General features: G+C 31.9%; 2 protein-coding genes and 1 long non-coding RNA gene across 19 annotated transcripts in view; all 3 read right to left on the minus strand.

Moving 5' to 3' along the window:
- Positions 1–20222: 20222 nt before the first annotated feature.
- On the minus strand, positions 20223–22002 carry LOC140177285 (uncharacterized). The gene is made up of 2 exons (XR_011869098.1): positions 21687–22002; positions 20223–20438 (listed from the first exon to the last, which is right to left on the minus strand). It is a non-coding gene; the product is annotated as an uncharacterized lncRNA (long non-coding RNA).
- A 29408-nt stretch (positions 22003–51410) lies between these two features.
- Positions 51411–53268, minus strand: LOC112729715 (protein FAR-RED IMPAIRED RESPONSE 1-like). Its single transcript, XM_025779876.1, has 7 exons — positions 53117–53268; positions 52835–53032; positions 52629–52684; positions 52441–52527; positions 52145–52284; positions 51594–52061; positions 51411–51518 (listed from the first exon to the last, which is right to left on the minus strand). The coding sequence occupies exons 1-7, from the start codon at positions 53266–53268 to the stop codon at positions 51411–51413; spliced, it is 1209 nt and encodes a 402-aa protein (XP_025635661.1).
- A 17743-nt stretch (positions 53269–71011) lies between these two features.
- LOC112726923 (DNA replication licensing factor MCM5) overlaps positions 71012–72089 on the minus strand; it is a 4617-nt gene continuing 3539 nt past the window's right edge. For 12 of the 17 annotated variants that reach the window (XM_025776499.3, XM_072208874.1, XM_072208869.1 and 9 more), the window contains one exon: positions 71012–71501. The gene's annotated coding sequence lies outside the window, so the exon portion shown is untranslated. The remainder of the gene's footprint in view (positions 71502–72089) is intronic. The other 5 variants (XM_072208873.1, XM_072208871.1, XM_072208870.1 and 2 more) reach the window with 3 other exon arrangements.

Raw genomic sequence — 72089 nt, forward strand, 5'->3', positions numbered from 1 at the left:
CCAATAGTTGCTTCATTCATTTTCTTATAATTAATTACCATTCTTCGTTTTCCCCTTTTAATTTCATTATTGTTTTCGACATAAAAGGCTGGAGCCGCATGAGGACTTTTACTTAATCTTATAATTCCTTTTTCCAAAAGATCTTTACATTCTAATGAGAACTCTTCTCTATCTCTTGCGGAATAAGAAATTTTATTTGGAACATTTATCTCTTTTGTAGGATCTTTTAATTTAATGCTTACTAATTTTTTATTTGTGTTTTTAATATCTAAAGGATTTTCAGCACAAATTTCATCCAAAATTCTTCTATTTTTATTTCAAAATTATTTTTTGGAATATTTATCTGAAAGTATAAATTTAAATAACATGTTTCTAATATAGAAAATATTTTAAATTTTAAGATCTTATTTATAGTAGTAGTTGGTATTTTTATATGTTTTGATTTTTGATTTATTGAAGAATCGTGTGGAGTTTTTAAAACTATATATGTTAATTCTTGAATGAATGGATGATATAGCTTTAAAAAGTTATTTCTTATGATAAAATCCATTCCAGAATCTAACATATATATAGATGGAACAATGAACCTATAATTTTGAATAAAAATTTCAGCCATCTCTGGTTTTTGGTCAATTTTATGTATTGATTTGTCAGCTATTCTAACTCTTAATGGTTTCTTTAATTTTTTTCAATCAAGTTTTATATTTGTATTAGCAAAGCATTGTGTTGCTCCAGTATCTATGAAAGCATTTATAAACTTTTCTGTTATTTTTATAGTAATAAATGTGGCATTATTACTCAGTTTCTGAGTTTGTTTCTGAGACATATTCAAAAATATAGTCTAAGTTATCATCAGATTCTTCTAATGGTTCTATGAAACAAGACTTAGCAATTTCTATTTGTTTGGTAAGATCCTTTTTATTCTTCTTTTTTGGACATTCATTTGCATAGTGTCCTTCTTCTTAGCAATACCAACACTTACAATTTTCTTTTTTATTTGGGCAATAGTCATTTTTTTGTCTTTTGTTTTTATTGTTATTTCTTTTTCTAAAATACCTCTTTTTTCTCCAGTTTGGATAGTATTTTCTTTTTCTAAATTGATATTTTCTTTTTCTTTGAAAATTTTTATTAAGACCATATTTTTGGGGTATCTCTTCATTATCCTGACAGCAAATTCTAATTATATTTGCAAATCTTTTTTGAGTCACTTCTTGCATACAACGTTCTTTTATTTCCTCTCTTATTGTAGAGGTTGCTCCACCAAAATTATTTTCAATTGTCACTCTGTTTATTTCTCTTATAAATCTTCCCATTATAAATTTATTAGCCGGATATGGAAGTTTTGTTATATACATACTAAGATAATGGTCTTTATCTTCTTCTTTTAATTTATAATAATGTATTCTATATTCACATATATAAGATTCCACATTACATAAATCATATATCTGAATATTAGCTAAATGGTTTTTTGCTTCTTGATATTCTTTATTATAGACTTCTTGTCTATGATCTATAATATTTTTTCCAAAAAATTCTTTATATAGAATCATCATTATATGTAGTATCTTATCATAAGCTGTTGTTTTTGTTGCTAATTCTTCTATTATTTGGTTTTCTATTGATGTCATATAATCTCTTATAGTTCCTTTAGTATGAAACCCTATGTAATTCCAAATATCTCTTCCAGACAATTCACTAAGTTTTGGATTAGTAAAGGCTTCTAATAAGAAGGAATTTAACCAGTTTTTGAAAATTTCTTTTTCATTCTTTTTACAGTCTAAATCGAGCATTCTTTCTCCTTCCATTTCCTGGATTTTAGGAACGTATTTTGATAGTATTTTTGTATATTTTAAATCTTTATTTATAAACCCTTTTTTAAAAGCATAATTATCAAAACATGTTTCCCATTTAAATTGAGATTGATTATCCTTAGATGTTCCAGCTTCATTTTTTACTTGTATTGGAATTGCTGGTTCTTCGTCACTTGAATAATCTAGGATGTGTTCTTCATTTTCTATATTTTCAGAATTTACTAATTCTTCTTCTATTTGAAATCCCTGTTCCATAATATTATTTTCTTGAGCCATTTTTAATTGTTTAAAAAGCATTGTAACTTCTTCTAATTTACTTTTTTCCATTAGGTGACGCTTTTCTTTGTGAAAAGTTATGGTTTTAAGTGAAAAGTGTGGCTTTAGAATGTATGGTTTAGGTTTTGTCACGTAGGCGTCTTTACCATAAAGTTGTTTTTGGGATCTTTATTTAAGTGGTGCCTTTATAAAAAATTATGTGACGTGTATACAAATTAACTATTAAATTAATTATTAACTTAAAATACATATTAAAATATAAAATATATGTTAAAATTAATTAAATAATATAACTTGGTATTTTTGTTTTACAATAGAAATTAAATTATATTTGATTTTAAAAAAATCCAATTATTTTGCATGTTCCAAAGCTCCAAATATAATGGAAAAGAAATGGTAAGAATTTTTATCTCAAAAGAAAACATTAAAAGGCATCATTACACAAAAGTAAAAGCGGTGATAAATCCATGACTTATTTGATGTGCTATGCGAAGGTATCTTGGCAGCCACGACAAGAGGAGAAGAGAAGAAGCAACAGTGGAGATCCGACGCCTTTTGAATAAAATTAACAAATTTATTAATAAATTAAATACCGCAATTGACATTTGATGTACTTGAATAGTTGAATAATGTGTATTTATTTTATATGCAAATTATTTTTGAAGTTAAATATATATATACAATAAAGAAGTCAGTACCAAGTGAAATGAATATAGTGTTAATTATTAGAGCAACGAATAAATAATTGAACCATGAATTTAATTATATTCAAATAAAGCCAGTGACCCAATCAAATTAAAGAGCGCAACCAAAGGTTGTCATTAGCATTCCTTGAAGAACAGGCACTTGGCTCGATCATTATTCTGTTGGTCGTGATTGACATTATATTACTATATATATTTTTTACATATATTTTATAGAGTCAATTTTTGAATTTCATAGAAAAATTTTAGCCATTCATTTCAATGAAGTAACACGAATAAAAGAAGAATAAAAAATAAATAAAGAAATTAATTTTAAACTATAAATTAAATAAAAAAATTCTTATTATTATTACTTTTATTTAACGTTGGCTTATCAATCCTCTCATAAATCAATATACCTGTATGTATATATTCAAGTACATTTAATTGCAATCATGTTTTATATTTATACATAACACTGAATAATTTTGATATTTAATTTTTCCAATTGTCAAAGAACTTTTTTAAAGAAGTTGGATAATGGAAATGTTATTGAAGATTTGGGTAGTAATAATAAGTTTTATAAGTATAGTTCCATTATTCTTAATAGCTCAAAACTCTCCAAAAGATTATCTTAAAGCTCACAACGATGAACGTGTAAAAGTTGGAGCTAAGCCACTGAAGTGGGACCCACAGCTTGCATCGCTTGCTCGCAAGTTTGTGAAGAAACACATTTTTGACTGCAAGAAGGGGATTTTTGATACGACCTTTGCTGGTAATACATATGGCCAAAGCAATGCATATAATCTAGGATCCAGATCAGGTGTTGATGCTGTGAACGCATGGCTGTTGCAGAAAATAAACTATGACTATAAATCCAACACTTGCATTGATGGTACCCTTAATTGTATTTATTACGCTCAAATTATATGGGGTGCAACTACTTTTTTAGGTTGTGCTAGAGTCAAGTGTCGCAATTATGGAGGCACTCTTATTACATGTTTTTATTACCTTCCATGGCATATTTCGGATCAAAGCCCCTTTGTAATTCATTCATTACCAAATTGAACTCATTGCTTCCTTCACTAATCACTACACTTTAATATAAGTGCACATTTTACTATGTTGCCCTTTAGTTCTTTTTTACGATTATTTTAGTTTTGTTGGTCGTATATTTCGACTAGTTAGATTGATAAAGAGGTCGAGTCGAGAAGAAGGAAATCGACATCTAGGGTTTCAATTCACTCGAAATTGTCGAGGGCTGAAATCTACATATCCATATATCGAGATCGAAGATAAGCTGTGCAATGGTTTAGAGATAACATTTGGCAGCACAAAATTGGTCGAACTGGTCTATAAATAGGCATGGCTTGGAAGGAGCACGGGTTGAAATTTGGTTTCAGAGAAAACACTCTCGTACACTCATATCCCGAGCGACTTAGTTTTCTGAGTCTGCCAAGAGCTTTCTTTTCTGTAAGATTCCTTCCATCGTCTTTACATTTTTTTTAAAATTCCTTGTAGCTTTTCTTTTGCGCAACTTACTTTTCCTTCGCAAGTATTTTCTCTTTTTTTAAATTTCTGCATTGTCTTTTGAAGTCAAGTCCTTCGACTGTGTCAGAGGCATTTTTTATTGCTTTCTTTTAAATTTGAAGTCATTTATTACGCTTTCTGTATTTTCAATTCCAAGCAATTTAATCTTATTTTACATTCCAAATGTTTTCCTTCTTTATTCGTCCAAAAATGGGATCTTTGGTGCATGTTTGAAAACTAGTACTCGCAAAGAGGAGTAGGTTTCGCTCCCAGAATTTAGATATCAAACCACCTAAAGATTTGCTAAAAATCTGCATAACAAATTGGCACACTCAATGGGATCATTTTGCAATGTGTGTCAAAAATCTTTTGTTGATCTTTTAGTAATGATTTAGTTTATGCAACTTCGAAGTGGCAAAATTATAAATATAGCTAATCAAGTTTCAAATAGCAATACTGGGTCATCTGCGAATAATAATGTCCCCATAATAAGTGCACAAACATATGCAAAATTAACATCACATGCAGAAGGAAGCATTCAAAATTTAGGTAATGGTTCTGGAGATAATGTCATAGTTAATAATCCTTGTTCAGGGAATACTAGGCATAATCCACGTCCACGAATGTCTCAACTACAGACGCAACTGCCAATAACTGCGGTTGGCCTCCTTTTGGACTTCCTCTAGGTTATACCCCACCTATGAGTGATTATGTGCCTACAATTAGATTTGGTGGTGCACTAAGAGCGGTTAATAATCAACCACATAATCCTGAGTTTGCTCGAGATTATCAGGTGGGGTTAACATCGAACGATTTTGGCTCGATGGCTGTATTTCGACAGCATGTTAATGAGAGTCATCATGACTTGGTCAATTTATTGACTCAACAGATGACTACTATCTTGAATCCCGTGATGGCTAATCATGAAACAAAATTCGAGCGTTTGACTAGACAAGTTGAATGAATTACTCGGATTGTCGATTATGATGAGGATGATCATCAAAATTTAGGGAATAATCCTAGAGATATGAATAATAATGTGAATTTAGAAGAGAATGTTCCTCATATAGTTCGATGTGATCAAAATGCTGATGATGTATTGGATAAGATTCGTGTTAATCAATGAGGAGAATTTTATCATGTGACTAAGATTGTTGAGGATGTTCTTAATAGGGTTCGTAAGGTGGGCTTTATGAATCGACCATATTTTATTTCTGTATTTCCTGCTGCCGTGCAAATGGCAGAAGTGCCAAGGGGTGTGAAGAACCCTAAAATAGTAACAAAGTATGCAGGAGAAGTTGGGGAGTCCACCACTAAGCATATTGCCCGATATAGTCGAGTTAGAAACATCCTCAACAAAGAAATTTTTTCCTTCTTCAGTAACGAAGAATGCTTTTACTTTATTTTTGAATTTAAGACCTAACTCGATTGTTACTTGGGCACAATCGAAAAGTACTTTTCATGCTCAATTTTATAGGGGGAGTTAAATGTAACTATTACTGATTTGGCTGCTTTGAAGTGTGATAATGGTGAATTAATCGATGATTTTATGATTCGATTTAAAGCCGCTTGAAGTCGATGCTATGTTTCTCTTCCTGAAAGTGAGGTAGTAAAATATCAACTATGGGTCTAGACTTCTATATGCGTCGAAAATTGCTTAATGTTCACATACCTGATTTGTCCCATTTGGCTAAAAGAGTTCGACAGATAAAGATTCTTAAAAAAGAGAAAGAGACATTTAAAAGTGAGAAAAAGTTTAAGAATAAGCCTTTTGCTCAAAAAGAAAAGGTTTCATATATCAAAACAAAATCTTCGAGTGAAGAATCTAATTTTGAATTCCCTAAATTCGATTTGGCTGAATTAAAGAAAGGGCCACCTTATATTTGTTCTTCAATTAAGAAAATTGCAAATGTTGATAAGTTCAATGATGTGAAATATAAGAGTGATAAAAAGCATAGTTTCGATATCTCAAAATCAAAACAAATATTTGACGTGTTGCTTAAAGATAAACAATTGGTTTTACCAGAGGGTAAAATATTGCTCTCGATTAAAGACTTGAAAGAAAAACCTTCTTGTAAAATTTCGTCAAGCAACTAACCATTCGACTAACAATGGTTTCCATTTCAGAGACTTGATTTAAGAGGCAATTATGGAGGGAAGATTGAAGTTTGATGATGGAAAAAAGGAAATGAAGGTCAATACTGATCCTTTTGATGTTGAAGCAAATTTTGCTGAACCTTATTTAATAGGGATAAACATGGCTGGTTTTACTTCCTATGAGTTTGACTCTGCCTTAGGAGATTTTGAAGGGAATGTTTGGTAGGTATACCCAAGAGTGGGTGGGGGACTGTTAGAGTTTTTGATGCATTAGAAGTTAAAGGATCGAGACATTTTCTTATGCCCTAGATGCAATGCTATTTTTGATGCTGAAGCTGCAACCATTTTTGAGAAGGAAATGATGAAGAAAGAACTGGCTCACAAAGAAGAGAAGTCCATCAGACGCATCTATCTCGATGTCAGGAAGGTCAAAGTTCTCGAAATTCTCAAGAGAATTATTCTCCTTCATTGAACCGTTCTCAAGCACTTGGAGTTCAATGGATTAGGAACTATCATGAATTTCGTGATCGAGAAGTGCATGAGTATCGACAACGCAAGGCTCAAAAGGGCTATCGAGGATTCAATCGGGGTCGTTAACCATATCCTTGAGGAAGGGCAAGAGGAAATCAAGGTGGAAGTTATTTTCGACGAGTGGCATCTGAGAAGCCATCTACTTCTGTGGATAAGGGGGCAACACCTTCTATCCATACAAGGGTAGTTTTTTCATCAAATGGGAAAACTTATGCAAAGAGAATACCTTCTCCAGCAAAAGGAGGTAAAGGGAAAGCTGTCGAAGCTGACCCTATTAAATCAGATGGAAAAGATGTTGATCTCGATGAGGAATATTTTGATGAAGGTGATAAAGAGATGGTCAGCACAATCTCCATTATTCCTATAGATTATCTGGGAGAATATGAGGGTAATCCTAATGAGGATTATGATATAGAAGATGAAGAAGCTTTTGCTTTCATTTTGAGAATGAGGAGGTAGGTTGTTTTAAAAAGCCTACAGAGAAGCAAAAGTCACACCTTCGATCATTGCACATTAGCGCTATGATGAGTGGCATATGTGTTAACAAGGTTTTGGTTGATGGGGGAACGGCGATTAGTCTATTTCCAGAAAGGATGTTGAATAAGGTTGGGAAATATTTTGATGATTTGATTCCTACCAATATCTAGGTAACAGACTACAATGAAGTTTCGACACCAGCAAAGGGGTCGGTTACTCTTCGAGTTCAGGTTGGTTCCCCATCTTGAACCATTGTACTTGTAGTGGTTTCTTCAAAATCCAGTTGTAAACCCTGCGGAATTAATAAATAATGGGCTAATAAATTAATTATTATTCAAAGAAATTAGAAAAATTAAATTTTATAGTTTAGAGAAGTATAAATAATAAAAATACGAATTTTAACATTAATTTTAAAGATTTTGGCCCAAAAACGGGCTAACGAGCCGAACCGATTGGACCGGTTCCAAATCGGGCCCAAGGCCCAACATATAAATGCAAGGACTCAACCTCTTTCTCCTTCAAAGTTGCATTCCACGTTGAGTGAAGAGAGGTGAGAAAGGGTTTGGAAAACACTATTCACCGTTAACCTCTTAGGCTATATATATGTGTGTATGTATATATACTTCGACTGGCGTTAGCTTCGCAGGTCAAGTTTAGAGCTTGATATCTGCATCTTTGGAACTTCGATCTATATATATGTGTGTTATCTTCCCTTTTGATCTCGTTTATCCATCTTACGCATATCTTTGCGACTGTGACACGATTTCCTATTCTCACTTTTGTTTAGCTTATTCTTCAAGACTCCTAGATATGAATTCTTTCAACTATATTTATATACGACTGTTTTCCTTAGAGATCGTAATACCTTGCTACCTCAACTTTATGACTTAAGCATAAGGCTTTATGTGGTAGGGTGTTACATTATGGTATCAGAGCAGTTCGTTCCTGTAGAGCCTGAGGGACAAACTGACTATGCTTTTGGGCATACTCTGGGTGTGTGTATATGCTAATTAGGATATCTAATTGGCATATTTATTTATGAGCATGCATTTGGGACTTTAAAGCATTAGACTTGAGATATTGGGACTGATCACCTTGATATCACTTATTTGGTGTAAACGGGAACCAAATGATGAGTCATGGACTCGGACGTGGTCGAGGCAGATGCTTTGAGCCGAAAATCATTATACGCTGCTTGGATGATGCTTAAAGAAGAAAAATTACTGAAGGAGTTTGAGAACCTGAACTTGGGCGTTAGAGAGGTAGCTGGGAACATGTGCTTGAATTAGTTACATATCTTCAGTGACTTCAAGGCTGAGATTCTGAAGGCTCAGCAGAATTATCAGGAGCTACAGAAAATACTACAAGTAATTGAACGGAAGAAACAAGGGGAGGTTGCTCAAGATAGAAAAGAAGTTTAAAGGTACAAGGGGAGGATCTGTGTACCAAAAGTGAGAGATTTAAAGAGAGACATGTTAACAGAAGCTCATAGAAGTAAGTTTTTGATCCATTCAGAAAGTACTAAAATGTATCATAACTTGAAGGCAATGTTCTGGTGGCCGAAAATGAAGAATGATGTGGCGTTACATGTTTCAAAGTGTTTGACCTGCCAGAAGGTAAAGATTGAACACCAGAGACTGTCCTGAACATTACAACCTTTAAAAATTCTGCAATGGAAGTGGAAAAGTATCTCAATGAACTTTGTATCTGGATTACCGGGAACTAGGGCAGGATTTGACATAGTATGGGTGATTGTGGATCGGTTGACGAAGTCTGCTCACTTCTTACCTATCTAGATGAATTATACCTTGGAGGAGTTAGCCATCTATATATCAAGGAGATTGTAAGACTGCATGGTGTGCCTACAATCATAGTTTCTGATAGAGATCCACGTTTCACTTCAAGATTTTGGGGAGCGTTTTAGAGAGCATTCGGAACTCAATTGAGCTTAAGCACTACGTATCATCCTCAAACCGATGGTCAATCGGAGAGGACGATACAAACCTTGGAAGATATATTGAGGGCTTGTGTTTTGGAGCAACCCGCGAGTTGGGATCGTTATATGCTACTAGTGGAGTTTGCGTACAACAACAGTTACCATTAGAGCATCGAAATGGCTCCATATACGGCTCTGTATAGACGAAAGTGAAAATTTCTACTGTTTTGGTATGAGGGTAGAGAGTCAAATTTATTGGGGCCTGAGTTAGTAGCTAAAACCATAGAACAGATTAAGAAAATTCGCAATAGAATGCTTATCGCTCAGAGTCGCTATAAGAGCTATGCCGATCAAAGATAGAAACTGTTAGAATTTGATGAAGGAGATCATGTATTCCTAAGGGTTACTCCAACAACAGGAATGGGTAGAGCGATCAAGACAAAGAAATTAAATCTTCGTTATATCGGTCCATTTCAGATTCTAAAGAAAATTGGTTCGGGGACGTATTGAATAGCTTTACCACCAGATCTTTCTAACATGCACGACATATTTCGCATTTTATAGTTTCGGAAATACACTTTTGATGCTAGCCATATTTTAGAACTTGAATAAGTTCAATTGAGAGAGAATCTGACGCTTCAACTGACTTCGGTCTGAATTGATGATACCAGTATTAAGCGATTGCACGAAAGAAAGTTTCGTTGGTAAAGGTTGCTTGGAGTCGAGCTAGAATTGAAGAACACACTTGGGAACTTGAGTCAGAAATGAGAGAGGACTACCCGCACCTATTTTTAGGTAACTGAATCTAAATTTTGAGGGCAAAATTCTTAATTAGGTGGATAGGATGTAAACCCCGCAAAATTAATAAATAATTAGCTAATAAATTAATTATTATTCAAAGAAATTAGGTAAATTAAAATTTATAGTTTAGAGAAGTATAAATAATTAAAATACGAATTTTAACACTAATTTTAAAGATTTTGACCTAAAACAGGCCAACGGGCTGAACCGGTTAGACCAAGCCCAAACCGAACCCAAGGCCCAACATATAAATGCAAGGACTCAACCTCCTTCCCCTTAAAAGTTGCATTCCATGTTGAGTGAAGAGAGGTGAGAAAGGGTTTGGAAAACACTATTCAACGTTAACTTCCATCACCCATAACTTTCAATCTGAAGCTCCGATCGCCGCACCGTTTGCAGCCACATGTTCGTCCTGTTGAGCTCTTTCATTCTAACCCAACAAAGTGGTAAGAATCTTTAATTTTCATGCCCAGTTCTTTGTTCCTCTCTTTTTCACATTTTTGGGATTTTGGTATTGAAGAATTAAATGATTTTTGATGGTTTAGGTGAACTCTAGCAGTGAGAAATCACTGAGCTTTGTCCAAAACAATCTCAGGAATAGTAAGGAACCTTTGAACTCTAGTGACTTATTCAATTAGTGAACCCTATGTTAATTGTATTGTATTGTGTGAATTAGGTTGTGTTTCTTGTTGGTTTGGTGTCTAATTGGCGGTTTAGAACAAAATTCTGGTGGTTGAACTTGAGGAATTGATGTTTGGAACCTTGAAACTTGTGAAAGGAGAGGTTTTTGAGGTGTTCCAGGCTTAGGGAGGAATCAGTCAAGGTATGGTTTTGGTTTCTCATAGTTAATATTTAATATCACGTGAAAACTTAGGCTAGAAGACCTTAAGATGGGAATGAATTGAATGACTTATTGATGGATTATGTATAGGATATATGATGTATGTATAAAGGATGAATGAATTTGTATGTGTTGGATTATGACTTTGATGAGTATAAAATAATGATGATTGTTGATGCATTGAGGGTTGACGTTGGGTTTGTGAAATTGAATTGAATGGATTGGTTGAGAGATGCGTGGTTCGATTTTGTAAACAATTTGCTATTGGAGTTGGTTGGTTTTGGGAAAAGATTTAATATTGGAATTGGTTTGATACTAGAAATGATTTGAATGATTGAAAGGTGTTTGGTTTAGTGGTTGGGATCCTTGAAGGGTGGCAGAAGTTCGAGTTTTAGAGGAAATGCTGCCGAAATTTCTATAAAAATTGGAGATTGGATTTGAAGTGTTATTTAAAAACAAAAGATTATTATGTGGCTTTTATATTGGAGACTAATTGTTGACCCTCTGTCCATGGATATTGTTAAGCTTGGGGATGCGTGCATAGAGGGATTGTCTATGGTTAGCTACTAGGACATGTCGGGTTGACTATATAACCGACAGATGATATCATCAACCATAGGACAGGCATACATCATATGCATTCGTATGTTTTACTTGAGTGTGCATTGTTTTGGTTTGCTTAACTACTTAACTCTGCTTATCTGCTACTTGTTCTACTTGATGTCATTGTACCTCTATCTATATTTTCTTTGTTTGATTTGTATGTGTATGCTTTTGAGAGACCCTCTCTTGGCGGAGGAGTGATGAAGGTTGTCCCACAGGTGATTCGGAGGTTTAGAGTTGACAGAAGGTGTAGAGTTAGAATAGGGCTAGAATCCTTTAGTTAGATTACCGATATTATTAGTTTATAATAAATTTTAAGATTAATCTGAGTGTCGAAGTTCTAAAAATGTCTCTGGCTTTCCCGGGACCTTTTATATTAACTATGCGGGCACCATTACCATGCTAAAAACTCCCGGTTCTCACTCCATATATATTTCTGTTGTTTTTCAGATACAGGTCGAGAGACACCTCGTTGAGCGTCTAGAGACCCTCCTTACAAGCGAAGAACTGTCTTTTGTGCTGTTATTTTGTTTTAGGCTATGTATATATGTATATAGAATCTCCACATGTATAATTTGTTTTTTGCCCTCTTAGAGATTGCTTTTGGAGAAACAGTTATTTTATTTATGTTTTGGGATAAATTTTGATATTATATGTTATCTTCCCTTTTGATCTCATTTCAGATATATAGATATAGGGAAATAGATAATAGTTATATAGATAATATATACATGAAGCATAAAAAATACAGAAAACATAGTAATATCATGCATATATGCCCGAAGGCTCATTTAGTACATCATAATTCACACCGGGTTACGTCGTTGCTTATTCATGAAAATATTTACAGACTCCATATTTATATTAACAGGCCTCGACTCACAAGAGTCACCCTAGTCTGGGATCTATTCTAACTTGTTTATATAGGTATTTACAAAAGCACCTAGCCCTCTAAAAGTCTATACAAAGTGAGGGCAAAGACAACTACTACTGCTACTATTATAACTACTGCTGGTCATCGATCCCTGGTAGCTGAAGAAACACGGAAGTTCTGTGTGGAAGTAAGAGAAGTTGCTTTGACCCTCCGGTAATGCTACTGCTGCTCCTAGTCCCAAGGCTGAAAATTCAAAGACGATCTCACCAGTTTGCATCTGCGGAATGGGAAAGTAATGGGTAAGAACCTAAGGTTCCCAACAGGGTACTATATAGGAACCCTATGGGGTTCCGCAGCCTAAGTTGAAGACTTCACGCAGTTAGGTCGGTAACTCACACAAACAATTACAAGCACAAGTATATAGCAGAATAGTAAACAAACACAAAGTACAGAAAGCAGAGATAAAATACAATCATAGGTACAAGTAAGAAACCACAAACATAGATAATGCAGCAACCAAGTATGATGCATGTCTAGTCCTATGCAGGCCATGAGCTCATGCGTCGGTTGACTACCTGCAACCCGACGTTACCTAGGAACTAGTCCTAGATATGGTTTCCTAATTACGTTCGTCCGTGTATACGTGTCGATGTGGTTAAGCATACCACCAGTCCATGACAATAGGCAATCGTCGCAAAGCTTGACGCCATAATATACACACAAAAGGGAAACATAGTTTTAGCAATCAGTGGGTAAATACCCGCCTCCAAACAACCTCTAGCACCTTGGGGTTTACAGTTCTTTTTCCGCGCACATCTCAATAAACTTTATCTCTAAGAGACTTCTCTGCCTTTCTTTTTAAATAAAATTTATGCCCGGTATTTTCTTAAAATATCTCAGCCTTGTCACATTTTACCCATTTGTTCTTGGAATTTTTGTACATTTCCAATTTTATCCTTTTTGTACATAACTTCGTTTTTCTAGTTTTCTTTAGGCTTTTATTGATACTTTCACCATTAGTGTACTCCACCATTTTACCCTCATATTTTTCCTAAAAGACCTTCTTACCTTTCATTAAATTAATTAGTAATTTTTTATTTTTATTTTATGCCTAAAATTGCTAATATGTCCCTAAGTACTCTAGTTTATCGTTTAACCTGATTTAGCGTCAAAATGCTACCGGATGAATCCTAATATTTTTCTATGACCAAATTATCGATAATACTTTTAATTAATGTCAATTATACCCTTAGGGACCTAAAAGATAATTTCACCTTTTATTAATTTATTTACTTATTCTAGTTACCACTTTTTACCGTTTTACTTCTAACTTTTACTAAAACTTTTATTTAGACATGAAATTTTATTATAATTATAATTTTGACTCAAACAATTTATATAATTATTATCTTACCCCTAATGATACTAAGTTCAAAATTTTATTTATTTTTCATTTACATTACATTTTTAACTCTCTTTTTACCCAAAAATGACCATAACACCCTTTTTACTTTTACACCTTTGTTCCATAGGATTAAAAATCAGTTTTCTAACCACTTTTTAACCCTTATATACGTGACTTTCATGATCATTTAGTGGCTAGATTTTCAGGGGTGCAGTTTTTCATTTTTATCCACTTTTAGTGACCTTTAAGGCTTGAAACTTAAACCCCAAGTACTCCATTAATTTTTGACTGTCCCATACATTTTACAGAGGCAAATAAGCTTCAAATATTACTCAAATAATAGTCCAAAACCAAAGAAGTATCATTGAATTTTTAGAATTAAGAATCAAGCACAAAATCACCACAAAATGGCTCATATGAATACTGAAAACAAGCACAAACATACTCTAACTAATCCTAACCCTTACCTCTTATGTAATTCAGTTATTAAAGCTTTTTCACACTAGAAAACATGCATACAAGGGAAGAAACACAGCTCGTGGTGGTGAGTTTCGTTTTTGGGCCTAAAGTGTCGCAAAACGTCAAAATTCAACCACGGTGAGCTCGAAAATCCTTAACTCCTTAGGCGTGCTCCATGGGTGCTTCAAGAGGATTTCTCTATACATAGAAGAGAGTAAGAATTCATCATGGTTACTGTTTATTTTTAAAAGAAAAAGAAAAGAAGAAAAAAAGAGTTTACCTAGCCAAATTCGATAAAAACGCAAAGATTGGTGAAAACGGACAAGAGTTTGTACTTGTATAGTTTGAGTCCTTGAAGAAAAATTGAAGAATAGTGTATGAATGGTGAGATAAGAGACTGAAAATGCAGGTAGTGTGTGCAGAATTTTCTCTCTTTCTCTCTCAAGAATTTGGTAAAAAAAGTGTAAAAATGTGTAAAGAGTTTTGTGAATTTTGTGGCAAATGCTTCCTTAAATAAAAAATTAAAGTCTTAGTGAATCTATGATGGTGAAAGGGGCTGGAATTTTTGAGGTCAAGGGCTGAGCTTCAATGAATAAGGGACGTGAAAACGAGGAAGCTTGGTCAGCGCTTACGTGTCGAGCTTATCCACGGTTAACCACAGTTAGTTACTCGAGGTTAAAAGCACAGCAGAGAGGGGTGAAAGGTTGAGATAGTCTCATCCCAGAGGCTGAGAAGGAGATACAAGTTACTTGGGTAAAAAGATTTGGGGTCTCTAGGAGTCGTTTGCGGAATACTAGTCAGAAATTCGGTTCGGGTAACTTTTACCGTGCTATAAAATAATTAATGGCTAATATTTATTCTTAAAGGAGTAAATCATTAATAGATGGCTAATATAAATTTTGAGGCACATTTAGTTGGGTAAAAATTATTTTGACCACTGATTTCGAGGTTTTCGATTACTCAAGTTTTTCTCGACGCACGCAAAACCGTCACTAAAAGTAAATTCCCGTCTCAAAAAGTCTCTAGTGAGGAAAATAAACCAATGAAAAGTTAATATTTATTATTTACTAGTCAAACTTAACTTAGGGGGATTAATTACCCTCATAAAGTCAATTTTGACCATATTAATGGCCTTTTTCTTAATTTGTTTTTTCTTTTTTTTTTTTAACCATTGGGTCAGCCTCACTATTTCTTATTAGGCTGTGGTTTAAAATTTTGTAAAATAAATTTAAAATAATCAAAAAAGTCTGTTTACTGAAAATTGGGTTCTTACATATTTTATATATGACTGTTTCTCTTAAAGGTCGTAATACCTCGCACCTCTGTTTTACGACTTAAGCATAAGGCTCTATGGTAGAGTGTTACACCAGTTACAATGCATTATTAAGTATTTTTTATTTTTTTAAATATTTTGGCAAAAAATGAAAAGAATAATATCTTACTTTCTATTTGTATTTTTTATTTTTTTTTAAAAAAAAATAACAATATGAATAAACAATAAAAACAAAACAAAAACCAACTCGCCCTTAAATCTCCATATATTGGCCCTATAATGAAATAACATGCATAAAGAAACTTCCACATGATATGATAGTACTTACTTTTTTGAAAAGTGCAATTTGATTTGGTTGATCGAAATGCAAGTATCCAGCCATGAGTTTAAAGAGAATGACTCCACAAGACCATATATCAGATGCAGAACCATCATAACCTCCATTATGGATCACCTAATATTGTAACACCCTAACTTTTAGCACGTCATGATCGTACTAAAAGTAAGGAGTTACTAACCTATTTTTCTTTTATTATCTATTTAATATTGAGCCTTTACGTCGATATCGTGTTTCTGTTTTTAAGAAAATTCCAGAAAATAGATTTTTAGTAACTAAAATCACATAACAAAAGATCTTCAAATAATAATCACATAATTATTAATAATAATAGATACTATACAATTAAATTCAATGTAAAACTCAAATACAATACCTATCCCTCTGGATAAAATAAAAACCCTGAAGCGACAAGGGCGAGGGAATTCTATGAAAGCAACTCAACACATAAATTTAACTCAAATAAAGCTAATATTCGCCCGTGGCTTCAAACTGAATCTTCGAACCTGTGTCACTGAAAGGGTGGAAGATTTTGGGGTGAGAACAAACCACACGTTCTCAGTAGGGAATGGGAATGCCGTAAGAGTAATGAAATAAATTGCAAATAATTAACTCACTTAGTAAAACTATTTTGTTAAACCTTTGAAAATACTTTTATTTCTACTTTAGATAAGTAATTGCTTTTCTTTAGATTTCTAAACTCAAAACAGATTTTAATCACAAAATTAGCCATACTAACCATCTCTCAGCTACATAATCATTTTTCAGCCACAACATCTCATCTCAATACATCCGTGAACTAACAACGCAAGTAAGGGATTCAAACCAACATACAAACAAGTCAAACAGCACAATCACAGAGAAGTAATACAAGCAAACACAACCAAATACAAATGTGCAAACAACATGATGCATGTCTATTTCTAACGCAGGCCATGAGCTCATGTGTCGGTTGCCTACCCGCTCCTGACATTACCCGGGCGCAAGTCCCAGATATGGCTTTCCAGATGCATACAGTGTGCTTATAAGTCGTACGGCTAGGCCGCATACAGTGTGACTTTCCAAATCAATAAGCGTACATCTGGAAAATAGTTCTCAATGTGTGGGCGTCCCCACTTTACATTTGGCGCTAAGGCCCAAACAATGTCACATCTGCTCTCCTGTGGCAGTCATTTCATTAATTAATATATTCCTTTAATCTTTGTTCTCTGCTCTCCTATGGCAGAGATTCTATTAATTATCTTTCAAACCCTTTTCAAAATATTTTCAAATAATAAATCGTTTTCAAAATTCACATCGTTCAAAATATCAAATAGAATCAAATCATTTTCTTTAAAACTAAGCCTCTTTCTATTTCAATAAAATTAGCCCGTTTCAAATCTTTTGTTTTTGAAAATTAAAGGAAATTCTTTTCTTCATTCAGACTTTACAAATCCCTCCGACCATACTCGTTTAACATTTAATACTAACTAAAATCACCTTCTTGCGTATTTTTACCGGCCCTTCATCAGCACCTATTCACCATCATACTACTACCAAAATTAGTTATCATCCACTTCCATAACCATAAATTCCAGCATCAAACACAGTCTCAATTCAAACCCAATTCATAAACTCAAATCACATTTCAATTTAACAAGCAACACCAAATTGACCAACACTCACAATTACAACCAATTCTCGTCAATTAGACACACAAAACATGTATAAATTATTTGCAATTACTCAATAAGCTTCTTGGCATTCTTAAATTAAAAACTTGTAATTTTAAAAACGAAATTCCCTATCTCCGTATGACATTAAAATCAATGATAGCTCTGGAGAAGCTTTCTGACCGATCTGCTGAAGGAGAAAGCGTCAGAAATCGTCTGTGCTTCTTAGAAGTCCAGTTAGCCGAACTCAAGAGGAAGAGGAACTACGTCACCGTCAACTTCTACCGAACAAAAATAACGTCAATGTGTAGAGGATGAAGATACGAACACTTTTACCGGATTAGATTTTTAATTGGAGTTACGGATCTTAAGAAATCGAAGTCGAAAATCTTATGATCATGGAGGTTCTCTCTTCCTCACTCTCGGTTCCTTTCTTTCCTTTCAAGTTCAGTGACAAATGAAGAGAAGTGAATATGGATTCTTGATTAAGTGGCATTAGTTTATTGAAATGAAAGGACATGTGTCATACTTATATGTATATATATATGCTTATGAACCACACTTCTTATTTCTTTTCTTATGGCTTCGGTGGAAGAAAGAAAAGGGTAATGAAATTATATGATTATTAAGATACATGTGTCATGTTTATATATATAATAGCTAACTTTGGCTTTCCTTATCTTTCCTTTGGTTTCCTTAAGGCTTCGGCCAAAGGAATCATCATCATCATCATCATCATCATCATCATCATCATCATCATCATCATCATCATCATCATCATCATCATCATATTTGTCTAATTAAAATATATATTTTTGATAAATAACTTAAATTTAATAAAATAAATAACAATTAAATTAAACTTTAATATTTATAAAATTATATTTAATTATTTATGTTAAAAATAATTTTTTTAAAATTATATCTTGATATAATATAATAACTTATAAATAGTTAATTATTTAATTTTTAATAATCCGAAACCTTACATATCCTACCCCATTTATAAAAATTTTTGTCCTCGAAAATTGATACAAGATGAAAGAAGTTCAAACTAGCTTTACTTTTGAACACATTAGGAAAAAAAAGCAAAATATTTTGGCATATATAAGACGTAACATATAAGGAAGAAGCTTTAAGGTCTCACCGTATATATATACTTATAAAGTTTTCAAATCCAAGATATTCTTATGGCTTAAAAATATAGGGAAGAAGTCTGGTGCAAAGCAAAAGATACAAGATAGGTTCGATGCAAAAAGGTTACAAGGCAGGCTGATATTAGAATGACAGGTATATCGTTTGTACACAGAACTCATACCAACTTTAGAGCTTCAGCTGCCTAAACTTCAACATAACGTAACTTCACCATTCCCAATCATACCATATTAAACAGATTCTCCATGGATTCTCAACCTCATCAAACATTCCGCAACCCACTAACAGGCACAAGTCTAACTTCAACAAAACTCCTTCGCAAGAATCAAGCTCCTCAACTTCCTGTGACGTCGCACACTTACAACTCCACCTCCCGCATCTGCACAATGTATCTTAAAGACCTAACATATCTCTTGCCACCAAAACAAGTCTCGAGCCACTCAAAAGGATACAAGACCTCAGAGAAAGGACAATCAACAAGGACAATATTTACAAAGATTTCTATGTTTCTCTTTGATGCAAGTCCAAAGTTACATCAGAGAATACATGAGCCAAGAAAAAGAGTTTAAACAGCACAAGGCAGATATCCAAGGAATCGCATGTTACTCTAAAACAAGCTTGAGTTACCTAAAAGGATATCAAACTTAGGAAGAAAAGAACAAAATTTATGGACGGGGTTCACAGGAATTCAAGAGAATGTTTAAGAATACTATCAAACAGGAAATAATTCAAAATGTAAGGTTCGAAACAAGAACTTTAAAAGAACCAAATCGCATCTTAAGAAAAGCAGATATCTCAGGGAATTCAAGTAAACAGATGCAGTTAAGATCAAATGAAAATAGCATATGAACAAGAAAATAGGGTTGGAGAATAAGCAGTTAACTCTCTTCAGAAAAGAAATCTCGAACTAAAACCTCAAGGCAAACCATGAAAGAATAGATACGTAATTGAGTAGCATCAAGAAATTAACTCCTAACGTTCCCAAAACCCACGTTTCACGTTACCTATTACTTCTATTTTGCCTATGATAACCCGTTAACTTTCTCGTATACATAAACCATCAACATTAAGTTGGCTAGACTTAGTATTAACAGATATGCAACGATTAAGTTGGCTAGACTTAGTATTAACAGATATGCAACGATAAACTAACGGCATTAATCAATAGACAGTCATGCATCTGAAACTCAAACTCTTGCCATTAAGACAAGTCATATTGCATGATAGACACTCAGAGTATGCAATGAAGTATAGTCAGTCTATTCCCAAAGCTCTAACAGGAACGAACTGTTCTGATACCATAATGTAACACCCTAACTTTTAGCACGTCATGATCGTACCAAAAATAAGGAGTTACTAACCTATTTTTCTTTTATTATCTATTTAATATTGATCCTTTATGTCGATATCGTGTTTCTGTTTTTAAGAAAATTCCAGAAAATAGATTTTTAGTAACTAAAATCACATAACAAAAGATCTTCAAATAATAATCACATAATTATTAATAATAATAGATGCTATACAATTAAATTCAATGTAAAACTCAAATACAATACCTATCCCTCTGGATAAAATAAAAACCCTGAAGCGACAAGGGCGAGGAAATTCTATGAAAGCAACTCAACACATAAATTTAACTCAAATAAGGCTAATATTCGCCCGCGGCTTCAAACTGAATCTTCGAACCTGTGTCACTGAAAGGGTGGAAGATTTTGGGGTGAGAACAAACCACACGTTCTCAGTAGGGAATGAGAATGCCGTAAGAATAATGAAATAAATTGCAAATAATTAACTCACTTAGTAAAACTATTTTGTTAAACCTTTGAAAATACTTTTATTTCTACTTTAGATAAGTAATTGCTTTTCTTTAGATTTCTAAACTCAAAACAAATTTTAATCACAAAATTAGCCATACTAACCATCTCTCGGCTACATAATCATTTTTCAGCCACAACATCTCATCTCAATACATCCGTGAACTAACAACGCAAGTAAGGAATTCAAACCAACATACAAACAAGTCAAACAGCACAATCACAGAGAAGTAATACAAGCAAACACAACCAAATACAAATGTACAAACAACATGATGCATGTCTATTCCTAACGCAGGCCATGAGCTCATGTGTCGGTTGCCTACCCGCTCCCGACATTATCCGGGCGCAAGTCCCAGATATGGCTTTCCAGATTCATACAGTGTGCTTATATGTGACTTTCCAAATCAATAAGCGTACATCTGGAAAACAGTTCTCAATGTGTGGGCGTCCCCACTTTACATTTGGTGCTAAGGCCCAAACAATGTCACATCTGCTCTCCTGTGGCAGTCATTTCATTAATTAATATATTCCTTTAATCTTTGTTCTCTGCTCTCCTGTGGCAGAGATTCTATTAATTATCTTTCAAACCCTTTTCAAAATATTTTCAAGTAATAAATCGTTTTCAAATTTCACATCGTTCAAAATATCAAATAGAATCAAATCATTTTCTTTAAAACTAAGCCTCTTTCTATTTCAATAAAATTAGCCCGTTTCAAATCTTTTGTTTTTGAAAATTAAAGGAAATTCTTTTCTTCATTCAGACTTTACAAATCTCTCCGACCATACTCGTTTAACATTTAATACTAACTAAAATCACATTCTTGCGTATTTTTACCGGCCCTTCATCAGCACCTATTCACCATCATACTACTACCAAAATCAGTTATCATCCACTTCCATAACCATAAATTACAGCATCAAACACAGTCTCAATTCAAACTCAATTCATAAACTCAAATCACATTTCAATTTAACAAGCAACACCAAATTGACCAACACTCACAATTACAACCAATTCTCATCAATTAGACACACAAAACACGTATAAATTATTTGCAATTACTCAATAAGCTTCTTGGCATTCTTAAATTAAAAACTTGTAATTTTAAAAACGAAACCCCCTACCTACGTATGACATCAAAATCAACGATAGCTCTGGAGAAGCTTTCTGACTGAGCTGCTGAAGGAGAAAGCGTCAGAAATCGTCTGTGCTTCCTAGAACTCCAGTTAGCCGAACTCAAGAGGAATAGGAGCTACGTCACCGTCAACTTCTACCAGACAAAAATAACGTCAATGTGTAGAGGATGAAGATACGAACACTTTTATCGGATTAGATTTTTAATTGGAGTTATAGATCTCAAGAAATCGAAGTCGGAAATCTTATGGTCATGGAGGTTCTCTCTTCCTCACTCTCGGTTCCTTTCTTTCCTTTCAAGTTCAGTGACAAATGAAGAGAAGTGAATATGGATTCTTGATTAAGTGGCATTAGTTTATTGAAATAAAAGGACATGTGTCATACTTATATGTATATATATATGCTTATGAACCACACTTCTTATTTCTTTTCTTATGGCTTCGGTGGAAGAAAGAAAAGGGTAATGAAATTATATGATTATTAAGATACATGTGTCATGTTTATATATATAATAGCTAACTTTGGCTTTCCTTATCTTTCCTTTGGTTTCCTCAAGGCTTCGGCCAAAGGAAGCATAATAATAATAATAATAATAATAATAATAATAATAATAATAATAATCTAATCAAAATATATATTTTTGATAAATAATTTAAATTTAATAAAATAAATAACAATTAAATTAAACTTTAATATTTATAAAATTATATTTAATTATTTATATTAAAAATAATTTTTTTTTAAATTATATCTTAATATAATATAATAACTTATAAATAGTTAATTATTTAATTTTTAAAAATCCGACACCTTACAAATATGAGTATAAATGTAATTCATTCATTATATATTTATATAGCTAGTGCATTCTAATGGACTTACATATCTAATATAGACACTTGATTACAATTTTTAAACGAATAGATATAATCAGAAATATTTGTATAATAAAAATTTTAAATAGAATTTAATTTTTATGTACTATCACTATAAAAGAGTTTTACAAAAAAAAGTAGTTGTGCATTGTTTGTCACATTAGTAAAAATAATTAATTTTTAAATTTATTATTTAAATACATAAATTAGATTGAATAAACGTGTAAAACTTTTTATACTATTAATGTATTAAAATTAAATTTTTTAAACTATTACGAGAATTCAATTACAATTTTTTTATATAATATATATAAAAATTTAATTATAATTTTTAAAATCTAATTGAAAATTGAATAAAGTTATATGAATCTACAGAGGTAATTAAATTGTAGGTATAGTCCAAATATCCATAAGCACACAAAAAAGGTACCTCAGGTGCAACATAATTAGGGGTTCCGCAGGTAGTGTGCAAAAGTTTATCCTCCTAATACAACAAATAATCAATAATTTAAGATAATTAGGACACATTATAAGCAAGATTTCGTTTGATTATTAAGATATGAACATAAATACGTATAAATAGAGGTGTTCGTTAATCGAATTAGATTAGATATGGTTAAAATATAAATTTAATTTATACTAAATTTATTGTATTAAATTGCATCCTATATTTACAATTTTTATATTTGGATCAGATATCGAATATATCTAAATAAAAATATATTAAAATCTTTTTTATAAAAAAAATTAATAAAATATCTTTTTTATTATAATAATTTGTTTTAATCTTTTAAATTTGTTTACTCCTAAAATATTATTAAATTAATTTTTTAAATAACAAAAAAATAATATAGTATATATAAATAATAATTATTAATTAAAATAAAACATAAATATTACTTATTTATTTATTATTTAGTGTGGATTCGTTGATATATAGATTAGAACTGGAGATATAGATGTGAAATTCGCAATCCAATTCGATTAGAACGTGGATTCGATCCGATTTTCTTGTGGACTGGATCATATCCGCAAATTAAAAATCGAATTACTATAAAATTTGTAGATATGATCAAATCCACCCGAACATCCCTACCTACAAAGTTAGAGTTTTGTTTTTTTTTTTTTTTGTATATTTTCTGTATTTTGTTAATTTATAAAAGTAGAAACAAAATGTCTTGAAAATAAGATTTAAACCCAATTATAAATTTTTGGCAGGTGCAATAATAAAGTAAAATTCCATAACATCCATAAAAACATTATCTTACTCGCTGTACGAATGTATGTGCTCAATCCAAAATCTGAAACTTTAAGAATATCTTTTTTGTCCAGAAGAAGATTTTCAGGCTGCAAAATACATTAAACATGGGTGTTTCTTATTTCTTTTTTTTTTCAAGTACTTACAATTGGTAAATTTGATTCCTACTCATACTCACATTATTGTTAAATGTATTTCTTTCTGTTTTTTAAAAAACACTAATTTTACAATATGAGTTTTTTTTATATAGTTGAAGAAAAATTGAAATATTTTTCTATTACTTTTGAAATTTATACAAATATATAAAATAATTGATATTTTGAGCGGGGAAAAAAGAAAACTGCTGAAAGCTAAGCCTGAAACAAAACCCCCTGAGTATGTTTGGATAGAGAATTTTAAAATATTTTGGAATTTAACATAAAAAGTAATTAAATTAAATCAATTGCATTAATTTAAAAAATTTTAGTTTGTATACACATCCAAATACCAATATAAGAGGAAACAAAAAAAAAGGAAAAATATATTTGTATCTTTCTTTTCTACTAAAAAAAAATTGTAAATTCTATCTCATTGAAGAGGATTTGAATTTTCCTTTTCTTACTATCAAAATACCTTGTTAAATTTTCCAAAAAAAAAAAATTAAAACGACTTTATATAAATATCAAACAAATTATTTAAGAAAGGACATTTTAATAATACTCTCAGTCTATTCATTCAACTACAAGGTGGGGGAAAAAAAATACTAATGTAGTTAGAGTATATACCTTCAAATCTCTATGATAAACTCCTCTACTGTGGCAATAATCAACTGCATTGATTAATTGATGAAAATAGCTTCTTGCTTCATTTTCTTCTAGTCTCCCTTTTCTGGCCTAGATAATCAAATTAAGATTTAACAGAGGAATTATTTCTACGGATTTTCATGTAACATCCATGTAAAAAGTAAAAACATCAATGTTAACAAGCTAAAAGAAATGCTATCTTTTGAAACTTTTGTTGTTTCAATATTTTGAATTCTTTTTTAGGTTTAATTATTTCATCGATCTTTACAATTTTATCAAATTTTTTATTAGGATTTTATATTTTTTTTTTTTGAAAAAGTACAGAGAAACAATAATAATTAATTGGGAGTACATAAGGAGTACATACAATATTTAAACCTATTTTATACAAACAGTAAATATTTAAATATGGGGTTTCGATCTAAGCCGAATCCATCCTTTTACCTTCTCTGTCTGTTTGTATTTAACTTGTAACTTTTGTTATTTAGATTATTTTTTTATCAATAGTAAATGTAGTTTTATTTATTGTAAATAAGGAGTATATAAGGAGTACATACAATATTTAAATTGAAAAAGTATTTTGTATTAGTGACTAATGTACTATCTCTTCTTTCATCATTAGTTATGTTTAAGAATTGATACTTAATTTTTATTAATATGTTTGTGAAGACATGTATTTTAACTTTGTAATTAATTTTATATTTTTATTCAATTTTGATCAGTCAACTAGGATCAATATCAATGGATCAATATCAATTGATCAGTAACAAAACTGAATAAAAAAGATAGCTAAGGACACCATCATTATTTAGAATGAGGATAAGGAAACAACGGTCTTCGTGTACAAGAATTACAACATAGATTTAGAAGACATTTTAGTTGAGGATTGGATACAATTCAAGATGCATGTAAAACAATTTTTAAAAGGGCCGTCAACATTATTATAGGAGTAAAAAGAGAATACTTTTCTAATGCAATGTACAGAGATAAAATTATTATTGATGAGATGAATAGTTTACGTGAAGTTTTATTATCTTCATAGAATCACGGTCCACCTCCAAAACTAAATTGACATGTTTTTTAAAGTTTCACAAATATTTAAATGATCACTTGTAGTCTTATATATTTTAGTGGGAGTACATAAGGAATACATATAATATAAAGTGTAATAATTCAGCAGATAGAAGAATTTTTTTTCATTCTCTTTAACAATGAGAAGAACTTGTTTTTCTCTCTCTTAATTCCTTTTGGTTCATCAAATTATCAATATCACAGCTTGAATAATTTAGGATATGAGATTTTCTTTAAAAATCTCGAACCGATTCCAAAGCACATACTGATCCGGTAAAAGTTCGGGATCGGTCTCATCAAACACATTGGTAACAATTTATTTGTTGAGTTATTACACTTTATATACGTACTCCGTATGTACTTTCATTAAAAAAAAATTACAACAAATAAGTCTATATCTACTATTGATAAAAAAAATCTAGGTAACAATTTTAAGGATGTCCTCCTCGTTACTGCTGGAATTGCCATTGTCACTGCTGCTACTGTTTCTGTTGCCATTGTCGTTGCCTCCATCATTGCCGTTGGGATAAACGTTTTCAACGGGCCCGTTCGGATGGCCGTTGGCGGGCGGCAAGTGGGGATGGCCGTTGGCGGGCAAATAACCGTTGCCGAGCCGTTCATGTCCATGTAGAGGAAAAAGGAAAAACTGTGATAAGGAGTGTGAAGGAGGAGCTGAGTGAGGGAGAAGAACTAGTAACGAAGTGGGAATGAAGGGGAATGAAGGTGGTTATAATATTATCACAATATTTTGTATAGTGGCCGGAACACATGCAAGCATCGTGCATGTCCTCTAAAATTATACTGTTTTTTGCGTAAAGCTATCATGGTTCTGAAAATTGGATCGGACCGGCCGGTCGAACCGATCAAATCGTAAACTAACAGTATTAACGATCCGGTTAACAATGTAAAATCGCTAATAAAAAATCGCTATATGTTGAACCGGCCAAAAACCGATGATGAGAGTGAAAGCAACAGCAACGATGGCAAGTAACTTTTTAATTTTTAATTTTATCAAAGAAATGTATCCATGGATAAAAATGAATGGATGTAAATTAATTAAATAGTATTATTTCTGTTAAAATTAGATTGGACAAATCGATTTGACTAAAAAATCGATGAACCAAATTTTAAATCGGTATAAATTAATATTTTTTATAAAAAATAAAATATAAAGGGAATAGGAGAGTTTTACGTCTAATTTCCGTTTTTCATCCTAACTCTATTAATAAATAGTGATTAATATAATTGTCGTCTTAAAATTTGGTCAAATAAATAATTATCAGTTAATTTTTTTTCATTCTTCTTCCTGATTATATGGAGTACATGTAGTACTCTCTACCTATCTTTATTTTACTTTATGAAAAAAAAATAATGATAGATCTGTGTATGGAAAAAGATAAAAAAATAATAAAAATAAAAATTAAAAAATTTTAAAAAATAATGAAATAAGAGTTGATTTAACATATTGAATATAAAATTTTAAAAAAATTTTGGCAATTAAAATTATACGAAAAAAAGAGTTCTTTAAATTTAAATTTTTACATTTGATTCAAATTAAATAAGATTGAAAAAATAAATAAATTTACAAATATTTATAAATTTTTATTTTGATCATTACATATAATAACAATGTAATGATTTTAGTATTATACTTTAATTAATTTAAATTTTATTATTTTATATATGAAAAAAGTAAATAACTTATAAAATTTTATTTTTATTTTTATTTATTAATAATTATTATTTATTAAAATTTTTATTTTTATCTTAAATTTATAATTTAAAAAATATAAAAATTAAATTTTTAAAAATATAAGAAAAAAATAACAACATAAATTAAAATTAAATGAAACTTTAAAAAAATCTTAAAAAATTTATTATTTAAAGATATAAAAATTGATATATTAAATCTAGAGAAAGATTAAGAATTATTATAATAAATATTAAGAGTAGGGGAGATAGTGATTGTATAGTTAGTCACTTGGTCTCGAAGTGCCGTGTTTGTTAACACAAAGATTTTATCAGCATTGTTTTTCTTTGGATCCTGGAACAATTAATTTCTATCCTCATGTTTTCTTTTAAATTAATTAGATGTTGAATATAAAATTTAGAATTATGCATAAAAAATAACGAATATTTTAAATATAATATTTTATTTTTAAATTAAATATTATTAAAAAAATAAATAAATAAATTTATATAATGTTTATAAATAATTACATTATAAATATTTATCTTGATTTTGTTACATATAATAATAATATAATAAATTTTTTAATATCTTATTTAATTTAAATTTATAAAATTTATACATTCTAAAATTTAAATAACTTCTAAAAATTTTTATATCTATTTTTTAAATATTTTTTATTCTTAATTTTTAAATTATTTTATGAAATTTATAATTTTAAAAATAAAAATATAAAAATTAATCTTTTAAAACAATAGAAAAGCGGCTGAACAAACACGGTAGTGTCTGTTGAGCCGCTAGTAAAAAATAACTACAATATCTTTATTATAAAAAATGACTAAAATACTCATTATATATATAATAAGATTATTTTAGTTATTTTCTATAAAAAAAATATTAATTTAGACTGATTCAAGATTTAGTTCATCGATATTTTTGGCCAAATTAATTTGTCTGATATAATTTTAACAAAAATAATACGATTTAATCAATTATATATATATATATATATTTAATTTTAATTATTAAAAAACATCTTTAAAAATAGATGTTTTAAACGTCTGAGTGGCTCCCAACTAAGATTGTTATTTTTTGCTATATAGTATATAAAGTAAGATGTTTAACTACTCTTAATTTAAAGGTGAACTCTACCATGCCCTCTCTAAAATAAAGGGTAAATTACCTTTTGTGACATATACAATGATTATTGATAAATTATCTTTCAACCAGAGTTCCAAAGTTCGAATGAGATCGTCAAATCTAATTACTATCTCTAATACGATCGCTAGAAAATTCTAAAAATGAAAGAGCTAAAAAACTGATAGAAATTTGTCATATATTAGTTAAAAATGATGGTAATTGGTGTGTGAAAGGAGACACCAAGATATTTTTTTTTTTATCTTTAATTACTCTTAAATTATGTTTCAATCATTATTCAGATAATAAAAATCCTAAGATGGTCATTATTGACTCGTTGTTTTTATGACTAACTAATATTTTAGTTTATTTTTTTGTTATATAGTTATACAAGGCTATGAGGGTTAGTTATCTGAAGAGAAGTATCATTGTTGATCCGACTGAATTTTAAGATAAATACTAGAAAGAAAATCTTAAGAACGAGAGAGCTGAAAAATTAATAGATGTGCTCGTTAAAATGGGAGATTGAAAGCATATGAACAAGTTCAAAATTTTAACCTAATTGATTGAAAATGGTGATTGGATTTGAGATGAATTATGGTTTAAAAATTGGAAAAGAAGAGGTGTATTTGGTGTGGATTATGAAAATACTATTAAGTTTCAAGAGAAACATCACGTCAATTGAAAAGAAAAGAGAAGATAATGTAAATCTTGAAGTTCTGGTAGAAGAATAATTTATGAATAATCATTGTATATGTCACAAGGGGTAATTTACCCTTTATTTTAAAAAGGGTAAAGTAGAATTCACCTAATTTAAATTAGGTACACTATTTGGTAGAAGTGTATGGAATAGTGAGTTATATATATATATATATATATTGTTTTGTGTAGCAAAGAAAAGATGTATGGAGGATATTAAGAGGAAATAATGCATTTAATGTGAATAATTTTAGTTATTATGAGTGTTAATTTCTATAGAAAAGTGAGACATGAATATTTTGGGCTTTAAACTTGATTGGAATGATTCATCATCCATCATCGAAAAATCATAAGTTTATTTTAGTAGCGATTAATTATTTTATAAAGTGGGTTAAAGTTGTCCTTTTGATAGAAGTTGATCAAAATGAAATCATTGATTTCATTGAGGAATATATAATACATCATTTTGGAATTGCTCAAACTTTGAGTATTGATCAAGATACCATGTTTATTGGTCAACGTATTACAAATTTTGTAGCATCAAAAAATATAACTATGGTGACTTCGACTCTATATTATGCACAGACAAATGGCCAAGTTGAGGTTGCGAATAAAATTTTGATTAATTTAATTAAGAATCAAATTGGTCAGAAACCTTGTATTTGGCATGAGACATTAAGCAAAGTTTTATGGGCTTATCAAAATTCACCAAGAGGTTTGATAAATACATCTCCTTATAAATTGGTTTATGGTCATGATGTGATGCTACCTCTAGAAATCAATCTTAACACTATGAGAGTGATGAGGCAAGATGAGTTGCCAATCGAGGATTATTGGAATGCAATGTTTGATGAATTAAATGATTTAGATAGTGAACGTGTTTTGACACTTGATAATCTCATTTGTCAAAAAGATAGTATAGTTCGTATTTATGATCACGAGTGAAAGAAAAAGTGTTTTGCAGTGGTGAGTTAGTCTTAAAGGCTATTTTACCATTAGATAAGAAATCAAGAGTTTATAGAAAGTGGTCCCCTAATTGGAGGGGCCTTTTCAAGTGATCAGTCTATATTCGGACAATGTCTATAAAATTGAAAATATAAATACTAATATCGAGGTCAAATCGATTAATGAAAAATATTTGAAACGATATGATACTTAAAAAATAGTACTTGACATCAAAGGTAAAGTAATAAAACTAAGTTCCAAAATATCAAAGTTATAAAAAGTGAGTAAAAGAAAAATACAAAAGAACTTGGCATCCCAAGCTTTCAAAGATAAGGTTCTAATAATTCTTCCAAGTCAAATCTGATGAGTTTGGAAAACTCCAAATTAATTTGATGATGATCAAATATTATTAAAATAATTAATCATAAAATTATTAATTTGAATTTTAATTCACATTTATTAATTAATAATTTTGTTGTTTGCAGATTTTGTTTTGGGCCAAAATTGACAAGCCCAATGTGAAGTAAAAATTCAGCCTTGTGCAAAAATGTTTAAGAATATGTGGCTGAAATTATTATCATGTGAATTGGGCCAGGAATTATTGTGTAAGCCCAAATTAAATCTTTTGGTGAAAGACCAACAAGCTTGGTCTGGAATTAAAAAGGAGAGAAAGCAAAGGGTGCATGCTTTCAACGGATGCCACTTTCACTCTTTGATGGATTTAAAATTCATTTAACTAGCTTTAATTGCTTTGGTAACTAAAAAGAGAAAGTTTAAAATTGATTTGATGGCATTAATTGATTTACACGTTACTAGGCATGGGGAGTGGGAATTAACTCATTTTAATTTTTCTTTCTTAATTCCATTGAAAGCTTTTCTGCATTCTCTCTCCTCTCTCGTTGTTTCGGTCATGTCATAGAGAAGAAGAAGAAGCAAGTTATCAGAGATAAGGCACTGTAGCAGTAAAGCTATGTGCAAGCAAGAGGCCATTGTGATGATGGAGTTAGCAAAAAGAATATCCAAGGTTTGATGTGGCTGGGATCTTTGTCACTTATGGTAAGAAGTGGTGAGGAAGTCTCAAGCTCTCCATACCCGAAAATAGAAGAGATTCAACTCGGTCAGAGAAGGAGATCCAAGAGGCATGGCTCGTCTCTACTTTTGTTCATCCATCACAGGAGGTAGCTACTGTAGCTACGTGGGGAAGAAGCAGAAGATAGAGCAGATGGAGCTGTCCAGCATCAAGGACTCATCAAGGGTTAGGAATCCTTCTTGGGGTGCAAGTCAAGATGGAAGGCCCATATTGATGAAGCTTGGTGAGATGGGATGAGAGTGAGGTAATTGCATGTTGGATTTTGCATTCGGTTCTCTCTCTTCTCTCTCTGGCCGAACCAGTTTGTGATGTTGAAGAAGAAGAAGTTGGCTTGGTTCAACTGTTTCAACTTTGGAGGCTTCCCCTTCTATAATAAGGGTGAACAGCCAAGCCTTGAAGCAAGGAGAGAAAGAGTGAAAGCACAGAGTTCTCATAGCTACCCAAGCTAACAGAAATTCTTCTCCTTCAATGTTTTTCATGCTGTATTTTTCTGTTTAGTTTTGTCTGTCTTGAGTCTCATGGAAAAAGGCAAACAGTGAGGTTTGTATGAAAAAGTCATAGAGCAGAAAAAGGCAGAGTATAAAAAATTAAAAGAAAAAGCCATAGATGTCCTAGAGGTCCTTTGTACATCTGTGTTGTGTTTCATGATTCTGTGAGAATTTCCTTACAAGTTGGGTTAGCACTTAGCAGTTGAAAGCTTGGTAGGTGACCAAGTCAAGTTCAGGATTGGGGATAGATTCTGAACCTGTCCCGGATAGGAAGGGTAGTTCCTAGGGAGAATTGGTGTCTGTAATTTGTTTGATTATAGTGAAATTCCATCATTGTTGCGATGGAGACCGGATGTAGGCTGCACTGCACTTAGCGGCTAAACCAGGATACTTCTGGGTGTGATTCTCTCTTTCTACTCTACTCAATTTCTGATTCTGTTCGTAGGAGACAAAATTGAAAAATATCTCCTCACTGGTTACGAGACAAAAAGAAAAAGTCTCTTGACTAGTGACGAGATAAAAAGCAGAAATATCTTCTAAAGCATTTTAAAAGGGCAGCAAGAGTTACTCAGCGAAAAAGGACTAAGATTCAACCCCCCATTCTCTTAGCCACTGATAACCATCAATTGGTATCAGAGCTTGGTCTCAAAGAGATCAAGCTTTGCAGCTTGAAGAAAAGATCCTGATGGCAGAAAACAGTGGCTCAAACCTGGTGGCCTACACTCTAACAGAAAGACAGTCAAGCAACAGACCTCCTCTCTTTAATGGAAAGAACTACACTTATTGGAAGAAAAGAATGAAGATTTTTGTCCAATCAGTAGATTACAAACTCTGGAAAACAATCTTGGAAGGTCCACAATTCCCAACCACCACAGGAGCTGATGGTGTGGTCTCTCTCAAGGGTGAAGCCAGCTGGACCGAAGAAGACAGAAAAAAGGTGGAGCTCAACGCCAAAGCTGTCAACTTGCTTATCAGCTTCGAGGAATACCGATGGGTATCAAGATGCACAACAATAAAGAAAATATGGGACAAATTACAAGTCACTCATGAAGGCCCAACTCTAGTAAAAAAGACCAGAATAGACATGCTAAACAGAGAGTATGAAATGTTCTCAATGAAGGAAAGAGAATCTATAGATGAGTTATTCGAAAGATTCAATGTCATCATCATTAGCTTGGATGCTATGGGGATCACGTATCCTGAATCTGTGCTTTTAAGGAGAATTTTGAGAAGTTTCACAAAAGAGTGGGAAACTAAGGCTATAGTGATATCTGAGAGTAGTGGTCTTGATTCCATGACATATGATTATTTGAGAGGAAACTTTCTTGCATTTGAAAATACATATTTGAAAAAGGATACTAAAAGAAAATGAATAGCTCTCAAATCTATTACTGACCCCCTGGATGATGAATCCAATGATTATTCTTCTAAAAATGAATTTGTTTTGTTTGCAAAAAAATTCAAGAAAATGGTGAAGCTAAAGAAAAGGAGCAAAGGAAGCAGTTCTAGGAAACCAAGGAAAGATTCCAGCACAGTGATATGCTACAACTGCAAAGAGGCTGGACACTTCAAATCTGATTGCCCTAAACTGAAGAAGGAGGAGAAGCCAAACAAGGGAAAGAAGAAAGGACTGATGGCATCATGGGAAGACTTGGAGAACGATTCTGATGAAGATGAAGAATAAGAAACCAAGTCTCAAACTTGCCTTATGGCTGATCATGTTGAGCAGGTAGTTTTTCATAACCCTGACACTGAAGATCTTCATCTCATGATAGACAATCTTTCTGAAAAAATAAAATGCTTCCTGAATGAAAACCAAGATCTTGAATCTCAAGTTGCTATTTTGAAAGCTGAAAATGGTTTTCTCAAGGATAAATTAAGGGAGGCTGAAACTGCTGTTGAACTTGTTGAAGAAAACAAGCAGTTAAAAGCTCAACTTAAAAGCTGTGAATACCATCATTCTGTGACTACAAATCTAAATTATTTTGAAGAAAATGAGTGGCTACATAAAGAGATAAAAAGGCTTAAGGAAGACTTAGCCAACTTTGCACAAAGTTCAGAAAATTTAAATCAACTCTTGACTAGTCAAAAACTTCTTTATGATAAAGCTGGTTTGGGTTTTCATAAAGCTACAAAATCTGTTGAAAAACCTTATTTTGCAAACATAGCATCATCTTCAAATAATGTAAGGTTTCAAAACCCAACAAGCTTTGTGAAAATAGCAACTCATAGATTTTGCAGATTTTGCAATCGGAATAGTCATTTTCCTATTCAATGTTTCTTTAGTGAAAGAATGATTTGAAATAAAGTTTGTAAAATTGTTTGTGATTACAATGGATTGGGACAAAGAAGGTGGTTTAATGTGAAAGGATCCAAAAATATTTGGATACCTAAGGTCACTTGAGCTCATTTTGTAGGATTGCCTAGCATCCAAGCGAAAGGACAATATGTTGTATATGGATAGTGGATGTTCTAGGCACATGACCGGAAAGGCAACCTTCTTCATTAAGCTTGATGAATATGATGGTGGGTTTGTCACTTTCGGTGATAATGGAAAAGGAAAGATAGTGGCCATTGAAAAAGTTGGTAAAAGTTTTTCTTCTTTTATAAATGATGTTCTTCTTTTTGATGGTCTGAAACACAATTTACTAAGTGTTAGCCAATTATGTGATCTTGGGTATGAAGTCATTTTTAGAAAATTGGTTTGCCTAGTTATTTGTAAAAAATCAGGTGAAATTTTGTTTGAAGCTAAGAGATGTAACAATGTGTATGGATTGACTCTTGAAGATTTAAAAGATCAAAAAGTAACATGATTTACTTCACTTGAATCTGAAAAATGACTTTGGCATAAGAAATTAGGTCATGCAAGCATGTACCAAATTTCTAAGCTTGTGAAATGGAACTTGGTAAAAGGAATTCCCAACATTGAATTTGATAAGGATATAACTTGTGATGCTTGTCAACTTGGCAAACAAGTAAAATCATCTTTTAAACCTAAAGATGGAATTTCCACCAAGAGGCCATTAGAGATGTTGCATATTGATCTTTTTGGTCCAACAAGAACACAAAGTTTAGGAGGTAAATATTATGGATTAGTGGTGGTGGATGACTACTCTAGATTCGGTTGGATACTTTTTCTTGCTCATAAGAATGATGCTTTCCATGCTTTCTCAACCCTTTGCAAAAGAATTCAAAATGAAAAAGATTTGAAAATTTCCCACTTAAGAAGTGATCACGGAAAAGAATTTGAAAATCAAGATTTTGAAAAATTCTGTGATGATTTTGGAATTACTCATAATTTTTCTTGTCCTAGAACACCTCAACAAAATGGGGTGGTTGAAAGAAGGAATAGAAGCCTTCAAGAAATGACTAGGGCTATGCTTTGTGAAAATGAGGTTCCAAAATTTCTATGGGTTGAAGTTGTAAATACAGCTTGTTATATTTTGAATAGGACTATCATTAGAAAAGGGTTAAAGAAAAATCCTTGTGAGCTATGAAAAGGAACCCCTCCTAATCTTAAGTATTTCCACATTTTTGGATGCAAATGTTTTGTGCTTAATAATAAAGAGAATCTTGGAAAGTTTGATCCAAAATCCTATGAGGGGATGTTTGTTGGATACTCCACCACTAGCAAAGCGTATAAAATTTACCTCAAAGATCATAGGACCATAGAGAAATCCATACACGTTTCTTTTTGTGATACTAATTCAATTCCCAGTGCTCTTTTAGATGATGACACAGGAAGTGAAGCCGATATGAACCATCAATCAAGTCAAGAAAGCCCAACTTCTGTCTCAAATGAAGAATCTGTCCGCCCAAATTTGTCTCATTAGGATGGAGGAGATATTTCTATTTTGTCTCCTGAGCCAGTAAGAGAATATGGAACAAAACAATTAGCTGAAACTCATCAAAGCTCAACCTTACTCCGAAAACCAAGAGAGTAGAAGTCTATGAGAGGTTATCCTCATGATTTCATCATAGGTGATCCTTCCCAAGGAGCAACCACAAGATCCTCATCCAAGAAGCAAACCGAGCCAAGCAATGTTGCTTTCTTGTCCCAAATGGAGTCTCACAAAGTAAAGCAAGCTCTTGAAGACCCCTCTTGGGTCAAAGCCATGGAAGAGGAGCTTGCTCAATTTGAAAAGAATGAAGTTTGGACACTTGTACCTAATCCGAATGGTAAGAAGGTAACGGGTACTAAGTGGATTTTTAAAAATAAATTGGGTGAGGATGGAAGTGTTGTTCGTAACAAGGCTAGATTAGTGGCCCAAGGTTACGATCAAGAGGAGGGTATAGATTTTGTTGAGTCTTTTGCCCCGGTAGCAAGAATGGAAGCAATTAGGATGCTTCTTGCCTATGCTGCCCACAAGGGGTTTAAAATGTTCCAAATGGATGTCAAATGTGCTTTCCTTAATGGATTTATAGATAGAGAAGTATTTGTGGCACAACCCCCCGGTTTTGAAAATAAGGACTTTCCAAATCATGTTTTCAAACTTTCAAAAGCTCTTTATGGGCTTAGGCAAGCTCCAAGAGCTTGGCATGAAAGGCTTAGTGCCTTCTTGTTGGAAAATAAGTTTCAAAGGGGTACCATCGATACTACTTTATTTATTAAAGAATCTAATGATGATATTCTTCTTGTTCAAGTTTATGTGGATGATATAGTGTTTGGATCCGCCAATGAATCCTTGTGTGAAGAGTTTGGAAAACTCATGACTAGTGAGTTTGAAATGAGTTTAATGGAAGAACTAACATTCTTTCTTGGTCTCCAAATTAAACAAACTCATAGTGGCATTTTCATTCACCAAGGGAAATATGCTAAAGAATTAATCAAGAAATTTGGCCTAGAAAATTCCAAACCTATGGGAACACCAATGCATCCAAATACTAAACTTGAAAAAGATGAAAATGGCAAAGATGTGGATGAAACATGGTATAGAGGAATGATAGGCTCACTCATGTATCTTACATCTTCTAGACCGGATATTGTTCAAAGTGTGGGTGTATGCTCAAGGTTTCAATCTCACCCAAAAGAATCCCATCTTTCAGCCGTCAAAAGAATCATTAGATACATTAAGGGAACATGTGATTATGGCTTGTGGTATCCCAAATCTGATGACTTTTGTGCAGTAGGATTTTGTGATGCAGATTATACGGGAGATTGGGTAGATAGAAGGAGCACATCCAAAATGTGTTGCTTCCTTGGAAGCTCACTCAACATGTGATCAAGCAAGAAATAAGCCATAGTAGCTCTATCCACAGCCGAAGCTGAATATATATCTGCCTCTGCGTGTTGTTCACAATTAATTTGGTTGAAAACTCAGTTGGAGGATTACAAATTGAAAATCAATAGCATACCCTTATTTTGTGATAATATGAGTGCTATAAACATTTCCAAAAATCCTGTTCTCCACTCTAGAACCAAGCACATTGAAGTGAGATATCATTTTATTAGAGAACGTGTGCAAAAGGAACTATTGATATTCATTTTGTAAAATTCGAAGAACAGCTTGCTGATATTTTTACTAAACCCTTGTGTGAAGATAGGTTCTGTACATTGAGGAACAGCTTGGGAATGTTGGATTTGTCTTGTATTGAAAAATTATTAGCTTTATGTTTTTGTTGATTTTTGTCTCGTAGGTAGCAGGGAGACAAAACTGGGCAAGTGATGAAATCTTCAAAGGAAGACTTGTATAAAGCCCAGAAAATTTGTGGATTAAACATGGAGAATTGTGCCCTATTGCCCAGGATGCTGTAACCACCTTTTAGGCCTATGTAAGACAAACTTTGTTCACATGATATGGGCTCATTATTTTTTTAAATCATAAAACTCTTTTAATTTTTTGAAATTAATTTTTCAACATGTCATCACTTCATTCCATTTCAAGTCATGACAGTTTTAATATTTTATCATTCCTAATGACTTTTCTTTTCAGTTTTCATGGTTTTAAAAATTCAAATTAATTTTTAAAAAAATTGTTTTCATTAATAATTTTGCTTTAAAAGAGAAGGTTTGTTCCTAGCATTAATAACAGTTCTTTTACTCCTGAAAGCAGATCATATCAGAGGGTAGCTGTTTGTGACACCCTTGTTCTTTATGCTGTTTTGAACCCCATCCCCATATCTTTAGCTTACTTTATGATTCATCATATGCGGGATTGTGTAAAAAGTGATAAAAGGAGTAACTTGTCATATGGTATGCTTTTGACTTGCTTGATTGAGCATTTTAATGTTGATTTGAGTAATGAGCCTGTTGAGAATAAAGTGTCCACAATCAAAGGTGGTGGTGTACCGCAACATGCTAACGGTAAAGAAGTTCTCTTGGAGTTTGCTACCATGTCTAAGCAAATGGTAAAATCCAGCAAAGAAGCTAGAAAGCTTGCATTGCAAAATGAAAAGGCTTGGCTAAAATCTCATGAAAGAGTAAACTTGCTCTTAAAGCATTTGGATTCAGTTGATGAGGACATGGCTCCTTTCGAGAAAGAAGATGATGTTCTGGAATCTAATAAAGAAAATTTTGATGCCTAAGTTTGCTCCCTGTTTCTGCTGCTGCTGCTGAATGCTCAGTTATTTTGCTCTCTGTGTATTTGACTCAATGGAACTATTTTCATTTGTCTTAGAAGACTGTACCAAACTTAACTTTGATGCTGTTTTGTTATGGATTACATTGTTTTTTTTCTCCATTTTTTTGCAGGGTCCCTCCTTGATGACAAAAGGGGGAGAAGAGAAAAAGGGCTGAACTGACTGAATTGAAACTATTATGTTTCATTGATTTGTTGCCCTGTTTTGCTCTGTTATGTTTCATTGATTTGTTGACCTGTTTTGATCTGTTTTATGCTCTGATATGACTCTGTTTTGAGCACCTTGTGTTAGTGGATTAATTTCAAGTTGAGCTTTGATTGTCATTTGCTCAAATGCATGTGTGCTGACTGGACTATGGAATTTTATCTAAGGCACACATTAAGGGGGAGCATTTTAAACAATTGAAAGGGGGAGGATTTGGCCAAATCATCAAGGAAGTTTTCTAATCCAAATCCTTTTCAATTCAGCTTTAATAATGTTTGTCATCAAGGGGGAGATTGATGAGATTGGAAAACTCTAAATTAATTTGATGATGATCAAACATTATTAAAATAATTAATCACAAAATTATTAATTTAAATTTTAATTCACATTTATTAATTAATAATTTTGTTGTTTGCAGATTTTGTTTTGGGCCAAAATTGACAAGCCCAATGTGAAGTAAAAATTCAGCCTTGTGCAAAAATGTTTAAGAATATGTGGCTGAAATTATTATCATGTGAATTGGGCCAGGAATTATTGTGTAAGCCCAAATTAAATCCTTAGGTGAAAGACCAACAAGCTTGGTCCGAAATTAAAAAGGAGAGAAAGCAAAGGTTGCATGATTTCAACGGATGCCACTTTCACTCTTTGATGGATTTCAAATTCATTTAACTAGCTTTAATTGACTTGGTAACTGAAAAGAGAAAGTTTGAAATTGATTTGATGGCATTAATTGATTTACACATTACTAGGCATAGGGAGTGGGAATTAACTCATTTTTAATTTTCTTTTCTTAATTCCATTGAAAGCTTTTCTGCATTCTCTCTCCTCTCTCTCATTGTTTCGGTCATGTCACAGAGAAGAAGAAGAAGCAAGTTATCAGAGATAAAGCACTGTAGCAGTAAAGCTATGTCCAAGCAAGAGGCCATTGTGATGATGGAGTTAGCAAAAAGAATATCCAAGGTTTGATGTGGCTGAGATCTTTACCACTTATGGTAAGAAGTGGTGAGAAAGTCTCAAGCTCTCCATACCCGAAAATGGAAGAGATCTAACTCGGTCTGAGAAGGGGATCCCAGAGGCATGGCTCGTCTCTACTTTTGTTCATCCATCACAGGAGGTAGCTACTGTAGCTACGTGGGGAAGAAGCAGAAGATAGAGCAGATGGAGCTGTCAAGCATCAAGGACTCATCAAGGGTCAGGTCCTTCTTGGGGTGCAAGTCAAGATGGAAGGCACAGATTGATGAAACTTGGTGAGATGGGATGAGAGTGAGGTAATTGCATGTTAGATTTTTCATTCGGTTCTCTCTCTTCTCTCTCTGGCCGAACCGGTTTGTGATGTTGAAGAAGAAGAAGTTGGCTCGGTTCAACCGTTTCAACCTTGGAAGCTTCCCCTTCTATAATAAGGGTGAACAGCCAAGGCTTGAAGTAAGGAGAAAAAGAGTGAAAGCACAGAGTTCTCATAGCTACCCAAGCTAACAGAAGTTCTTCTGCTTCAATGTTTTTTATGTTATATTTTTCTGTTTAGTTTTGTCTGTCTTGAGTCTCATGGAAAAAGGTAAACAGTGAGGTTTGTATTAAAAAGCCATAGAGCAGAAAAAGGCAGAGTATACAAAATTAAAAGAAAAAGTCATAGATGTCCTAGAGGTCCTTTGTACATTTGTATTGTGTTTCATGATTCTGTGGGAATCCCCTTGCAAGTCGGGTTAGCACTTAGCAGTTGAAAGCTTGGTAGGTGACCAAGTCAAGTTCAGGATTGGGGATAGATTCTGGACTTGTCCCAGATATAAAGGGTAGTTCCTAGGGAGAATTGGTGTCTGTAATCTGTTTGATTATAGTGAAATTCTATCATTGTTGTGATGGAGACTGGATGTAGGCTGCACTGCACTTAGCGGCTGAACTAGGATACTTCTGGGTGTGATTCTTTCTTTCTACTCTACTCAATTTCTGATTCTATTCATAGGAGACAAAATTGAAAAATATCTCCTCACTGGTTACGAGACAAAAAAAAAGTCTCTTGACCAGTGACGAGACAAAAAGCAGAAATATCTCCTAAAGCATTTTAAAAGGGCAGCAAGAGTTACTCAGCGATAAAAGGCTAAGATTCAACTCCCTTCTCTTAGCCACTAATAACCATCAAAATCGAAAACACACTCTTTCTTCATCATAGGAACTGTAGACTCCGATTTCTTCATGCATTTCAAGTTGTATCTTCTCATACTTTCTTCTTATGTCAGCTCGAGTGTTCTCCATCTCACATAGTTCTCGAAATAGGTCTTTCTTCCTTTTTTCAGCCTTTAAGTAAGGACCTTCCAGCAAAGCTTCTTCTTCACGAATTTTAGCAAGTTCTCTTTCGAGTTATTCTCTACGTCAAGCTAGTTATTCTCGAGCACTGGTGGCATGAGTAACACTTACTTCATACTTTTTGTAAGTTTTTGTGTTGATGCAAAAGAATTTTCTAGTTGCGCCGATTTTGTTTCAATTTTTGCCATGCTTTTCTTGAAGTCACTGAGCTTGTTGTGAAAAATGAATAAATTGTTGACAATTTTCTTGAATTTTTTCACCATTTCGGAGAAGTTGAAAGGAATTTAATATTCGAGAGAAGCACTCAGAATATCAGAGAGTATAGAGTTTAAGTCATCTCGATTTACCCATTCATTAATAGTATGCTTCAGAAGTTGAAAAAGTGCTTTTAGCCTTTTGATAGCATGAGCAGTTAGTTCTTTAGGTAGCCCATGTCTTGGTGATTCCTTAATAGCCGGAACTAAGGTTGGAATTTCTATTTTGTGAGAAATATTGGACATGAAAGAAATGAGCTCGTCTAAATTGGCTTTTAATGGGCTAGAAATTGTGGTTGATGGAGGTTGATGACTTGTTTGAGGCTGATCAGAAGCATGTTTAGCTTGATTGTTAGGATTGGGTGTCGCATTGGCTTCTGGACTAGTGTAAGAAGTGGTTTTGCCTATTTTGCTATCTTTTTCAATCGGGCTAATTTCTTTAGAAGGAGAAGAAATAAGGGTGAGATCGACATCGATCTGTTGAGAAAAAAGCTCATCTTCCGTGACATGCACTTTCGGAGGATTTTCTTGATTTGGTTCATTTGGAGAATGCCTCTCTTCGACAGGTTGAACGACTTCTTCGACAGGATGGATGACTTCTTTAGGCTGTTCAGTTTGTTCATCAGGCTTTTGGTTTTTCTTTTACAGTCTACAGGTAATGTTATATCATATGGCCACTTGACAAAAAATTTGAAGAATTTCCTCCTTTTTCATCGATAAGAGCTTTTGTTGTCGAAATCAATGGTGGCTTTGAAGGAAGTGTCTCGATCTAAAATGGTTTGGTTTCAAGATTAAATTTCAGTTTTAGCTCACTGTTATAGTTATTTGAAAAAGAAAATTGATAGCTCACCTCTACTTTTTGGGGTTGAGAGTTGAGAGTGTGATGAGTGAGTAGAGCTTTTTGAAGTGCTGTTAGAATCTGAAGTACTAAAGGTGGCAGAAGAGTTACTCGAATGAGTGGGAGTCTTTCTTGGAGAAGAATGAATGGGTTTATCAGACAACCCTTGAGTGTAGAAGGGGAGGAGAACCGAAAAAAATTCAAGAGGACTTTTGTTGTCTTTATCAAAAGTGCTTCTTGTTCCCCACAACGGTAAGTATAGCCTCCCCAATCCACAAGTCACCGATCTTTCATGTGGAAAACATTAGGGAATGGGATTGGGCAAAGCATGTTCTCAACTTCTTAATGAAAGGAGTTAAAAACAAGAGAAAGGGGAAGAAACAGTCTGTTGATGGCTGTGTTTTTGTATTAATGTTGATATACTTCCATGAAACAAAGTTTCCCCGCCCGTTTGCACCTGATGCTCCCCTTGTGCCATGGGTGGCCCATTGGACAAGGAAAATTATCATTGAACGGATTTCATCCAAAACAACATAACCATTGGTAAATACTCTACTAAAATTCCCCGAAAAATTTGCTTTGAAATGCTTTTAGGTTATAATTAATTTATTTGTCCTACTTGCAATTGTTAGTTTATTCATTTGAATGTTTCTGCATTAAGAAACATTTTTCTTGATGAATAAATAGTTGTCATGTACTATTCACTATATGAATATTTTTTGGTTCGGTAGGATTTTTTCATTCGATTCATCGGATTATTAATTTGTTATTTTGATGATTAAATAATTGAGACCTTGTTTCTGTTTTAGGGACTTCTGTACAGAAAGCAAAAAAATAAAGAAAAAACAAAAACAAGTAACTTGGACAAAAAAGAAAAAGGAAAAAAAATAAAAAAGAAAATTGTTGAGATGGATTCTTCTTCAGAAGAGGAAAGACTTTTCGAATCTGAATCCGAAAGCCAGTAAGTTTAATTTTCATATCAATTTCATTTAATTTGTATTTGCTTAAAATTGTTCTTATGCGCTTGTTCTTATGTATTATAGAGAAGAAGAAATACAAAAAACCACAACAAAGAAAAGAAAACAACCACTGAAGGTGGTTAGAAAACAAACCAAAAAAATAAAGCCTGTGCCTATAGATTCAGAGAGCACAAGCGAATTTGAAAACGAGTAAGTATTGCATAATTTCTGTGAGACGTTTTGTTGATTGCATATATATATTTAATTTTGGTTCGGTAGGCTTCTTAGTTTCGGTTTAGCACTTTAATTTATTTTGGTTCGGTGGTATCTGTAAGTTTGGTTGACTTCATTTTTAGTGTCTTGTCTCCGGTATAAATTAAATGTGTTTATCTGTTTTACAGAGAAAATGAAATTGAGAAAACACCCATAATAAAAAGAAAACAACCAGAAAGGGCAGCAAAAACACCAAGCCAACCTGACAAGGAGTAAGTTTCTCGAATCATAGTTTCTTTTATTAATACTTACATTTTAGGTTCCTTGATACTTATTTTATAAACTTTTAGAACTGAACAAGCAAAAGACAATGCTGCCGAAAAAAGAAAACGAGCATTGGAGATGATAAGGGAAAAAAGATATAAGAAAAGAAAGGGTGGAGTTCAGTCAACAAACATTACTCCGGATCAGTTTGACTCTCCACAGGCACAAAATAAATTCTCTCAGACGTAAGATTTAGTTTATTATCCTGAATTCTTTTTCTTACTTTGCTTACTTTTGCTGAAAAAATTTCTAATTCCTCTAGATTCAATTATTAATATTTATTTATCTTGCTTAGAGTGCCGACTGTAAATATGGATAGCGAGCAACTGTTACAGACTCAAGGAAGTTCTACACCTTCTGTAAATGCCGCAAACAATACCAGGTAAATTGGTTCACTGCATATTGTAATTTTGGTTCAGTGGTTGCCCAAAAATGAATTTAATGTGTTTCTAGACCTCTGCTTTTAATTTTGGTTTCTAATTTTAATTTGTTATCTTTCTTTTAGGATAAATACCCCAGAAAGCACAGTCAAATATTTTAGAAAAAAGAAAATCTTCCCAAGAAAGACTCTTAAAACTCCACCAGTGTAAGTTAAAAATATTTATGTTACTCTTTTAGATTTATGTAATAATTTTTGTTTAATTAATCACAAGGAAATTGTGTTTAAATGTCACTAGAGCTACACCTGATTTTGACCTACAAATTGTTGAGCTTCAACAACAAACTTGTTCTCAACCTTTGGAAGTGTGAGCTTTTCAATGTGCAAATTCCTATTTTTCAAAACAAATTCTAATTATTCAGCATTAACTTTATCCTTGTTTACATTCCTTAGACCTCCTCTTGCATTGTCTCTACCAAGTTCAGTTCAGGAAGAGTTAATGAAGGATGACTTCATCTATGTCCCTCCACAAGAGGAAACACAACAAACATCTAATAATGAGTAAGTTAATAAATATTTATTCACCACATGAATCTTGTTCAATGTTTACTGCTTATACATGGTTTAATTACGGTTCAGTTGAAACCAGAAATGAATTCAATGTGTTCTTGTCTTTGGACTCTCTTCTGCTTATTATAGCTGCCCTCAAGAAGCTGAAAAGTAAGGTGTTACAGTATCTCTTACGAGTTCTGTAATTGAAGACTTATTCAAAGATGACTATGTGTATGAAGTTTCTAATGAAGAGTAAGTTTCACATAAAAATTCTTTTTATTAATTTTAATGGTTGTTATTGAACTGTTTTCTATTTAATGCAACAGCCCTGCAAAAGAACAACAGCAACAAGCCCAAGAACCACCGGTGCAACAGCAATCAGAACAAGAAGCACCTGTTAATGTGTAAGCATTAAATTCTTTAATATCACTTTTGTTTAATATAATTTCGGTTCACTATAAGTTTGGGTTTAAGTTCACTATAAGTTGGGATTTTGGTTCACTATAATGATTAATGTAATTTCTGTTAAATATCATTGTTAAATATGATAATAGTTTGAGATAATTATAGAAATGTTTACTGTTTAATGAAGCAGACCTTTGGAACAGCAACAACAGGCCTGCGAAGAACCAACAGTGCAACAATCCAAACAAGAAGCACCTGTTGATGTGTAAGTTTTACTGCTTATATAAATATCGATAATGTTTACTGCTTATACATGGTTTAATTATGGTTCGATTGAAACCAGAAATGAATTCAATGTGTTGTTGTCTTTGAACTCTCTTCTATTTCTTATAGCTGCCCTCTAGAACCCAAAAAGCAGGGTGTTACAGGGTCTCTTACAAGCTCTATTATTGAAGAGTTTTTCAAGGATGCTGATGTCTATCAAGTTTTTTATGAAGAACAGTCGCAAGAACCTTCAGTGGCACGGAAATCAGAAAAAAAACTCTAATCTTATCATCATTTGACAAGTATGTTACTTGCTTTTCTTTAATATCATTTTTGTTTAATATAATTTCGGTTCACTGTAAGTTTGGATTTAGTTCACTATTTGTTTGGATTTCGGTTCACTATAGTGATTAAATATCATTTTTGTTTAATATCATTGTTAAATATCTGTCATCTTGCAGTGCTGCTCAACCTAGGAAAAGGGAAGATGAAAGGCCTTCCTTTAGCCTTGGGATAAGTCCACCAGCATCTTAACCAACTCAGCCCTCTCAAGAGAGTGTTTCAGAGCTTGAAATCCTAGCAGAGGCAGTGGTAGATGCTGGAGTGATAGCAGCATTAAAATTTGCTGAAAGAACATGTTCAGAACCAGCGGCTCAAGTTTACAAAACCCCGTAGAAAAAGACGAAAATCACGAATGAGCTTATTAAAAAGTGTTATCATTGGATGACACATGTGAAAACGACAAAGGACAGTAGCAACAAATATGAACCAATATTTGTCTTGAAACATGAGGCTCTCTACGAGGGATTAAGAAAATATTTCATGTCTCTAATGCCCAAAGAACAAGTGCATGCCGTGGTAAATCCTTTGGCAATTGCGTTAACATTAATGATTTTTTTAAACATTCTTATATAGTATATCTCATAAATCTTCATCCTGTAGGTGGTTAGTATACACAACATGATTCTTAACGAAATAAAAACTAAGCGGTATCAGGAACAAATATACATTGTGCCGATGGATATTGTGGTAAGCTAAATTTCCTATTCACTGCTAATTATTTTTCGGTTCAGTCAGAATGTTAATATTGGTTCACCTGATTCTTATGGCTTCTGTTGAGTTCTTTTGCATTAAGAAAACTTTTCTCTTGATGATTGAATGTTTTTCACATTTTATTCAGCATATGATTTGTGTTCGGTTCGATGGAAATATGATTTAACTGGTGTTCATTTTGTAGAATTTTATGTTGGGAACACATGGCGTGAAGTACACTGATAAGACGACAAACAAAGCCTATAGGTTTGATATTGAGCAGTATGCCCACCACCGCCAGTTTCTTAACAAAAGGAAACTTGCATCGCATCCATTTGTAAGTTGTAATATCTAAAAATTCTTTAATAATTCTCTTGTTTGCTATTGTTTTGACTGAAATATTCTATAATTTTCCGAAACTTAAGCTATTTGTCCCAATTTTCAATGGAGGGCATTGGTGGTTGTGGATTGCTGATGTAAACAAAAAGAAATTCTATGTCCTTGACCCTATCAACAAGAAGCCAGAAGATATACCTGATTCGAGAAAGGAACTGAAAAAATTTGTTGTAAGTTATTTTCTTGTAAATTATTCAAAATATTCTGTACATGAGAGGATTTTGGTTGACTGTTGTTGGCTCTGTTTATTTACTTTTTTTTGTCTCTTTCAGGGTTTAATAATTTTCCAGATGAGGGTGTACGCTGGGGCGGAACCCTTAATGGAGGATGGACTGGGAAAGGAAGCAGAGTATATCCAATTGAATGGTCAACGTACAAAGTAAGAATCTTTCTCTTCTATAGTGCTATTTTTAATGTGTTTTATTTTTTATACTATTGATCGTATTATACTCAATTCTTGCTTAGCTATGATTGTGGAATATTTGTGATGAAATGGCTTGAAATAATAGATCCACAAAAAATAAAAAGCGGAAAGAGATATAAATATAAAGCTTAGACACAAGTAAGTACTTTCTAAATTAATAAACTTCTTTCTTTTCTTATTTCATTCAGTTAAGTTGATATTGTAACTAGAGCTTTGAAGTTGGCTGTTACTCTGTTCAATAGTTCTTTTCCATGTAGAAATACTATTCTTGTTGATTGAAATTTGATCACTATTTATTCACCACATAAACAATTTTTGGTTCGGTGGCTCTTATAATTTTGATTCACCAAGTGAATTTTTTTCGGTTCGATGGCCTCCTTTTAATTTGTTTAGGATTTAAGGTTACTGTGATTGCATTTTTACAGTATAACTAGGGCTTTGAATGAAATTTGTTGTTATTTAATGTGATTTTCATTTACTTGATATTTAATGTGTTCAGGGTTTAGGGTTATTGTGATTGCATTTTTACAGTATGATTAGGGCTTTGAATGATATTGTTCTTATTTCATTTGGGTTCATTTCTTATGTAACTAATTCATTTCAATTGAAATGCAGAAAGACATTGATGACTTCAGATACCAATATGGTCTAAATCTTTTGTTGCATGAAATGAACAAAATCAGAGACAAAGTGATTTCGAAATCTGAAGCAATAAGACTCACCAAGCCATCTGCTTTCCTCTCCAGCCCTTATTGTAAATACACATATGGGGATTTAGATAGCAAATAGCATATACTAGTTGTAATTAACAATATTTTATTTAACTTGTTTAAAAAGCAAAAAATGCATACTTCAAATGTATATATGTCAATGTATGTATCAAAACAATGCATATAGTAGTTGTATATATTTTGTTTAACTTGTTAAAAAAAGCAAACAATGCTTCTTTCAAATGTATATATGTCAAAGTTAATGTATATATCTATTCTTAACATCAATGTATGTATCAAATGTTAATATTTATATATCTGTTGGAATTGTCTGGCTGCTGTTTTATTCTAGGTTCTCAGTGATTGCAATCATTGTATTTACCAATACATTACGAACTCCAAAAGAACACAGTGAACCGAAATTAATACACTAGGCGAATCGAAATTAATACACTGGGTGAACCGAAAGGTAGAAACACACTGAACCCCTAAACACTGAACCCTAAACCTTAAACCCTAAACACTAAAACCAGAACCCTGAACATTGAACCCTGAACCCAAAAACCCTAAATCCCTAAAATCCTAAAATCTAAACCCTAAACCCTAAACCCTAAACCTTAAACCCTAAACCTTGAACCCGAACCCTAAACTCTGAACCTGAACCCTGAACACTAAACTCTGAACCCTGAATGCTAAATCCTAAACCCTAAACCCTAAACCCTGAACCCTGAACCCTATACCCTAGACCCCTAAACCCTGAACCCTAAACCCTAAACCCTCAACCATGATCACGGTGAACCGAAATTAATACATGGGGCGAACCAAAATTTTGAAACACACTGAACCCTGAACCCTATACCCTAGACCCCTAAACCCTGAACCCTAAACCCTAAACCCTCAACCATGAACACGGTGAACCGAAATTAATACATTGGGTGAACCGAAATTTTGAAACACATTGAACCCCTGAACAATGAACCCTGAACCCATAAACTGTAAATGCCAAGTTAACCCAATCCCAAATAAATTTGTCCGCCTCCAATGTCACTAAAATAAATGTGACTTCCACGCGCTTCATTATATAAAAAAAACATTCCTTCTTCTTCAAAACGCATGAAACCGATCCTTCTCTTTGAATCTCTCTCAAAATTACTCAAATTTCAATCACGTTCTCTGTAAAATCACTACTGCAGAAGAATAGCGAGAAGATTTTGCAACGAACAACCACAAAAGAACGAAAATAGCAACAGAGACTACCAAAGGTATGAGAAAACTACTGTTCACTTGAAATCTTGCAATGTCGCATTTTTTCTAGTTGCATTTTAGGTTTACTGGATTGATTTACTTCGTTTAGAAGATCAAACTATTATGAATGCATTTTTACAGTATAACTAGGGTTTGGAATGAAATTTGTTGTTATTTTCAATCAGTTCAATGAATAGTGTAACTAGGGCTTTGAAATTAATGGTTACTCTGTTCAGTACTTCTTTTGCATGGAGAAATACTATTCTTTAGCAATAGTGTTCAAGAATATGAGCCAGGAAAAGAAAGATATAGTTGAAGAAATGAGATTCGGTGCCCTGGCACATGTCCCGAAAATGAACGTCTCTCAAGCACTCTTAAGAGAATTGATTGATTGCTATGATGAGTATCATAGATGCCTGAACACTCTCCATGAAAAAATATACATAACACCTGCCAAGGTAGCAGCTGCGCTGGGGATAAGCCATGACAGTAATACACTTTTCACTTCTTGCTTATTTTCGGTTCATTGCTCTCTATAATTTCGGTTCATTGTTCTATTTAATTTCGGTTTATTGCTACCTTTAATTTCGGTTCATTGGTATATAAAAAATTAAACTGAACCTTTTTGGCTCATTTGTTGCTATTAAAATATTGTAGGGAATCGTTTTCCTAAAAAGGTTGACTATCGAAAACCGAATGACGAAGACAAGGCAATATTTGACAGCCTTAAATGTGTTACATTGGCGACTTTAACAAAGTCTGTCCTAATATGAGTGTTGAAGGGGAGGAGAACCGGCAAAAATTCCGTAGGACTTTTGTTGTCTTCGTACAGATGTGCTTCTTGCTGCGGACAACGGTAAGCATGGCCTCCGCAATTCATAAACCGCCTATCTTTTGTGTGAACAACATCCAACAGTGGGATTGGGCAAGTAATGTGCTCGGCTTCTTGAGGAATGGAATCGAAAACATGAGAAAGGGGAAGAAACAGTCCGTTGAGGGCTGTGTTTTTGTTTTGATGCTGATATACTTCCATGAAACCAAGTTCCCTCGCTTGGATGGACTTGATGCTCTCCCGGCACCGTGGGTTGCCTATTGGACAAAGAAGATGATGCTCGACTGAATTTCTGAGAAAGCAACAGACACAATGGTAATGTGTTGATTTGAATCATTGTGCATGCAGAAATATTTTTCTTGATAATTGAATGTTTATCACGTATTATTCATCATATGAATTGCGTTCGGTTCAGTGTTTGTGTTCATTTTGATTCACCTGATTGTTTTTGTATTTCCTCGTTTCAGATGCTTCTAAAATACTCTGCTAACTAAATAATTTTGTGTTTTAGGGACTTCTGTATATAAAGCAAATAAAGGACGAAAAAACAAAAAAAAAAGAAGGTGCAAAACAAAACAAATTTTCTGAAGGGGAAAGAGAAAAGAAAAAGGGAGAAAGAAGAAAAGAAAGTTGTTGTTGTGGATTCTTCTTCGGAAGAAGAATCTTTTTCGGAATCCAAATCTGAATCCGAATTTGACAATATAACGCTGGTAGAAAGAACAAGACAAAAGAGGCTCATGAAAAAAAATTTGTTCCGACGGATTCAGAAACATCAAGTGAATCTCAAAACCAGTGCAGTTTGAATGGTTCTAATTAACAATATTTTATTTAAATTATTTAAAAAAGCAGACACTATTTCTTTTGAATGTATATATGTCAACATTAATATAGATGTTAATATTAATGTATAGATCTAATGTTAATGTATATACTGATTCAAAATGGATTACTCCTTGTCTTGTTATATACCTGTTGGAACTGCCTGGCTGCTATTTTTTTGCAGGTTCACAGTGAAAGAAATCAGGGTGTTTACCAATACATTACGAACTCCAAAAGAACACAGTGAACCGAAATTAATACACTGGGCGAACCGAAAGGTAGAAACACACTGAACCCCTAAACACTGAACCCTAAACCCTAAACCCTAAACACTAAAACCAAAACCATGAACACTGAACCCTGAACCCTAAAACCCTAAAATCCTAAAACCTAGACCCTAGACCCTAAACCTTAAACCCTAAACCCTAAACCCTAAAACCTAAACCCTGAACCCGAACCCTAAACTCTGAACCTGAACCCTGAACACTGAACTCTAAACCCTGAATGCTAAACCCTAAACACTAAACCCTAAACCCTAAACCCTGAACCCTACCGTAAACCCTAAACCCCTAAAACCATGAACCCTGAACCTTAGACCCTTAAATTCTAAACCCTCAACCATGAACACGGTGAACCAAAATTAATACACGGGGCGAACCGAAAGTTTGAAACACACTGAACCCCTGTACACTGAACCCTGAACCCTGAAACCTTAAACCCTAAACCCTAATCCCTAAACCATTATCTCTGAACTCTGAACCATGAACCAAAAAACAAATTCTAGTTATTCAACTTAGAAATTAATACACTAGACGAATCAAAAAATTGCATATATCAATATAGACTTTCACAAAAAAAGTTACTATTCATTAAAGACTATCAACATTCAGAAATTAAACCTTCTATAACCATGGTGAACCGAAATCTGCTCATGGGTGAACAAAAATTTACATTAATAAAAACTAAAACTTGTAAACTCCTCTCTTGGATAATTCATATCTGGTGTATTGTAAAGAGTGGAGCTTGACTGAATCGATGATCCAGAGTCTAAAAGGTTCAACTACAAAAGACATAATTGTGTATTAGCAAAATGAACATTTGAATTTTTAACTAATCAAAAGCAAGTCAATTTTACCTCGCTTGGAGCTGTCTTTTTCTTTTTCTTCATGGCATTTGAGATCTTTTTTTCCAGGTTTGATCCAAGTCTGTTCTTGGGCCGACCTCTTGTTTTGACACGTGGTGGGCTTTGAAGGTCATTCACATTACTTAATGTCGCTTCTTCGTGGGTTAACAAACTTTTTCCTTTGCTTCTCCCTTGATATTCTTCCATCTCCACCATGACCTTGTCAAATGCTTGGTGTAAAATTCCGGTCAACTCTTCAGACTCAGATGCAAATTCACATATATTGTGTGACCAAAACACCAATTTGTCAAATCTCTTACTTCTTGACTCCAGCAGAGGTTCATCTTGGCTGCTCTTGATGTGTGTATGCCTCCTCTTTATGTTCTTACTCCAACGTTCCAATATGTATTTCGGTGCCACGTTATCCACTCGCTCAAAGCTTAGGACACTTAGGGAATGGCGGCACAATATGCCCCTAGACTAAAAAAGCAAGCAATGGCACTTTACATCTCGTGATACTGCTCGTAGGAGACGACAAACTTATTGAATTTGGAGTTGGAAACCTGCTCTATTACTTCATATGTTGTGAAACCTAGGGTGGAATACATTGATCTTGTGATACAGTTCACTTTACCTCTGAATTGAGCTTGAACTTCCTTGAATTTCTCATGGGTATATACATGCTGAAACTGTGCCTCTATTACTGATTTTGTTGCACACGGTATCACGGTGTGAAAATCTGCAGCATCGAATTCTCTCTCTGCTTGCTCTCTGCTTGCTAGGCAATTGTCGTATTGCTTCACGAATTATCTCAAGGAGCTATTCCGTGTGATGAACTTGTTGAAAAATGAATGCATACTCTCGCTCCTTTGCGTGCTTCTCATCTCAGCCCAAAAGTGGTGATCCAAGTAAACCGGAATCCATATATGGCGATCCTCGTACAGCTCTGCATACCAACCGAAACCATAAGGTCTGGTGAACCAAAAATAGTGCATGCTTTGAGAAAAATATGAGCATAAAAATAATTCGAATTGAAACCTCAATTACCTGAAAGCCACTTGTTGCCTCCGAGGCCATACTTTGTAAGAAAATCGTTCCACTTTCTATCAAATGCGTCTTTTGTGTAAGAGTTCTAAACAACATGGCTCATCTCTTGTTCAATATCGATGTGCCCCTTGTAGCCATTTAATTTGCTTGGAATCTTCTTTATAATGTGTTAGATGCACCAGCAGTGAATTGTTGTTGGCATGCACAGCTCAATTGCCCTTTGAATCGATGTGTATTGATCGGTAAGAATACCTTTTGGTGCCTTCCCTCCCATGGAACGTAACCAACACTCAAATATCCATTTGAATGATTGGATGTCCTCATTTTTCATCAGAGCGCATCCAAGAAGTGTCGACTGGCCGTGGTGATTCACGCCAACAAAAGAACCTAAAACCAAATTGTACCTGCATAAATAACAACCACAAGATGATAAACCAAAATATATACACTCACTGAACATCAAAAATATGTTTGAATGAACCGAATACCTATTTGTGTTATAGGTGGTGTCAAATGAAACCACGTCTCCGAAATAATCAAATGCAGCCCTGCTTCTTGCATCAGCCCAGAATGCATGTTTAATGCAGTGATCACCTTCAAGGTTGAGCTCAAAGAAGAAATTTTGGTTCTTCTCTTTCATTCTAACTAGGTACTTCCCAAATTCTTTGGCATCATCTTCTTCAGAAATATTTCGTACTTTTCTTGTGATGTAATTCCTTATGTCTTTTTCTATAAAACCTAGTTCACGGTGGCTGCCAGCTGCTGCCACAAATGATTGGTAAGTTTTGCTCGGTCTGATTCTGGCTTCCTCGTGGGTTTCAATGGTGCGACGCACGAACATGCTAAGCTCCCTGTGTTGTTTGAGTATCTCATCCTGGTCTGAACAACAAGGATGTGAGTGATTCAAAACAACTTTAGAAATTGTCCAAAGACCAACATCCTTCATTATGTGTACATAAATTTTGGCTGGACAATTTAACCCAGCTGAAGGGTTTGTTTTCAAAGTTGGGGATATCTTTGATTTCCACCTCCCCTCTCTAGAGCATACAATTAGTTGATTCTTAATCTTGTCTCCGTCCCAAGTCGTGTTCCTTATTTTGGTAGAAAAACCGGCAAGTTTGGAATAATGTTTGTAGAACTTTCCAGCTTCTTCTAGTGTCTTGAAAATCATTCCCACCTTTGGGACAAATTTTTCATCCACAACACAGTTGGTCTGCATGGTGAACCGAAATCTTAATCATGGTGAACCAAAATTTTAATTACGGTGAAACAATTATAAAGTTCTTAGGGAACAAAACAGAATATATTCGTCTAATTTTTTTCAGACTCCTTTTTGCTTACCGAACCGAAAACATGAACATGGTGAATCAACTCTTTAGTACTTACTGAACCGAAAAGTTACTCACAATTACACACAGTTAATCACAGTTACTCACACTCACAGTTATATATTATCAATTCAATTCATTTCAATTCAGATAAAGATCACCTCAGTCCATTCGATTCACTTCAAATAAAATTAGCAATTTCATTCCATTGAATTAGATTCAAAATTCAATAATCCAAACCTCATCAAATTGATACGTTTTGGAAGAATTGTGCAAATCGCACTCATTCAACTGATTTGAAGTTGATTCATTCATTGTTTCAATTCAGAAGTGCAGATCGAAGAAGAAAACGAAGAAGAAGATGAACGACGAAGCTAATTACGTTGAAGTCATCAATCCAAATCCATAATGCAGAGAAGAAAAATGCAAATAAAGGAGGACAACGAATTTAATTAGGTTGAAGAAGGAGGTTGACATTGTATGAAAAGGTTTACGTTGAGAAAAGTTGATAACGCAAAATAAAGATTAGGTTATATACGTTAGGATTAAGCGCGTGTATACAAACAATTGTGTGGGGCGTGGAGTTAAAAGGATTTGGATAACATCTATGTAAAAATTTTTACATGGATGTAGAACTTTTCCGTAAATTAAATACCACAATTGACATTTGATGTACTTGAATAGTTGAATAATGTGTATTTATTTTATATGCAAATTATTATTGAAGTTAAATATATATATATATATATATAAAATAAAGAAGTCAGTACCAATTAAGTGAAATGAATATAGTGTTAATTATTAGAGCAACGAATAAATAATTGAACCATGAATTTAATTATATTCAAATAAAGCCAGTGACCCAATCAAATTAAAGAGCGCAACCAAAGGTTGTCATTAGCATTCCTTGAAGAACAGGCACTTGGCTCGATCATTATTCTGTTGGTCGTGATTGACATTATATTACTATATATATTTTTTACATATATTTTATAGAGTCAATTTTTGAATTTCATAGAAAAATTTTAGCCATTCATTTCAATGAAGTAACATGAATAAAATAAGAATAAAAAATAAATAAAGAAATTAATTTTAAACTATAAATTAAATAAAAAAATTTCTTATTATTATTACTTTTATTTATCGTTGGCTTATCAATCCTCTCATAAATTAATATACCTGTATGTATATATTCAAGTACATCTAATTGCAATCATGTTTTATATTTATACATAACACTGAATAATTTTGATATTTAATTTTTCCAATTGTCAAAGAACTTTTTTAAAGAAGTTGGATAATGAAAATGTTATTGAAGATTTGGGTAGTGATAATAAGTTTTATAAGTATAGTTCCATTATTCTTAATAGCTCAAAATTCTCCAAAAGATTATCTTAAAGCTCACAATGATGAACGTGTAAAAGTTGGGACTAAGCCACTGAAGTGGGACCAGCAGCTTGCATCACTTGCTCGCAAGTTTGTGAAGAAACATATTTTTGACTGCAAGAAGGGAACTTATGATAGAAGCTTTATCGATGGTACTAAATATGTCCAAAGCTTTGTATATCATCCAGAATCCATATCAGGTGTCGATGCTGTGAATACATGGCTGCAACAAAAAACAAACTATGTCTATAAATCTAACACTTGCATTGATGGTACTCTTAATTGTATTTGTTACGCTCAGATTATATGCGATGCAACTACTTCTTTAGGTTGTGCTAGAGTCAAGTGTCGTAATTATGAAGGCACCCTTATTACTTGTTTATATTACCCTGCATGCCATCTTCCGGGTCAAAGTCCCTTCGTATTTCATTCATTACCAAATTAAACTCATTGCTTTCTTCACTACACTTTAATAATAAGTGCACATTTTATTACTACGATTGTTGGCCTTGTAGTTTTTTTAATAGAAAGAGTACTTGAATGAATTGTTCTTTGTTTCGGTTGAAGGCAATTGGGATCAATCATTCGATTGGGGTAAGGCTAGTGGGTTGGTGAGTGGAGACGTTTGGAAGAGATTGGTCGAAAGTCGATTGAAGTAGATTAGTTGGTAGTCAGTCGGAGTTGATAGGTGGTTGCTCAATTATTAGGAGTATAGTTGTCAGAATTGAATCGGTGATCAAACCAATTAAACTATTAGTTTATTAGTTTGTTGATTCAATTAATGAGTCATAAGTTTGAACCGTTTAACTTATAATCAATAAATATAAATTTTAAAAATATAATTTACTTTGCATATGTTAAATTTTTTTTTATTAAAAAAAAGGCAAATGTAATGAAGGCAACTTGGCCTAGTAGCAGCCAAACTACACATGCAAGAAGACCCAAGTTTAAACTTAAGGAAGAGCTTTCTTTTGTTAATTGTTGACTTACATCATCTCAAAATATAAGAAAAAAAAATATTTGAAAAAGACAAAATAGAAAAAGCGACAATGTAGAGACTTACCAATGGACCACGGTCCATGGCAATTCAACGACAATGATGACCGAAACTAGAAGACGAGCGACGACAACCCGGCGAGTTGCTTCTATCACTGGCAACGAAGAGCTTAGGGAAAGCTGCGAGATGTTGAGATGCCAACGAGTGTGACTGAGATGAGACTCAAGTGAGACTAAAAAAGACTCTTATGGGCTAGTGGCATGTGTAACACCCTAATTACCCTAAACCTTACCTCTAACCGTAAAGCAAAGGATTACTAAGTGTCACGACAGTTCTAAGGCTTATACGATAATATACATATATATAGAAAGAAATAATAGTACGAGAAGCCCGATAAAGGATTACAACTCAAAAACCGAGATACAAAAGCGCGAAGCGTTCACACGGTAACTAAAAGAGTAAAGAATAAGATGCCGGTACCAGATGACAAAGTATATGTAGATATATAAGCATAATAGTCATAGAGTACTAGCCGTAACCCGCGGAGTTTAGGCCGACTAGTTATATACAGACTTAATAGAGTTTTATAAAGGTACAACCATAAACAACCTGTCTCTCAAGTTTAGCCTCTAAGGCGACAAAGTAATAAAGATACAAAAGATAGAGAGAACTATAACAAAATAATCAAAACGCAAAAGATAATAAAAGATCCTCCCCTTTGTCGCCATCACGCAACTCACCGAGGTGGGTTACGACCTGCATCTGAAAAACAACAATAGAATATGGTATGAGAACCAGAGGTTCTCAATATGGTAACAGTGTCCAATAATGTAAGATGTCAGATTCTGGGACTCCAGAGGCAATCCTAGAACTTCACATCAAGCATAAGAATCAAACTTAAAGCATAAATAAATCTAAAACCATAACTTTTAAACCATACTGAAACAAGGTATTCTATCCTAAGGAATTTCCAGAATAACATTCACACCGCTGTCCCACAGCTTTCGCCACCCTAACCGCCATGCAATCCCATCGCCACCGCCTACCGATCCTTCTGAATCCTAGTAGAAAAAAACAAGTAATTTATACAAGTAAAGCACAAGTAATTTTTCAAGTATAGCAGGTAACTCAAGAAGCACTTAAGCATGTTATACAATTAGGCATATTATGCAAGTAAACAAAGCAAGCAACCATATAAAAGATGCACATGATGAATGCCTGCCCTATTGGCTATGATATCAGATTGTTGGTTCAACTGCCAACCCGACACATCCCCCCTCCCAGGATGTTGCCTTTCGGTCATGAATAAAATGAGTACCCCCAGGGATATCGTTCCCGGAACACGGTCTAGGGATATAGTGCCCGCGCACACTCTTGTGATTTCGAAAGGATGCGAGAGGGATACTCTGCCGCAGACCTCACATCCCAACATAAGCGGGACTAACCACTGCCCTTACGCCACCGCTGCGACCTCAACAGGCAGGATTAACCTACCGTCCCTGTCAGGCACATAGCGTCTCAATAATAGCATTATAAAATAATATTTCAGTGGTTTTCAGAAATCATTTTTAGTGAGGCCATCATTCCACTCCGAGTCCTAGACACGTCTCAAGCACCATCAAATCCACAACTCCACAATTTCATCATACCAATCATCTTTATAGTACTCTACCACTCCACTCAACTAGTCCACCCTTAGTACTCGAGAATCCTAAGGCTTCGTCTTCTATACTTTTTACCTGAAATTATCTAGTTAACTTACTTATGGTATTCTCTATGTTTCAAAGCCTAAAAACAAGTTAAGACACCCTAGATAAGCATTACAGAAGTTTACAAGCTTGCCGGAAAGATAAAATGGTTAAAAACAAGGTTTTCATTGAAAAATAGGACAGTGTGCGTACACATAGAGTTGTGTATGTGCACGCCCAAAAGAGTTTTCCAAACGTATGCATACGCATAGCGGTGTGCATATGCACACAAAGTAAAATTTTCCATTTTGTGTGCACGCATGGGTACATGCAAACGCCCTCAACAAAAGGCACTTTCCAGCATGTGCGTGCGCACGATGTTGTGCGTACGCACAACTTGCAAACTTCGCAGGGTATGTGTGCGCACCAGAGTGTGCAATCGCTCTAAACAGTAGGCATATCCCTGTGTGTGCGTGCGCACCAGAGTGTGCGTACGCACGTTTTCAAAATTTTACAGGGTATGCGTGTGGACAAGGTTGTGCATACGCACAAGTCAAAACATGGCCCTTGCTCAGAGCACGCGCACAACGGTATGCGTGTGCACATAAACCAGAACTCATAATTTCTGCGACATTACAGAAATTATATTTTTGACACCAACTTCCAACGATCATATCTTCTATAAAATTCCGATTTCCACAAAATATATACCGTTTTAAAGCTTTTTGAATTATCTTTAATTTGATACAAAATTCAATCAATTTTAAAAACTGAAACTCATGATATGATCCGCCAAAGTTCATCAAAAATCTATTTTTATCAAAAATCTCTAAACCTCAATTTTACCAAATTAAACTCTCAATTCAAAATCACTTATTACACATTCAAAACAGTCCTAATGTACCTACATCATGTTCATACACATTTTCATCATTCCATAACTTAGCAACACCTAAAATCATCCATTCTATACACCAAATTCTACTTGTATACTCAAATCTCAACAATTTACATCACAAAATATCATTCCACCATCTTCTATTAACATCAGCAAGCCTCATCATTCATTAACAATATTCAAAATCATCATTATCAAATCCCACATTATACATCAACATCATCATTCACTGAAGTAATCACAATCATCAAAATTATCATACATCAACAATTATCACAACCAATTCAATCCTATCTTAAAGTCTACTAGCCTAAGTGTCCAGAAGTATTACATATTACATAGAGAAAACTGAAAAACATACCTTGACCAATTTCTAATATGCACAATACACCAAGTTGAGTCCAATCAAGCTTTCAATCACCAACAAATCACCAATCTCACATTCAAAGCTCCAAATCAACTCCAACAATTGCAAGAACTCAACTAAAATCATGCCAATTACCACAAATCAATATCTAGGGCTCCTAACTACACAAATTCACAAGGGATAAGAGCAAGTTTACCTTACCCAACAGTTTTGGGAGCAAAACCTAATAGCAACCAAGTGCTAGAGTGTACCTAGACACCCAAAATCACAAAAATCTCTCAAAAACCAAACCTAAAATTTCAAAATTCTTAGAACAGCAAAATGGGGAGTGAAATTCAAAATCTTACCTACAGAAGTTAGATAGAACTAACGGGCTCAGCGAGAGCTTCATGTAGCCGTGCGCAAATGGCATGCGAATCGGAGCACTGTAACTCGAGTTATGGCCACCGGAAGAGGAGGATGAATGGTAACTTTGCCCCTTTCTTCTCTCAACTCATTTCAGCATGCATTTAGTGTTTTGTGATGTTATGGGTTGTGTTAGGGTTGTTTTGGTGCTTTATATATGTTGGGCCCAATTTGGACCTCATCCAATCTGTTAGCATTTTTCACCTGTTTGGCCCAACTTTGACCCAAACCTTTAAAATTAGCGTCCGATTTTCAACTTTAATTTATTTCCTAACTTTTTCTACTGTTTTTATATTTCTTGCACAGTATCGGACAGACTTAAACCGGTACTGCCGATTAATTTACTGGTACGTATTTTTATGCAATTTTCTGAAAAAAATTACATTTTCCAACTCAAAAAAATCTATTAAATCCAAATATCATATTTATATTTTTTAATTAATATTCTAAATTTTAGAACCTATTTTAGGCCATTAATTTATTATTATTTTACATTAATTAATCGGTTAATTAATTTCGATTCTTACAGCATGCAATGAGAGAGAAGAGAGAGTTTCAGTCAGAGAATTGAAAATGAGTGAGACATTCTTTGAAAGAGGTGAGAAAACCTAGTGAAAATGAAGAACAACTTTTTTTGAAAAAATCTCCTTCAGTGTAGACGAAGAATCAGATGTGTTTTGTTTTATTTTTTAATTATTTAAAATTTAAAAATATAAAATTAAGTTAGTTAAATTTTAAAATTTGATTAATTTAAAAAATTAATTTTTATCCAACATAAAAAAAATAATCTTTAGATTTTTTGTAAAATTAAATAAAAAAATATTTTTTATTTTTTTGTTTTAAATTATATGAATATTTTAGTACAAATATTGGTATAATATATTTTTTTAAAAAAAATAAATACTAATGTGGATAATATAATTTATATCTGATTTTATTATTTATTTATATTTTTATTATATCGATACGTATAAATTATCATCGTATCGAAATAAATACCTAAAAATTATTATCACATAAATTTTTCTATTGCTTAATGGTCATTTGCTTTAAATGAATACGGAGGATTTGATTCAGTTGACATATATATATATATATATATATATATATATAAAAGAAGTATAGGGAGTTAATATCAAATGTTTATTATTTTTGGTATTTGAATGGTTATTTTGAATAATATGAGTATAATGTGTTTAAAAAATGAATAATATTTTATTCTAAATATTTATTTTTTAACTTATATTGAGCTAAATAAATAGTTCATTATATATATATATATTATACAAATACTCTATTGGCTTCTTAGCGGGATTCATATATATATGCATTATTATCGGTTGACTTCCTGTTTGTGGCAAACAAGGAATCAACGTAAACAGTGATTTTTCTAATACGTATGTATATGTATATCTTAAAAGGTTGTACTTAGAATGAATAGCCTAATAATAGTAACAGAGAAAATTTGTTGTGTATATATACTATGGAACAGTATATATATATTCTTTTAAATGTTTGAATGGCCATTGGCCAGAGATCGATCTGCATGATGATCATAAAGAAATTATCGGTGAATAATGGCATTATAGTTCCCATGTTTGTGGTATTTAATTTGGATAAATCTGCATGTGTCACACTATTATAATAATAATAATAATAATAATAATAATAATAATAATAATAAGTTTGCTTTTATCTGCCTTAATCAAGCATAGGTTTAACCAATGATAATATATAGTTATATAAACAAATCATATTATAAATTAAAGTTTATAACTTAAGGTTTATTTGCACGCTCATTTTAGATTGAAATAACACAGAATCCTATATGTAAATATATATGTCTTATCATTATTGCAATTTTGGAGTGGATTGGTCCTGAGAGTCAAAAAGAATTATCAAGATGAATATATATATATATATATATATATAGGTGAGGTCTCTCGTGGCTTAATAATAGGTAGCTAAATATGGCCAAAATGTTGACTAACCTTTCAATAGATGACACATAACAAAGAATTTACTCATCATACATTTAAAGGGAATGTTGAGCGTAGTAAATGCCATAAATTACTGATGACAAAAAGAGAAATGCAATGCAAAAAATTGTTTTTGTCTCTTGAGCCTTATAATAATTAAACCAAAAAAACTCTTGCCACTTTTAATTTAAAAAAAAATGATGATAATAAAAGAGAGATAGTTCACAAAAAGAGAAAAAAAAAAACATATAAGATGATGAATTACTTTTTTTTAAATATATTATATTTATGAAATATACTAATTTAATTATACATTTTCATTCATTTAAAAATAGTTTTATCTATCCATAATAAATTTAAATGTTACTAAAATTTATTTTTTATATTATCATATTATAATATATATATATATATATATATATATATATATATATATATAGAAATTAATAACTATAGTGTAGTGGGTTGTATGTAGGAGTGCATATATATAGCCTGAGTTAGATTTAATTAAACTTGGACTTGATCTTAATATTTTATTGAAATTATTTTAATTTGATTTTAAATTGACTCGAAATAAATCGAGTTAACTCGAATCGATTAATATAAAATTAGTATTTATAAATTTTATATAATAAAATTTTACTTGTAAAATTAAAGTTAATAACAAAATGTTATATCATATTTATACTCAAATAAATTATTTTAAATCTAAAATAATATTATATAATACAAAAATTTCAATTAAAGTATAAAAATATAATATTTTTTATTAATTTTACTCTAAAATGTATGTATTTTAATTATAAAACACAACTTCAAACTGAATCAAATGACTTTAAAGTGTAACTCGAATTAACCTAAAAATAACACTGAATAAAAAAAATCTAATAAAATATATTTTGGGTTTAGACCAAATCAGATCAGATCTTAAATACTCCTACATATATGTGAGTTTGTGATTATTTAAAGTGATTGAGCTATGTAATATATAAAAGATTTATTAGTTAAAATACTACATAATAAAGATATAGAATATTCATTGAAAATTCTTGAGGAATTTGAAAGGTGTAGATTTGCTTTTTCCTATGATTGAGTTTGACCTTAGTTGAAAAGAGAATTGAATAATATATATATATATATATATATATATATATATATATATATATATATATATATATATATATATATATATATATATTATATATATAATGTAAGATAATTTTATCTAGCAATATATAATTGAGTAACAAAATTTTGTGATATATACGTGACCATACATGATTTAATTTTAAATTTTATACTCTGAAATCTCTTAATTGGATCCATCAATATATCTCTTCATTCCTTTTGTTGGAAAATTTTCTAAAAGAATTGAAAGAGACATGAAAGAAGAATAATGTAACAAGCTATGACATTACAAATAAAGAACCCTTTAGGATTTTCCTTTCTTCAATGTTTCTAAACGATTTCTTCATTCCCATTGTTCTCATTCAATCAGATTGTGAGTAGAAATCAACAATTATCAAAAGGGACACACGATGAGTATAAAAATTCAGAGGAAATGTGAGTTGAAGAGTGGTCCAAGCCATTAGGGTTTGCTATGAAGAAGGCATGTGGTGCAATGAAAAATTATGCAATATAATCCTTACCCTATCCTTGTTGATTGACCCCACTAAGATTATTATAATTTATAACTAGTGTTGTATGTGGCCCTGCATTAGCACTGAAACCAAAAAAGAAAAAAAAATAGTCTGTTTTCGATGTAAGAAAAGAAGAGTGTTAGGAAACTAATAGAATTTGTGATGGTTAGTCATTAATTAGTCATCATTAATATTTTTAATGGTGTGAAATAACATCTAATAATATAAGATTAATCATTTTTCTTTTAATGGTTAAGTGTTGATCAGATTTCAACAAAAGTGATAGCCCGACCCCTTAGACTTTTTCGTAACAAAAAATTTTTATCTATACTTAGTATTTTTTATATATGTATATGCGTGAGATTTTTTATAAAATTTAAAATTTTTTTTTTTGGAGTTTTACCCAAATATAAAATTTTTTTTATTGTTAAAAAAAAAGTGAAAAAGTGATTTCTGATTTTAAAAAAAAAAATAAAAATTCATAAAAAAATTTAAAAAAAAATTGCATTACATCACATATTTGTAAAACATAAAAATGCACCAGTTAAACATCAAATCTGCTACTATATAATAAATTAATAATATTTAAAAATAATAAAATATAAATTAAAATAATTTAAATTTATTTTATTTAATATTTATTAATTATCGTTATAATTAATAAATACTAAATAAGATAAATTTAAACTGTTTTCTGGGTCTCCCTAATATTATTGGTAACAAATTAAATAATGTGCGCCACTTTGTAACTATTTATTTATTTTTGTTTATCTTTTTATTATACTTTCTCTCTTAAATGTTTGTGTACCAGTAAATCAATGTAAAGAAAAAATTACACTTCATTTACATATAATGTATTTAAGAGTTTCTCAAAATTAAAACATGTGGACGCCAGACTTATTTGTTATATATGAAAGGTATTGGTGATTTATGATAGTTAAATTGTATTCAATGACCAAATTATCTTAGACCAATCATAATAAAAAATATATTTAATATATATATTTAATAAAAAATATACAAAACTAAATGTAATTATTGTTTGAACAATAACAAGAATAATTCTTTGTTAAGTGCTTAAAAAAGGGTAAAGTAGTAAATTGGTCTTACATTTGAGCGTAATTTTGTTTTGGTACTTAAGGTTTAAAGTGTATTATTTAAATTCAAAAAAGTTTTATTTAGTTTCAATGTAGTTCCATCGTGATATCAAAGTTAAATACTTAACGAAATGTCCTACATAACAGCAGTATAAGAACAAGATCGATAATCTGGAGAACAAATACAAGCTCCAGAGGCACAAAATCAATCGTGGATGCATCAATATATTAATTTATTATTTTTTTATAATTTAAATAAAATATTTTTTTATAGAATTAAAGAGAATGATAAATAAATGTATTGATGCATCCACAGTTGATTTTATGCCTTTGGAGCTTGTACTTATTCTCCAGATTATCGATGTTATTATTGTATTACTGTTATGTGGGTATTCTGTTAATTATTTAAGTTTGACCTCATAATGAAACTACATTAAAGTTAAATAAAATTTTTTTGGATTTAAATAGAACACTTTAAACCTTAAGAATCAAAATAGAATTACACTCAAATGTAGGGGATCAATTTAATATTTTACCGGTTTAAAAAAATTTTGGTAACTATTACTGAATCAACAATGAGATTTGGCATGATTTTCCCCGTTATGAGAAATAAATAAGAGAATATTGCTTGTGACAAAAATCAGATAACTAACATGATTAAATAATTTTCATAAGTATTTGAAATTTTGGCAACCTATTAAAGAAAAAAAAAAAGAAAAGAAAAAACTGTGGCAGACTGGCAGCTTTAGCAGCAATCCGTGTGGCTCGTATGCCCAGCTTTACATTTATGTATGTATGTGATGCTATATCTTTTTTTTTTTCTTTTGTCTAGTCTTTATCACATAATTCTCCGGATCAATCTATAGATTTGGATTATTATAACACCTTATTCAAAATAAATACATTATTTTTTATGCTCAGATCTCCGCTATTAATTTGCGGAACCCTGGAGTACGGTATTAAGTAAATAAGTTATTGTTTAATACAATAAATAAATATATTGATGTATTTATGGTTGATTTGTATTTTTAAAATTTATATTTGTTTTATAAATTATCAACTTTATTCTAGTATTACTTTTATGTAGGATATTTCATTAATTATTTAGTTTTGATATTATGGTGGCACTACATTATTGAAACTAAATAATTTTTTTTAATTTAAATAAAACACTTTAAATTTTAAAAACCAAAATAAAATTACGTCCAAATATAAAGGATCAATTTAATATTTTATCAATTATTTATTTTAAAAGTTTAAATAGTTAGTATAAACTATAAAATAAGTAAATATCTAACAAATATAATATATATTTCTGAAAATGGGAAAAATGGAGAACATATATGTTTGATCAACAATAACTATTTAGGTTGATTTTTGAGAAAATGGAGAATTTCAATCAATTACAACTCTCGAGTGGAATGAAAATAATACTTATATAAGAAAAAAATTTCGATGATCAAGTCACTGGTTGTTTAAGAAGTATAAAGATTAAAAAAAATTACATACCTTAAAATAGATATTTTACCTAATATTTATAATATAAGTGTTATGGATTCAGAAGAAATTTAACCATATTTTTATTAAATTTAGTGGAATACAATCTAATTTAAGTATCTCACTATCTAATTATCTTTTAAAAAAAATACATTAGAACCGATAAGAAACCTTAATCCCAGTTAAAGATACTCAATTGTAACAATATCAAACCCACATTATTGTATTTATTTGTACAATTATTATTGGCTCTTATGTATTTAATCCCAGAGAGAGAGAGTAAGAAAAGAGAATTGTACTTACAAGTATGTTTTATAATGTAATTTTAATATCTATAGATGGATTAGAACTGTTATTTTTTCTACTACTTTCCCTTTTAAAAGGATAGGAAGTACAAAAATTTTATATTACAAGAATGAACTTTTAAAATTAAATTAGACCAGATCATTCAATTTTATTATATGATTTTTGCAAATATTACAGGTATCATCATAAATAAGTATTTTATCACATTATAATACATTTTATATTTTATAAATAAAAATATCCACTATTAAGGTAGAATCATAAACCTAAAAATTATGATTACAAAGTAAACCAAAAGTACTATATATAGATGATGGCTTATATATAATTGTAGCATAGACCTAAAGTTGTGGCTTTTGAGCTCTGAAGGATCATATCCACAATCTAAATTAATAGCTTTCTTTAATTTAATTACCTTACTTTTTTCAACATTGTCTTAGATGAAACACAACATTGTCTTTATAATTTACATGATAAAAAAATTATCATTTTTAAAAATGTGTATTTTTGAAATTTACTAACGCCACATATAGTGCTTTCTTAACTGTTTTCTGTAGCATTATTTGTTATGACATGATGATTATATGCTTTTTTTTATTGGTATGATATTATGATTATACTTGATAGCAACTGCATTGGATGATCTCTGTTAGGCGGCGTTTGGTAACTGAGAAAATAGAATATAAATAATTAAATATAAAGAAAACGAGACAAAATAGTGTATATATATATATATATATATATATATATTAGGATATATTAACTGTTGCTCATTTTGTCGCGACGGTTAAAACATTGTCACTGATTTTAATGTCGTTAGTGGACTTCGCGATAGGTTTCAACAACTGTACGTTAGTAAGGTTCTGGCTAAATTTTTTGTAATAGTTTTAGAAGTATAAAATCATTGCTAATTTGTAACACATATAAGTAGGTTTTTTATACTATATTTAGCGATAGTTTAAACTCGTCACTAAATTATTAATTTCTATAACATTTTTTTGATATATTGAGTGACAGTTTTAAATAGTGACAATCTTTTCGGCATCAAATTTATCATTTTTAAATACTTATGATTGTTTAAAACGGTCATAATCTTTTTAACATTAGATTTCTTTTCTTAACCCAAAATTACTACTATATATTATTATTTTTTTTAATTTTATGCATGAGTTTACTTTTTGTTTTATGCTAAAATTTTATTTTTATTGAGAAGAATAAGACAGTAAAAATAAAATTCTAGATTTTTTTTATCATAAAAATTTGATATTATATTATTTACCAACTCTCTTAAAAATTTAATATGTTAATTAGATGATGAAAACTCAGGTGAAGTCAATTTCACGTGAAGTTGATATTTGAGAGTCGTTAAATGAAAATTTAGTCAAATCAGTCAAATCATCTAATGGTTTTCAAGTATCAACTTCACGTGAAGTCGACTGCACCTGAGTTTCCACCATTAGATAGAGATTAGTGTTACCCTTGTTTCTTTTCCATGATGAATCCAAAACAATGGCACCACATAATTTAGGAATACAGGTGAAGAGTAAAATATTATAAGGATTAGGAAGCATGTATAAACAAAAATGTCCACCAATATATAAAGCTATTTGTAAGAATGATCAAATTAAAACTACTGCTGATGAATCTCTAATATATATTGTTGTAAGCTTCACTATCGCCTTCAAGCACCTAAGGAGATTGTGGATATATATATATATATATATATATTAGACAATAAGAAATTTTACTTTGATATTATTTAGAGAGTAATGTTGTATACGGAGAAAATTCAATGGGGCTTTTGTCCTTATTTTCTCCAATTCTTCGAAACAAAATTAAGATTATTGTATTATTAAAAACAACTCAACTAAAAAAATTAATTAACTATTTTTTCATCAACTTCATCTCTCGTATCGCATATCTACCACTATATGTCAACTATCGTTGTCGGTAGAGTTATCGGCTGACCACCCAATCTCAAATATTAAATCTTAAATCTTAAATTATAAACCTTCTAAAAGTTGAGGGTTAAAAAAATTATAATAAAAAGTACTAATATTAATTAATTAAGATTTTTTCATTACTTATTAATTATTATGTTGTAAAACATATATGAGTATAAATCTTTTTCTTTTTTTAATTTTTGACAACAGAGTATAAATCTTCTAAAGTGAAAAAATATACCTGCATTGATCTATCGCATTGATTTCTTCATTTTTTTAAGCACAGGATTTCCTTTTCGGTTTTTTTGTGGGCCTGGATCAATTCCTTACTACTAAGCATATCATCGTTGGACCTAACTCAGTTAGAGTGACCCATTTTTCTCTATGTTTTTTTATTTGCATTTTTTTCCCAAGTCTGTCCCATGTGACAACTCTTATTGTTTGGGAAAAATTTTAAATGTATCTGAAACACTAGTATTCTAGGTGTTTTAACTATTGATTTTAATTAATATATATTATATATATTTTTTATAATTCAGATCAACGGTTAAAATAATTAGAGTACTAGTGTTTTCGATATATTTAAAACTCTTCTATTTATTTATTTATTTTAGTCAACTAGATACAATTTTTATTAATTAAGTTGAGTTAGTCTGATGATTAGCTGACTAATCCGCTTAAATAAAGTGTCTAAGTTGAGAATTGTTGAGTTGTTGAGAACATATAGCGGACTTAAACCCACAAAAAATGGCACTAGTTTTAATTTAAGAAAATGCCACCTAGGTTCGTATTAACAATTAAAAAATGAGTAACAATTTATAGAGTAGTCAACTTATTTATCGATTAAATAGAATTTAGATTTGCGATAAATCAAAACGTCATGTAGGTTTGTATTAATAATTAAAAAAGAAATGACAATTAAAAAAAGAATGACAATTTGTAGAATAATTAACTTATTTATCAATTAAATAGATTTTAGATTTGTAACGAATTAATTATTAATCTGTTAAGGTGAGAAAGGTACCGGGGACAAAAGAAAAAACGGGTGGCAGAGAGGCATTGTAGCAAGGCCAATGTATTTGCATTGGAATAGCCACATCTCAGGGTTTGCTGACCAGGGTTGAAAATTTGAAATAGAACTTTTAATGTGTGTGTATCACCGGAAACAAAAACAATTAAAAGAGATAAAGTTTTATTACCAAAAAAAAGGGGGTCAAGTTTGGCAAAAATAAATAAAGGGTAAAGTATTGAATTGGTCCCCTAGATTTGGACGTAATTCTGTTTTGGTCTTTAAGGTTTAAAGTGTTCTATTTAAATCCAAAAAAGTTTCATTTAGCATCAATTTAGTCCCACGGTGAGGTCAAAATTAAATAATTAACAAAATGTCCTACATAACAACAGTATAAGAACAAAATCGATAATCTGAAGAATAAGTACAAGCTCCAAAGGTATAAAATCAACCATTGATACATCAATACATTTATTTATTATTTTTTTATAATATAAATAAAATATTTTCTATAAAACTAAAGAAAATGATAAATAAATGTATTGATACATCAATGGTTGATTTTGTGCCTCTGGAGCTTGTACTTGTTCTCCAGATTATCGATTTTATTCTTGAACTGTTGTTATGTAGGACATTTTATTAATTATTTAATTTTAACCTCACTGTGGAACTAAATTGATGCTAAATAAAACTTTTTTGGATTCAAATAGAACACTTTAAACTTTAAGGACCAAAACAGAATTACGCCCAAACCAGGGGACCAATTTAGTACTTTACCCATAAATAAATAACATTGAAGTAGAAAAAGTGAACAGTAAAATTGTTCTTTTGATAAATATAATTTAGTTCCTAGCAAAACTAAATCAATAAATAATTAAGCTTTTGATATTTTAAATTATAAACAAAGTAATATTTTATTTTTTAAAATTTTAAACAATTTTTTAATATAAAATTTTTTTTTAGAAAAAAATAGGGACAAATTTATTATTTTTTAAAATAATATTAAAAACTTATTTATCCTTTTATTTGATTAAAATAATAGTTTGATACTTTAATTAGAGTCTAATTTATTAGTTTCACCTACACTCCTTATCTTCAGTCGCACAGCAGAAATATACTACTTTGCTGATGATTTGATGTTCCTCCTCTTGACCAAGTGAGATTAAAATAGAAGTAATGTGTTATGGTTTTTGCTAATTAGGATACATATTGAACTTCAATAAGATTTCTAAAATAAGATAATATGAATGCCCGGTGGCTAATTAACATTATATGTATAGTATATAATTTTTTTGGTTGTATCAAGAATAAACTGTAAGTATAGAATATAATTTAAATGCATAGATATAATAATGTACGCGGTTTGTACCAATGTGTCACTACAAGGTTTTTGTTTATTTGTGGGAGTTTTTTATCTTATTTGTGGAGGTTTATAACCTCCACCAAATGGTTTGTGGGGGTTACTAAAACCCCCAAAATTTGAGGTGCCACGAGGTCTTTTGTGGGGGTTTTTAAAAACCTCCACAATTTATTCAGTGGGGGGGGGGGGTTTGTGTGTGTTTAGTGGGGGTTTTATTTTGAATTTTTGTGGCAGTTCTTGGTCAATGTTTGTGGCGGTTCAAAACCCCCACAAAAATATTTTCTATTTTAAAAATAACAGCTATTCTATGGAGTTCCAAACCTTCACAAACCTGTCAATATAATTTTTAAAAATTAATCTACATTATTATTACACTACTAATTATTTATTATTAAAAAAAATATTTAAGCAAGACATTAACAATATAGAAGAAAATTAAAATAAAATAAATACTTTAAAATAAAATATAGTACACTACCATCATCTTCCAATCACATTAATTATAACTAGAAAATATTAAAAATAACATGATAAAATACAAACTTATGTCCAAACTCCTAGACAATGAACATAACTAGATAAATGTATTTGCAAACAATGTAAATAGATCTTGACTTCTAACTATACCATTATCATCCAGAAAGAATGACAAACTAACAATGTAGTTAACAAGTCCTAATACTTACACTAGCTGTTAAAGCTAAAACAAGAATATTTAGGAATTTCTATTACAATGAGGAGTCTTTCTTTTAATCTCTATAGCCAATACTCCAAACATCAATACCTGTTCATGTTCAATGCATAGTGCATCAAAATAAACCAAAAAAAAATGTCAATTTTCATCACATACCTTTTATCAAGTAGAGTTAAACCTTCTCCAAATAAAGAATTACCCATCCTCTGAAGCTCCTCTACCTTCATGAAGTATATTAATAATAACCATTTTTACCACAATGCCCTATCAAAAGAGGCCCTGAAAGCAGGAAAGCCATTTTTACCCATAATTAGACATTAAATAATAACCAAATTAACATATTGACATCCATAAATTATATGATGCATGCTACGTTATATTAATATAGTGTTAAAAAAGTAGACATAAAATAAATGTAGTGGGCATCAAGGTACAGAGAACTTGGGGAAAATGTAGTGGTTCTGGGGTCTCTTGAACAATCTGAATTGGCCTCATTCTATAATGCTATTGACTTATTTGTCGACCCCACTTTGAGAGCACAAGGTTTGGATCACACTTTGATAGAAGCTATGCTGAGTGGGAAACCAGTAATGGCTACAAGGCTTGCAAGCACTGTGGGGTCTATGATTGTTGGCAGTGAAATGGGTTATATTAGAAAATGAGATTCTTGATCAATGTAATTTTACCATATTCATCAAGAGGAGCATCATAATCTCATCCATATTCCGTGCAATTTATGAGATTAAGAAAATCATTAAAGAATTTGTAGTTGTGAATATTTAGAAGTAAAAGTGCCAACAAGACCCAAAAAAGTACCGCATCCACATTGAATGTTAAGTGTATAAGCCTATAAGCACAAGTACATGT

The sequence above is a fragment of the Arachis hypogaea genome, chromosome 12, assembly GCF_003086295.3.
Source record: "Arachis hypogaea cultivar Tifrunner chromosome 12, arahy.Tifrunner.gnm2.J5K5, whole genome shotgun sequence".
Taxonomy (NCBI): Eukaryota; Viridiplantae; Streptophyta; class Magnoliopsida; order Fabales; family Fabaceae; genus Arachis; species Arachis hypogaea.

Bases quoted from the DNA above. Each gene is read 5' to 3' on its own strand.
- LOC112729715 (XM_025779876.1), bottom strand. From the start codon at position 53,268: ATGAAAGAGAAGAACCAAAATTTCTTCTTTGAGCTCAACCTTGAAGGT. The intron at 53,033-53,116 runs GTATTCGGTTCA...TTATTTATGCAG, and splicing joins ACCACCTATAACACAAATAG to GTACAATTTGGTTTTAGGTT. The intron at 52,062-52,144 runs GTTTCCAACTCC...TTGCTTTTTTAG, and splicing joins CATATGAAGTAATAGAGCAG to TCTAGGGGCATATTGTGCCG.